At 43.4% G+C, this 72,089-nt stretch overlaps 1 protein-coding gene and 1 pseudogene across 9 annotated transcripts; both read right to left on the bottom strand.

Annotated features, from left to right (window-relative positions):
* The window catches only part of LOC143686721 (heterogeneous nuclear ribonucleoprotein A1 pseudogene), a 704-nt pseudogene extending 114 nt beyond the window's left edge, over positions 1-590 (bottom strand).
* A 14,296-nt stretch (positions 591-14,886) lies between these two features.
* On the bottom strand, positions 14,887-32,875 carry LOC143688439 (ral guanine nucleotide dissociation stimulator-like). 9 transcript variants are annotated; one of them, XM_077166341.1, is made up of 12 exons: positions 32,345-32,458; positions 30,777-30,970; positions 27,102-27,205; positions 26,576-26,639; positions 24,902-24,976; positions 24,389-24,421; positions 23,917-24,038; positions 23,731-23,829; positions 23,203-23,395; positions 22,843-23,007; positions 21,479-21,593; positions 14,887-14,996 (listed from the first exon to the last, which is right to left on the bottom strand). In XM_077166341.1, exons 2-12 carry the CDS (start codon positions 30,903-30,905, stop codon positions 14,989-14,991), a joined length of 1,107 nt encoding a protein of 368 aa, XP_077022456.1. In that variant the 5' UTR covers positions 30,906-30,970; positions 32,345-32,458; the 3' UTR covers positions 14,887-14,988. The 9 variants fall into 9 exon arrangements, with proteins under 9 accessions (XP_077022456.1, XP_077022453.1, XP_077022454.1 ...); XM_077166338.1 differs by lacking the exon at positions 14,887-14,996 and adding an exon at positions 19,720-20,137; XM_077166339.1 differs by lacking the exon at positions 14,887-14,996 and adding an exon at positions 19,720-20,137 and having other exon boundaries at positions 22,912-23,007.
* Between the last annotated feature and the right edge of the window lie 39,214 nt (positions 32,876-72,089).

Genomic DNA, 72,089 nt, shown 5'->3' with positions numbered 1-72,089 from the left:
GCCTCCAAAGTTTCCTCTCTTCATGGGTCCAAAATTTGAAGACTGACTGTTGTAATTGCCCAGATCATTATAGCTTCTGCCACGTCCAAAATTGCTTCCATCATTACTAAGCCCATGACAGCTGTTCCCACTGCCACCACATCCACCACCACCTTGGCTGCCACCAAAGCCACCGTGACCACTGAAGTTTCTTCCACGACCACAGTTGTCATTCCCACCAGAACCACCTCCACGACCACCACCGAAGTCTCCAGAACCATTTGACCTCTTTGGCTGGATGAAGCATTGGCCATCTCTTTCTTAGACAGGCCTTTCCTTACTTCACAGTTGTGGCCATTCAAATTATGGTATTTCTTAATTACAGTCTTATCCACAGAGTTATGATTCTTAAAGGTTACAAAAGCAAAGCCTCTCTTCTTGCCACTGCATCCATTAGTCATGAGTTCAATCATTTCAATTTTCCCATAATTCTCAAAATAATCTCTTAGGTGATGCTCTTAAGTGTCATCTTTAAAGCCACCAACAAAGATCTTTTTCACAGTTAAGTGGCTTTTGTTTCTTCCCAGAGTGTTAGTGAAAATAGTTTGCATTCTAGTGAATGAGAACAGACATTTTAGAAATAGTCTTTGAGGACATTTGGTTTCCTTTGTGACCTAAAATAATTGTATATTGTTAAGACATCATACTTGTTGAGACCTAGTTCCATACAAAATACCAAACTTTAAATTTTTTTAATGTTGTTATGTTTCTTTTATATAATTTTAATGAAATGCAGCCAAAAGACAGAAAATTTTCTAGTTACATCTGTAATACTGCTTTATTCCTAGGGTTTACAGATTGGTACTCAAGAATTGGAAGAGATGGGAGCAAAATTCTGTGTTGGTTTATTATGCTTGAAAAGACTGACATCCCCATTGGAATATGATCTGCCTTCCAGCCTTCTTGAGTTTGAAAATGACTTAATTGAATCAAGCTGCAAAGTAACTAGGTGGGATAAACTTCTGTTCTTCTATTGTTAAGTTATAGCTTACTATTAAACTCAATTAAATTAATTAGGGTTAAGACACAGATTTTGACATCCAAGAGCATTTTAAAAATTAATTAATTTGGGACTTCCGGAGAAGATGGCGGCTTAGTAAGACCCGCGGGTCTTAGTTCCTCCTCCAGAAAAGCAACTAAAGAAACAGAAACAATATGAAACAGCTCCCGGAGTCATGACAGAGACCAAAAAGACAGCGTACCCCATTCTGGATCGGCTGAACGGGCAGGGAGAATCTGCTGTGGTGAGATACACGAGGGGCGCGCATTTTCCCAGCCGGGGCGGCTGGCGACTGGGGTCCCCTCCACGCACGTGGCTCCCCGGTCTGACTGGGAACGTTGGATACTGGGGCCCTCCCGTCACGCTTGGCGTATCGGGCCAGCTGGGCAATTTGGACCGGCACTCCCCCAAGCCGCAGCAGCCAGCGACCCCTGCCTCCACGCGCGGTTTCCCTGGCCGACTGCCCCGCAGACAGACGAGCGCCACGAGCGCCACCTACTGAGCAGGATAAGAAAAACAGAGCCCAGAGATTTCACAGAAAAACCTTTCAACCAGCCGGGTCCCACACCCAGGGAAATCTGATCAAATGTCCAGACACCAGCAGAAAATAATGGATGGCGCTCGGAAAATTGAAGATATGGCCCAGTCAAAGGAACAAACCAATAGTTCAAATGAGATACAGGAGCTGAGACAACTAATGCTGAATATACGAACAGAAATGGAAAAACTCTTCAAAAACCAAATCAATAAATTGAGGGAGGACATGAAGAAGACATGGGCTGAACAAAAAGAAGAAATAGAAAATCTGAAAAAACAAATCACAGAACTTATGGGAGTGAAGGACAAAGTAGAAAAAATGGAAAAAACAATGGATACCTACAATGGTAGATCTAAAGAGACAGAAGCTACAATTAGTGAACTGGAGGATGGAACATCTGAATTCCAAAAAGAAACAGAAACTATCGGGAAAAGAATGGAAAAATTTGAACAGGGTATCAGGGAACTCAAGGACAATATGAACCGCACAAATATACATGTTGTGGGTGTCCCAGAAGGAGAAGAGAAGGGAAAAGGAGGAGAAAAACTAATGGAAGAAATTATCACTGAAAATTTCCCAACTCTTATGAAAGACCTAAATTTACAGATCCAAGAAGTGCAGCACACCCCAAGGAGAATAGACCCAAATAGGCGTTCTCCAAGACATTTACTAGTTAGAATGTCAGAGGTCAAAGAGAAAGAGAGGATCTTGAAAGCAGCAAGAGAAAAACAATCTGTCACATACAAGGGAAACCCAATAAGACTATGTGTAGATTTTGCAGCAGAAACCATGGAAGCTAGAAGACAGTGGGATGATATATTTAAATTACTAAAAGAGAAAAACTGCCAACCAAGACTCCTATATCCAGCAAAATTGTCCTTCAAAAATGAAGGAGAAATTAAAACATTTATAGACAAAAAGTCACTGAGAGAATTTGTGACCAAGAGACCAGCTCTGCAAGAAATACTAAAGGGAGCACTAGAGTCAGATACGAAAAGACAGAAGAGAGAGGTATGGAGTAAAGTGTAGAAAGAAGGAAAATCAGATATGATATATATAATACAAAAGCCAAAATGGTAGAGGAAAATATTATCCAAACAGTAATAACACTAAAATTAATGGACTGAATTCCCCAATCAAAAGACATAGACTGGCAGAATGGATTACGACCCAGCAATACCACTGCTAGGTATCTACTCAAAGGACTTAAGGGCAAAGACACAGACGGACATTTGCACACCAGTGTTTATAGCAGCATTATCTACAATTGCAAAGAGATGGAAACAGCCAAAATGTCCATCAACAGACGAGTGGCTAAACAAACTGTGGCGTATACCTACGATGGAATATTATGCAGCTTTAAGACAGACTAAACTTATGAAGCATGTAATAACATGGATGGACCTAGAGAACATTATGCTGAGTGAGTCTAGCCCAAAACTAAAGGACAAATACTGTATGGTCCCACTGATGTGAACCGACATTCGAGAATCAGCTTGGAATATATCATTGGTAACAGAGACCAGCAGGAGTTAGAAATAGGGTAAGATAATGGGTAATTGGAGCTGAAGGGATACAGACTGTGCAACAGGACTAGATACAAAAACTCAAAAATGGACAGCACAATAATACCTAAGTGTAATGTAACTAGGTCGGAACACTGAATGAAGCTGCACCTGAAATATGGTTTTTTGTTTGTTTGTTTGTGTGTTTGTATCTTTTGTTTTTGTTTTTTTCTTTTTCCTTTTTATATATATATATATTTATTAGTATTATTATTTTAATTCTCTTCTCTATATTAACATTCTATATCTTTTTCTGCTGTTTTGCTAGTTCTTTTCCTAAATCGATGCAAATGTACTAAGAAATGATGATCATACATCTATGTGATCATACTAAGAATTACTGAGTGCATGTGTAGAATGGAATGATTTCTAAATGTTGTGTTAATTTCTTTTCTTTTTTTGATTAATAAAAAAATAAAATAAAAAAATTAATTAATTTGCACATCTAATATTATTTGTTTCACATTGTAAAAATCTTGATTCTTTTCATTTTGATTTTTGAATAAAATTTTAGTGAAATATCTTCATATTTTAAGTGCTATTTGTAGTAATCTTAATTCCTATTATATGTAAAGAATAATGATTTACTTTTAACTCAGCCATAAGCAAAGTGAATTACTATAGTACTTGTATCAGCTATCTAGGTTAAGAGGGTTTAGAATCAGAATTTGTGTTTCAAAAAAAATTTTATTTTGTTGATGTCTACACACATTAAATGGCTAATCAGTAAACTCTGGTTACATATATTTAAAAGACCTCCTTATAGTTAAATTTGATTATTTAACTACATATGCCAAATGTATTCTTCTAAATAAGTAGTCCTTTTCTTCTAAAGTTCAGTATACATAAAATTTAATTAATTATGAATTCAGAGAGAATTCAGTATCATGATTCATAATCATGATCATAAACCATTCTGTAGTTTAATATATAAGGACACGAATAGTCTCATTCTATAGAACTTTTATGCTTTTTGTTGTTCAGTATTGACTTATCATGAGAGTTGTTAATTTATTGCCATCCACTGTTATGTATATCAGTGTAGGAGTTAAATGCAGTAAAACATTAATTGAAAATCTATTCTTTATAAATACAAAATTTAAACAAGTGATCACTGTATTCTCTACCCTTGCATCTCTAAGAAATAATGGAAATGAATATCAAGATTGCCAGTTGTTCTTGCTGATATTAAAGAAGCCTGCTTTCAAATTTTAATTCATGTATTCTTAACCTAGGGTCCACAAAAATTTTCTTTCCATCCCTAAGAGATCCAAGGATTCAGGGTATCCATGAATTTGAATGGGATAAAAATTGCATCTTTATTTTCACTAACCTCTAATTGAAATATAAAACATAGGCAATAAACCTCAATAGTATTAACAGTATGTGTGACTTTATCACCAGTAGGAATCCCAGATATTTTCCTGTCACATCACAGTTGGTTTAGGTATCCTAAAATATTATTTCTGCTTATTAGAATCTCATATTTATAATTATTTGACTTTTGGGATCTGTTCTGTAACTACTTGTTGAAGTGTGCTTCAAAATTCATTGATTTTTTTCTCTTTCCTTTGTATATATGTTACATTTTAAAATAAAAAACATTTAAAGAAAATAAATGAATGTTGCCTAGAGAACTGGATATCCATACGCAAAGGAAAGAGGATCCATATCTCACACCCTATACAAAAATTAACTCAAAATGCATGAAACAACTAAACATTAGATCTAAGACCACAAAACTGTTAGAAGAAAATGTAGGGAAATATCTTATAAATCACATACTAGGAGGCAGTTTCCTAGAACTTACATCCAAAACAAGAGCATTGAAGAAAGAAAGAAAGAAATGGGAACTCCTCAAAATTAAACATTTTTGTGCATCAAAGAATTTCATCAAGAAAGTGAAAAGACAGCCTACACAATGGGAAACAATATTTGGAAATGATATATCAGATAAAGGTCTAGTATCCAGAATTTATAAAGAGATTGCTCAACCCAGCAACAAAAAGACAGACAACCCAATCACAAAATGGGCAAAAGACTTGAACAGACACTTCTCAGAAGAAGAAATACAAATGGCCAAAAGGCACATGAAGAGATGTTCAACTTCCCTGGCTATTAGGGAAATGCAAATCAAAATCACAATGAGATATCATCTCACACCCACCAGAATGGCCATTATCAATAAAACAGAAAATGACAAATGCTGGAGAGGATGTGGAGAAAGAGGCACACTTATCCACTGTTGGTGGGAATGTCAAATGGTATAACCACTGTGGAAGGCATTTTTTTTTTAATCTTTGATGAGGTATCTGTTGAGATATTTTCTTTATTTTGTAATTGGGTTGTTTGTTTTCTTGTTGAGTTTTTAAAAAATCTTTTTTTTTATTAATTAATGGAAAAAAAGAAATTAACCCAACATTTAGAAATCATACCATTCTACATATGCAATCAGTAATTCTTAACATCATCACATAGATGCATGATCATCGTTTCTTAGTACATTTGCATCGGTTTAGAAGAACTAGCAACACAACAGAAAAAGATATAGAATGTTAATATAGAGAAAAAAATAAAAGTAATAATAATAGTAAAAAAAAAAACCTATAGCTCAGATGCAGCTTCATTCAGTGTTTTAACATGATTACTTTACAATTAGGTATTATTGTGCTGTCCATTTTTGAGTTTTTGTATCTAGTTCTGTTGCACAGTCTGTATCCCTTCAGCTCCCATTACCCATTATCTTACCCTGTTTCTAACTCCTGCTGGACTCTGTTACCAATGACATATTCCAAGTTTATTCTCGAATGTCCGTTCACATCAGTGGGACCATACAGTATTTGCCCTTTGGTTTTTGGCTAGACTCACTCAGCATAATGTTCTCTAGGTCCATCCATGTTATCACATGCTTCATAAGTTTATCCTGTCTTAAAGCTGCATAATATTCCATCGTATGTATATACCACAGTTTGTTTAGCCACTCATCTGTTGATGGACATTTTGGCTGTTTCCATCTCTTTGCAATTGTAAATAATGCCGCTATAAACATTGGTGTGCAAATGTCCGTTTGTGTCTTTGCCCTTAAGTCCTTTGAGTAGATACCCAGCAATGGTATTGCTGGGTCGTATGGCAACTCTATATTCAGCTTTTTGAGGAACCGCCAAACTGCCTTCCACAGTGGTTGCACCATTTGACATTCCCACCAACAGTGGGTAAGTGTGCCTCTTTCTCCGCATCCTCTCCAGCACTTGTCATTTTCTGTTTTGTTGATAATGGCCATTCTGGTGGGTGTGAGATGATATCTGATTGTGGTTTTGAATTGCATTTCCCTAATGGCCAGGGACATTGAGCATCTCTTCATGTGCCTTTTGGCCATTTGTATTTCCTCTTCTGATAGGTGTCTGTTCAAGTCTTTTTCCCATTTTGTAATTGGGTTGGCTGTCTTTTTGTTGTTGTTGAGTTGAACAATCTCTTTATAAATTCTGGATACTAGACCTTTATCTGATATGTCATTTCCAAATATTGTCTCCCATTGTGTAGGCTGTCTTTCTACTTTCTTGATGAAGTTCTTTGATGCACAAAAGTGTTTAATTTTGAGGAGCTCCCATTTATTTATTTCCTTCTTCAGTGCTCTTGCTTTAAGTTTATGGTCCATAAAACCGCCTCCAATTGTAAGTTTCATAAGATATCTCCCAACATTTTCCTCTAACTGTTTTATAGTCTTAGACTTAATGTTTAGATCTTTGATCCATTTTGAGTTAACTTTTGTGTAGGGTGTGAGATATGGGTCTTCTTTCATTCTTTTGCATATGGATATCCAGTTCTCTAGGCACCATTTATTGAAGAGACTTTTCTGTCCCAGGTGAGTTGGCTTGACTGCCTTATCAAAGATCAAATGTCCATAGATGAGAAGATCTATATCTGAGCACTCTATTCGATTCCATTGGTCGATATATCAGTCTTTATACCAATACCATGCTGTTTTGACCACTGTGGCTTCATAATATGCCTTAAAGTCAGGCAGCGCGAGACCTCCAGCTTCGTTTTTTTTCCTCAAGAGGTTTTTAGCAATTCGGGGCACCCTGCCCTTCCAGATAAATTTGCTTATTGGTTTTTCTATTTCTGAAAAATAAGTTGTTGGGATTTTGATTGGTATTGCATTGAATCTGTAGATCAATTTAGGTAGGATTGACATCTTAACTATATTTAGTCTTCCAATCCATGAACACGGTATGCCCTTCCATCTGTTTAGGTCTTCTGTGATTTCTTTTAGCAGTTTTTTGTAGTTTTCTTTATATAGGTTTTTTGTCTCTTTGGTTAAATTTATTCCTAGGTATTTTATTCTTTTAGTTGCAATTGTAAATGGGATTCGTTTCTTGATTTCTCCCTCAGCTTGTTCATTACTAGTGTATAGAAATGCTACAGATTTTTGAATGTTGATCTTGTAACCTGCTACTTTGCTGTACTCATTTATTAGCTCTAGTAGTTTTGTTGTGGATTTTTCCGGGTTTTCGACGTATAGTATCACATCGTCTGCAAACAGTGAGAGTTTTACTTCTTCCTTTCCAATTTTGATGCCTTGTATTTCTTTTTCTTGTCTAATTGCTCTGGCTAGAACCTCCAACACAATGTTGAATAATAGTGGTGATAGTGGACATCCTTGTCTTGTTCCTGATCTTAGGGGGAAAGTTTTCAATTTTTCCCCATTGAGGATGATATTAGCTGTGGGTTTTTCATATATTCCCTCTATCATTTTAAGGAAGTTCCCTTGTATTCCTATCTTTTGAAGTGTTTTCAACAGGAAAGGACGTTGAATCTTGTCAAATGCCTTCTCTGCATCAATTGAGATGATCATGTGATTTTTCTGCTTTGATTTGTTGATATGGTGTATTACATTAATTGATTTTCTTATGTTGAACCATCCTTGCATACCTGGGATGAATCCTACTTGGTCATGATGTATAATTCTTTTAATGTGTTGTTGGATATGATTTGCTAGAATTTTATTGAGGATTTTTGCATCTATATTCATTAGCGCGATTGGTCTGTAGTTTTCTTTTTTTGTAATATCTTTGCCTGGTTTTGGTATGAGGGTGATGTTGGCTTCATAGAATGAATTAGGTAGCTTTCCCTCCGTTTCGATTTTTTTGAAGAGTTTGAGGAGAGTTGGTACTAATTCTTTCTGGAATGTTTGATAGAATTCACATGTGAAGCCGTCTGGTCCTGGACTTTTCTTTTTAGGGAGCTTTTGAATGACTAATTCAATTTCTTTACTTGTGATTGGTTTGTTGAGGTCATCTATTTCTTCTTGAGTCAAAGTTGGTTGTTCATGTCTTTCCAGGAACCCGTCCATTTCATCTAAATTGTTGTATTTATTAGCGTAAAGTTGTTCATAGTATCCTGTTATTACCTCCTTTATTTCTGTGAGGTCAGTAGTTATGTCTCCTCTTCCATTTCTGATCTTATTTATTTGCATCCTCTCTCTTCTTCTTTTTGTCAGTCTTGATAAGGGCCCATCAATCTTATTGATTTTCTCATAGAACCAACTTCTGGTCTTATTGATTTTCTCTATTGTTTTCATGTTTTCAATTTCATTTATTTCTGCTCTAATCTTTGTTATTTCTTTCCTTTTGCTTGCTTTGGGATTAGTTTGCTGTTCTTTCTCCAGTTCTTCCAAGTGGACAGTTAATTCCTGCATTTTTGCCTTTTCTTCTTTTCTGATATAGGCATTTAGGGCAATAAATTTCCCTCTTAGCACTGCCTTTGCTGCATCCCATAAGTTTTGATATGTTGTGTTTTCATTTTCATTCGCCTCGAGGTATTTACTAATTTCTCTTGCAATTTCTTCTTTGACCCACTCGTTGTTTAAGAGTGTGCTGTTGAGCCTTCACGTATTTGTGAATTTTCTGGCACTCCACCTATTATTGATTTCCAACTTCATTCCTTTATGATCTGAGAAAGTGTTCTGTATGATTTCAATCTTTTTAAATTTGTTAAGACTTGCTTTGTGACCGAGCATATGGTCTATCTTTGAGAATGATCCATGAGCACTTGAGAAAAAGGTGTATCCTGCTGTTGTGGGATGTAATGTCCTATAGATGTCTGTTAAGTCTAGCTCATTTATAGTAATATTCAGATTCTCTATTTCTTTATTGATCCTCTGTCTAGATGTTCTGTCCATTGATGATAGTGGGGAATTGAAGTCTCCAACTATTATGGTATATGTGTCTATTTCCCTTTTCAGTGTTTGCAGTGTATTCCTCACGTATTTTGGGGCATTTTGATTTGGTGCGTAAATATTTATGATTGTTATGTCTTCTTGTTTAATTGTTCCTTTTATTAGTATATAGTGTCCTTCTTTGTCTCTTTTAACTGTTTTACATTTGAAGTCTAATTTGTTGGATATTAGTATAGCTACTCCTGCTCTTTTCTGGTTGTTATTTGCATGAAATATCTTTTCCCAACCTTTCACTTTCAACCTATGTTTATCTTTGGGTCTAAGATGTGTTTCCTATAGACAACATATGGAAGGATCCTGTTTTTTTTAATCCATTCTGCCAGTCTATGTCTTTTGATTGGGGAATTCAGTCCATTAACATTTAGTGTTATTACTGTTTGGATAATATTTTCCTCTACCATTTTGCCTTTTGTATTATATATATCATATCTGACTTTCCTTCTTTCTACACTCTTCTCCATACCTCTCTCTTCTGTCTTTTCGTATCTGACTCTAGTGCTCCCTTTAGTATTTCTTGCAGAGCTGGTCTCTTGGTCACAAATTCTCTCAGTGACTTTTTGTCTGAGAATGTTTTAATTTCTCCCTCATTTTTGAAGAACAATTTTGCTGGATATAGGAGTCTTGGTTGGCAGTTTTTCTCTTTTAGTAATTTAAATATATCATCCCACTGTCTTCTAGCTTCCATGGTTTCTGCTGCGAAATCTACACATAGTCTTATTGGGTTTCCCTTGTGTGTGATGGATTGTTTTTCTCTTGCTGCTTTCAAGATCCTCTCTTTCTCTTTGACCTCTGACATTCTAACTAGTAAGTGTCTTGGAGAATGCCTATTTGTGTCTAATCTCTTTGGGGTGCGCTGCACTTCTTGGATCTGTAATTTTAGGTCTTTCATAAGAGTTGGGAAGTTTTCAGTGATAATTTCTTCCATTAGTTTTTCTCCTCCTTTTCCCTTCTCTTCTCCTTCTGGGACACCCACAACACGTATATTTGTGCGGTTCATATTGTCCCTGAGTTCCCTGATACCCTGTTCAAATTTTTCTATTCTTTTCCCAATAGTTTCTGTTTCTTTTTGGAATTCAGATGTTCCATCCTCCAAATCACTAATTCTATCTTCTGTCTCTTTAAATCTATCATTGTAGGTATCCATTGTTTTTTCCATCTTTTCTACTTTATCCTTCACTTCCATGAGTTCTGTGACTTGTTTTTTCAGTTTTTCTCTTTCTTCTTTTTGTTCAGCCCATGTCTTCTTCATGTCCTCCCTCAATTTATCGATATCGTTTTTGAAGAGGTTTTCCATTTCTGTTTGTATATTCAACATTAGTTGTCTCAGCTCCTGTATCTCATTTGAACTATTGGTTTGTTCCTTTGACTGGGCCATATTTTCAATTTTCTGAGCGTGATCCGTTATCTTCTGCTGGTGTCTGGGCATTTAGTCAGATTTCCCTGGGTGTTGGACCCAACAGGTTGAAAGATTTTTCTGTGAAATCTCTGGGTTCTGTTTTTCTTATCCTGCTATTTGTTTCACAGATAAAGTATCTGTAGTGCTCATAGAATGCATTTGTGAAGTGAAAAAGATCTGTCTTTAGAAACATAATCGAACAAAATTGAGGTTAATTTTAACCCCAAAATACCATGCCACCTGGGCTTGAATTTATTTTTCTTTTCATAAGAAATATCTGGAATCCATTGTACTTTTTTTATTATTATTGTTTTTGTATCAAGTAAACATTTTTGCTTTAGTCTCACACATAAGGTAAAATTCTAAAATATTAATTACCACCTATTTTCGGCACCCTGAAGTAATGACATTCCTTTGTTCTTCCTCATGCAAAAACATTTTTTATATTTTACATTTAGTCACTATCATTATACACTCTAGGCATTCCTAGATTATAACATCTCAGTCTTTATCGTCTATCTTTCTTTCTGATTTCATTTGTGCTCCCAGGCCTCCTCCCTCTATCATTCTCACATTCAGCTTCATTCAGTGTTTTAACATAATTGTATTATAGTTAGGTAGTATTGTGCTGTCCATTTCTGAGTTTTTACATTCTGTCCTGTTGCACAATCTGTATCCCTTCAGCTCCGATTACCAATATCTTACCCTATTTCTGCCTCCTGATGGCTTCTGTTACCAATGAAATTCTCCAAGTTTATTCACTAATGTCAGTTCATATCAGTGAGACCATATAGTATTTGTCCTTTTGTTTCTGGCTAATCCCACTCAGCATAATGTCCTCAATTTATTCTGTTTTATGGCTGCATAATATTCTATCATATGTATACACCACAGTTTGTTTAGCCACTTGTCTGTGATGGACATTTTGACTGTTTCCATCTCATCGCAATTTTAAGTAATGCTGCTATAATCATTGGTGTGCAAATGCCTGTTTGTGTCCTTGCCTGCATGTCGTCTGAGTAGATACCTGGCACTGGTATTGCCGGCTCATATGGGAATTCTATATTTAGTTTTTTGAGGAACCGTCAAAATGCCTTCCACAGGCCTTCTGAACTAGAGGGAGAAGATGGCGGCTTAGTAAGACATGCGGATCTTAGTTCCTCCTCCAGAACAGCTACTAGGGGAGTAGAAACGATACAGAACAGCTCCCGGAGCCACGACAGAGATAAAAAAGACAGCGTACCCCATCCTGGAGTGGCAGACTGGCTGAGAGAACCCGCTCCGGTGAGATCGCCGAGGGGTGCGGGCTTCCCAGGGCGGGGCACGTTTGTCTGCGGGTCCCACCAGTAAAAGGTGCTGTGGGTCCTTTAACTTTGGAAAACTCTCGCCGTGGGGGAGGTTCACCAGCCGAAGCGGCTGGAAGAGTGCCAGCCGGCCCGGGGGTCCGAACGCAGGGAGGGTCGCCGGCCGCCGCAGCCCGTGAGAGCACCCGTCTGAATTTCCTAGTCGGCCCAGGGCACCAAGCGTGGCGGGAGGGCGCCAGCCGCCGCGGCCCGGGAGAGTGCACCGTTCCCAGCTGGACCGTGGAGTCACGTGTTTGGAAGGGACCCCCCCCGGTCACCATTCTCCATGGCCTGGGAATTTCCGATCCAATTCTCTCAGTTTGTCCAGGGGGCCACGCGTGGTGGGGGCACCAGCCGCCTTGGTTTGAGGACACCGCCTGCCCAATTCTGCCAGCTGGCCCGGGAAGGAGGAAGGGAGGGACTTTTAGAAAAACTAAAAGTAACCCACAATCCCATCATTGAATACATCTACTATTAATATTTAGTTTCTTATTTTTCAACATATTTTGATTAATAAATAAGATAAATTTACATGTGGACATAGTATTTACTATATGTCATTTAAAACATCTAAGATTTACAATTTGAATCCAGCTGTTTATGGCACAAAATTCACCTAAACGTTATTAGTATGTGCATGTTCTTACACATTAAAATAGTTTGCGAAAGCCATCTCTTTAAAATATACTTTCATAACATTCCATCTTAAGAAAACTTATATACAAATTTCCTCCCTAGTTTGTGTAAGGCCTGGCCCGGTCACCTCTGGCTGGAAGGCCCCCACCCAAACTAAAACCCATGAATATCCGGGCACACAGCTGTGCAAACTCAGCCAATGAGGACCTGCCCTGACAAACAAAGGCCCCCACTGCACACGGCCTGTAGCTATGCCCACTGCACACGGCCCCTAGCAATGCCCACTGCACACGGCCTGTAGCTATGCCCACTGCACACGGCCCCTAGCAATGCCCACTGCAAATGGCCCATAGCTATGCCCACTGCACACAGCCCCTAGCTATGCCCACTGCACATGGCCCGTAGCTAAGCCCACTGCACATGGCCCGTAGCTATGCCCACTGCACACGGCCCGTAGCTATGCCCACTGCACACGGCCCCTAGCTATGCCCACTGCACACGGCCCGTAGCTATGCCCACTGCACTCGGCCCCAGCTATGCCCACTGCACACGGCCCCTAGCTATGCCCACTGCACACGGCCCGTAGCTATGCCCACTGCACACGGCCCCTAGCTATGCCCACTGCACACGGCCCATAGCTATGCCCACTGCACACGGCCCGTAGCTATGCCCACTGCACACGGCCCGTAGCTATGCCCACTGCACATGGCCCCTAGCTATGTCCACTGCACATGGCCTGTAGCTATGCCCACTGCACACGGCCTGTAGCTATGCCCACTGCACACAGCCTGTAGCTATGCCCACTGCACACAGCCCCTACCTATGCCCACTGCACACGGCCCCTAGCTATGCCCCCGGCCCTAAAGTGCGGGAAACTCCTAACCTACCACAGGAGGCCCTGTAGGCATCATCAGCACCCCATTAGCCAGCCTATATCTAGCCCCGCCGCTCCTAGTGGGGCACGACTTCCCTGGCCCGCATCCTAAGCACCCGGACCCGGGAATCTTGCCCCAGGACAATAAACTTTTTAAACTCAGACTCAGTTTCTCTGATTTTTCAGTTGGCTACAGTTTAAAACCTAACAGTTTATATTCAGATTTCCAATCCTTTTGTGTTACTCTAACGCACTACTGAAATGAACAGTGACATGGCACATTTAGGGATGTATCTGTGAGGACATTTTTCATTAGAAGAGGTAGCAAACCTATTTGATTCATGCACTCAGCTGCTTTCCCTCAAGGGGCTACCAAAAGCATCTATCACAGACCTATGCACCTGGAAGCATCTTTTTTACTGTATTCACACCATCTCCAATGATCATTGAGTTTTCTTTACTTCAATCAGTAAGTAAAATAATGTTACCTCATTTTGGCTTTCACTTCTCCTTGGATCATTCACGCATTCTTTTGGATTTACTGGTTAGGGCAAAATCTTCTTTACTGATAGGTTTCTTTCTGCCAAGTTTCTTTTTTTCATTGATACTTTCATCCTTTTCTGATAAATTTGTAAGAGACTGTTAGAAACTAGGAATGTGTAACCTTTGCTTTTTTAAATAATGGGGCCCACAAAAACACCCCAATTAGAAAACACCTTCTAAACCCAAAAAGCCCACAGCAGGGACCCCACCGACTCCCAAAGTGCAGCCCCCAGCCAACCACAGCCAACCCCAGCCCCTGAGCCCTGGGGGACCAGCTCTGACCCCCAAACCGCCCCTGGCCCAGTGTGGCCTCATCGCGGCGCTGCCCCCAAGCTCCCGCCATGGCACGGGGACCCTGGCCTCTCCGGCGCTGCCCGCCTCCTGCTCCGGTGCCCGGTCTCTGCTTCGTCAGGCCCCAGTGGGAGGCCCCCGTGGCAGTCGGTGGCCCCTGGGCAGCCTCCAGGAGCGCGGCCTCAGCGGGTCCCCCCGATGCGATGGCGGCGCCTCTGTGGAGTCTCCCGGCTGCGGCCACCTTGACAATGGCGCCCCCTGCAGGGGAGACACGGGGGACACTAGGGGGCGCTGGGGAGGGGGCGGGCGGGAGGGGGTGCGGGCTGCGGCGGGGGGCCTGAGAGGGTCCTGGGCTGGTGAGGTGGCAGTTCACAGATGCGGGCTCAGTCAGGCACTGCAGGAAGGCCCCGCACCTGCCGCCCTGTCCCTGGTCCTGGTAGTTGGACCATGAACACTGCTGACCCAGAATCTCTAACTCAGGCCTCCAGGTGCTCTGCGCTCGGGAATTCTCATGCGTAGACAGTCTTAGAGGGCTAGGACAATAAGAGAAATCGGAGAGAGAAAGGAGGAAAGAACGATGAGGTACAAACCATCCTTTGAAAGGGGAGGCCTTGAACCTTTGAAATACATGACAAATCCTTTCTTTGGAAGTATAAGAGCAATGAGAAAATTGAAGGAGCAGGTTCATGAACACACCACTCCTCAGAAAGCACCTAGGTTTGATGTTTTGTCCAAATCATAAAGCAACCGAAGCCAAAATAGTGTCTCAAGGTGCTATTTCAGGTACACATATGATTATTCATTAAGCAGTTATTTGTTGAGATTTTACTTTGTGCAGAGTAAGAACTGTGCTGTGGTGGGTCCTAGAGAGTGAGTGGGGACACTGATTTGCCCTCAAGGAATTTACCTTGGGGCAGAAGAGGTGGTGAAGTTATCCCAAATATATGACTCCTGTTGACCCTTTGCACCTTTCACATAGGTAAATACTCCCTAATACTCTCAACCAGCCATGGTTGCACTTTCTGGACCTGTACTGTTGCCAAAAGTGAGCTCATCAGCCTGATGTGCACCAAAGCCACTTTTAGTCACAACTTATTTTGAGAAAAGAAAGGGTTTATTGCTTCATTGACTAATGAGGAGACTGGAGGAAACCTTAGATCAGCTCCATGAACAAAATAGAGTCTGGGCTTTTCTACTGCCTGGAGAAGGCCGGCAAAAGAGGTGGTGACAGATTGGGGGAGGGGCTGTGGCCTAATCAGTCTGGGAGAAGGCAGGCCTAAGGGAGAGGGTTAAGCAGAGCATCTGTTGGCCAAAAATGCTTCATCTTAAATAGAGGCTTAGAATGCTCAGTGTGGCTAGAACCCAACAGGACCGGCCAAGGTAGGAACTGCAGAGTCATAGGAACCCACTTTTCTGGCCGTGAAGCAAGCGTTTTCTGAATAAACATGTGGAGGTGAGAGTTCACATAAAAGAAATGAAAACTTTTCCAGACTGGTAAGAGAGTGGTCACCTCAGTGTTAAGGGGGGTTGGTAATTGGAGGTTTCACCTGCCCTTTCAGTTTGTGTCTGAATCCAATCCTGAAGGCTTCTTCAGTGAGCTCCTAAGAAACACTCCTCAGAGTGCCTCTCATCAAATTAAGTTTAGCCTAATGATCTTACTACTGCTTTTTGTTGTTCTTCTAACAACTTTTCTGTTCAGCAAAATACATTTGCCCCATTTTCCTTAAATAATCCTAGCAATGCTTTGCTCCAGTCTCCTGACATCCACTTTTGGCACACCAGAATGTATTCCTTATAAATACTGTTGGAAACAGAAATCTAATATGGCATCATTATTTACATCCTTTGGTGATTGATGCTTGTATGGTCTCCTAACCTTTACTGCATGAGAAACTTATGACTGGATGGGATGTCACTACCATGAGTAGGTATCTACTCATTTGACATGGAGTTCATCAGTATGGAGAATGTTCGGAGTAGGCTTGACCTGATCAGGTGAGCCTGGAAAGGGGACTGGATCCTTTGTGAAGTCACAGCTTGGAGATAGGAGAGGTCATATAGAGAGGACCAAATGGCAGGGCTCTGAGAGTGGCCTCTAGGGGCCAAAAGCAGAAGTTGTTCAACAAGTAGCAACACAAGGAAGATGTCAGTTGTCTAACCACCAAGAATTGTGTCTACCAACAGCCTGAGAAGGTGTGGGAGCTTCCCTCCTAAACTCTCCAGTTAGCTCTCAGCCCAACCAACACTTTGATATGTTTCGTGACACCCTGAGCAGAGTACGTGACCACTCTGCTCAGACTTCTGACCTGCAGAAATGCTGAGGTAATCAATTTGTGTTGTTTGAAATGTGGTGGTGATTTCTTACACAGTGATCAAAAACTAACTCCAAAACTAAGGACTCAGTGGGCATGTGAAGAGTGGGTCTCAAAGGGGAACACCGGGATGACACCAGGATGGCAGCTTGGGGAAGGGCTTGGTGCCAGCAAGGATTCTTTGTGTTCCATCTTCTGTTTAATGTCTGACTGCCTTGGCTAGCCCTTCTAGGATCTTTGAACTCCCGCCGAGTTGTGTTGAATGTCATATCTGTTTGTCGAGCTAAAATCTTGTCAGGCCTGCTGATATGGAGTTTTCTGGCCATCAGGTAAAAGAATTCTCTACTATTTCTCTCCGGTTCTTCTGGTGCTATTCTGAAAAATAATCAGGCCATCAACCCTGAGGAAGCATATCTGTGAAGAATGGCTTTTCACTTGACATTTTCTGATTTTGGTCTTAGCTCTCATTCTGTTCTAAGAGAAAGGGGTGCGCTCTAATAACCCCAAATTTACTTAGCCCCTGTGGGGATGTTTTGGTCAAGTTAAATTGAATTATCTCAAGGAGAAATGTTAACAGTCCCCAAATTAAAATGAAATGATAGTCAGATGGCAACCATTCTCTCTTCCTGCTGCTTCCTTTATGTGATCACAAGTGGAAGGTCTGATGTCTAGCTAGTCTCAGACCAAATGGGAAACTTTGAAGACAATCAAGGCTCTCAAAAAATGATCCAATGTGTTAGGGGAAGATGATGGCGTGAATGAAATAATGGCAGCAACTTATAAGATGGAGAAAATGGAATCAGCCAGAATTATTGGGTGTGGGGATGGGGGTGGGCAGCCAGCCAGGTGGACTGCTCTCCATTAAATATTGAGGGAGACTGGGCTATTACTTTCAACAGTGTTGCTTGAGGCAGGAAGTGCATAGGTTGGAAGCCTGGGCTTTTGGAAGGTAATAGAAGTGAGAGACTGGAAGGCTGGCTGTGTACAGGGCCGCCCTTCCCAGTGACTCCTCAAGACTTCCAGAAGATGAAATCTACACATGTAACAGGATTTCTTGTGAGGCAAGGGATAGGGGCAGAGAGGGTCCACGTATGGGCCAACTGAACTGGTACAGTAGACACAGGAGGAGAAGGTGGGTAAAGCACCAAATTTGGGGTTAGGGGCCTGGAATCACACAGGATGGGACACAGGGAATTAAGCCAAATGTACCCAAATCCTAAGAGACAGTGTAGCTCAGAGCAGGTATTGACCATTGGAAGCTGCCCATCACCCTGGAACCCTGCCCCTACATTTTGGATAATTTCCCACATTTGAGTCCTGTCCTATCAAGATAGAAGGAAGAAGATTCACAGTGTTAGGCTCCCTTGTGTTCTGGAACATGACCTGGGTTCTGCCACTTAGGTGCATCTGTGGGAGCCTTGTCTTAAGAAGTGGGCACCATGAGGAAGTGACTACATGAAGACAGTCTGCTCATCTGGTAAGCATGGTGGTCAAGGTATTCTGCCTGGCAGGGGCTGCAGAGAAGGAGCCCTGGCACTGGCTCTGCATGTTCAAGGGGGCTGATAGCCATGGCAGTGGCTCAGAAACTGTCCCCATCATAGGGTTGGACATTTTTCCTGATGCAGCACTTCAGAATGGCCTTCTATAGACCTCCCAGGGATTCTGTGAACTATCTGATATCCTCTAATAGATTCTTCTCTGTATAAAAAATATTATTTGCTAAATGAGATATTTTGACAAATAGCTACTAGTTCAGCAAAATGAAAGAAAAGCCTGTGTTTCCACTGGCTGCTTTAGTTTCCTCCCCTCTACTGTGCTGGCTACTTTTCTCTGTTTCTGGCAGTGCTGCTAAAAACCCTTTCTGCTTTCTCACATCCCCTCCTCAAGCTCGACCTCCTGCCCAGACCCCCTAATGCTTTAAATATTATCCAATCAGACCCAGCCCCAATATTCTCCCCAACCTCAAACTCAAATCTAAGGAAAGTGAAACTAAGAACAGCAGAGAATCACAGACGCTCTCTACTCCTCTGTTTCTTGGGTCCACAGCATTAGAGAGGGTAGGGTCCAGCAGGAGTAATCCGGGGAGGCCTGCTTCTTTGCTGTAAGGAGAGGACACTGGATTGCTTAACTGTGCAAACTGCCCTTTAAGTGTGTATGTAAAGGAACTACCTGAAATGGTGGTGGAAATGGAGCACATGGTGCAAAAACAAAAGACTTAAAGTTGCAGGGAAATAGAAGTATGCAGATTTCCACCTCTAGTATAATAACAAGCTTGTACAAAAACTAAATAAGATAATAATATAGAGGTGGTAGGCTGACAGTTTTCAAAATGATGAACTAAAGTAAAATGAGAAAGAGAAAGAGAGAGAGAGAGAGAGAGAGAGAGAGAGAGAGAGAGAGAGAGAGAGAGACCAAACCAAATGTGACAGCCATGTTAGCTAAAAAATGAATAAATAAATAAAAGATGAGGATCCAAAATCCTGAAATCCCTGGAAGAACATTGATAAATAACCAATGCAATTAAAGTATTAGCAAAAGGGCAAACAGTCATACCTGTGCTCTCTAAAAGCCCTACTTAGCCAGCAAGTTAAACTACCATTGTAAAGGAATATTCTGCTGGGGAATTCATTAAATCGGGAACAACTTTCTCTACTAGCCAAGAATAAGACATTTTGGCCTGTATGTGCCCAAAATTTCCACATCTGCTGATGAAATTGCCTTATGATTACATTAAAAGAATGAGCATAAAGGAGGACAAAGGCATTAGGAATCCCTGTCAATTTCTCTACTATGATAACTATGATGCAAAATTGTGAGCTACTCCCTGCTTTACACTAATTCAGTGCCCTATACTAGTAGGAAGATGCCCCTATACTGCGGGCTAACATGCCCCGGAAGGTTTTGATAAAAGTATGAAAACAAAATACCATCATGGACTTCAAAATTCACATAAAATTACGTCTTTTATTTTTAGGGTGGCAATATAATATCTGGAGCCCAGGCGAGCCTGTCAAGGGGCAGGGTCATGCCAGGCAGGAGGAAAGGCTCAGGGCTGGAACTTGCCTGGGGCTGGGAGGCCCCGGGTCACTGGTGGGAGGGAAGAGGCTGCCTGGACTGGCCTATTCCCACTGGGGACAGCTAAGCCACCTGACCAGCTGGAGACAGGCAGGGTGACCCTAGGGCCGACAGGCATCAGGGCCACTTAGAAGCAGCCCCTTGACCACCTGTCTTCTTCCTGTGAAAAAGGGTGGAGCGGGTTCTTTTCTTCACCATGCGGAAGGTCAGTTTTGTTAGAACTAAGTGGTAATTTCCTGAAGGGTCCATGGCGTCGAATACATTACTGTCATCAGGAATGATGAGCCCTGGTGGGGACAGACAGAGGCACAGTCAGCTGTGCTTATGGGGTTTCCCAAACCACTCCACCCCTTGGGCAGCACACAAAGTCAGACTCTCCCAGAGACGTGAGTCCCCCAATTAGCTCCAGGACCACCAAAGAGTCCTTGGACTGATGCCTGCCCAAGGGCAAAACTCAAGAAGCACTGAACCCAACAAATCTTGTTAACACGTGACTCTGACTGCACCCCTGGCAACCTCAGCCTAGAGCTAACACAGGGTCCTCCCACCAGCACATCTTATGGCCAAGTGCTTGATGCCTTCACTGATGGGGAGGTAGGTGCTATAAGAAGCATTCTCGAATGCAGATGTCCCTGAATACTGCACTCTTGGGGAAAGAGTAACTGAGGCCCACGGCATGGCAGACCAAGTACAGGCCTTTGATGGGACCAGGGAGTCCTCCACGGCCTGAGGTCCCTCAAGCGAGCACTGACTTCTGCTCTGATCCTCTTTGCTACCTGACTGCTCCGGCCTCGAGAGTACTGTACCATAATGCTTGTCAGACTTCCTGCTCCTGCCTCTGTTATCTGCCTACTTCTGTGGGAACTCAGATTTCCTTTTCTGAAAGACACAGTCCCATATACTCTGCTCATCTCAACAAAATGCTGATGGAAGATAAGGTAGGACATAGGAAACAATGATCTGGGAGTCAGAACTGATTCCCTGGGGTAATCGGTGAGAAGCCATGAGTAGCTCACCAAAAATAAAAATAATAATAATAATAAAGTTACCCTTACAGGGTATGGAGAGGCTCTGTGCTCTCGCATGGAGTATTTCCCTCTCCCATTGGGGACAAGAAACAGGCAGAGAGCACGTGAATAAGTGCTCTATGGGCTCAGACCCCAGGCTGCCTGGCTCCGTGTCACTGCTGGGAATATTGAATTGGGTCCCTGGAGACTCCAAAGAGGATCAAGAGGCTTTTGTTTTGCCTTGGCATCATAAAACATGGACTTCAATATTTGCTCTTGGTGTCCACAGACCCATGATTGCTTGCAATGCACAACTCAGCTCATCTGGCTAGAGGGTGCCCTGCCCGCAGAGCTCCTGGGGCAAGAAGAGAGGCCTTTGTCTTGGATCTCAATCCCACAGTCTGCACTAGGGCTCCAGTGCTTGGGCCACACCCAGGGATGACACATGGAGAGGAGATGCAAGTCACAGGGGGAGACACTTCAGACCCTGAGGACCCTGAAATGCTGAACATCTACCTTTTGGAGGTTGTCTTGGGCAGACACCCCAGGTGGCGGGGGCTAGGAGGACAGTGCTGAGGAAGCCCCTCACAGAGAAACTCCTGGACCAGCTCTCTGACTTACTTCGATCTGGTGAGATGATTTGCACCAGCTTGTATTCCTTTGCTGCCTCCAGATCCAGGTGGTACTCGTCCAGGGCTTTGAGGATCACAGCCGGAGCCCTGTCATGGCAGGTGATCTGGGCATGTCGGGGGACAGGCCATCAGGACATGGGTTCTGGGGCTGGCTCCCACAAGAGCAGTGGCAAGGGCCCTGCTGGAGCTGTCTCAGCAGGGAGCACAAGGCTCAAAGACCCACCCCAGTTGGGTCTGGTTGTAGAGTAGCCCCACTGCCCTCTGCTGCTCCCCTCATAGGCCTCCATGGAAAGAAGGCCCTTTCCAATCATTCCATCCCATTTCCTGCAAGAAAGGCATGTCTCCCTTACAGGTCACTGCCCTAGGGCTGAGCCCCTTGCCTCTGATCCTTGGCCTGCTCAGCTCCTACTGGCTTCCAGAGGTCACCCTATAACAGGGTGTTGGGGACAGATGTGGTCACTTGGGGCCAGTTCCTCCCACCACTCCGTGGGCATCTCTTTTCTCCCTGAGATTTGTCCTCTTGAACAGGCCACTCAAAGATGACAGAATTAGTGACTTTGAGAACAGATATCTAATCTAAGCCTGGGTGGCAGCAACGAAGAGGAGCTGGATGCCCAGAAGTCTACTACGTGCCAGGCATGTGGTGGTTGAGGGGACCCACTCCAGTGCCAAGCCCTGAACTTGGGCAGGGCTCAGATAAAGAGTCATACTAGCGACATCTCAATACACCCACCCAAACTCCAGTCTAAAACTGAAGTGCAGAGCTGGGCATATGTCTAATCCAGCACCTCAGGCAGCCTTTGTGCAGGTCGGGGATGAGGTGGCTCCATCAGCAGATCTACCCAGAATCTGCTCCCCTCATGGCCTCTTCCCTGCATCAGCCCCTACACTCCATTCCTGGGTGGTGGCAGCACCCCCTAACTGGCTTCCCTGCCTCTCTCCTACATGCAGTTAGATGGGATTCAACCCCTGAGGCCTCCATGACCTCAATCATATCCCCTGGGCCCTGTTTCTTCACCTCTGACCCATGAGTGGCCTCCGTTGGGCCAGGCCCATGTGGATCTTGGGGTTCTCCATGCTGTCCTTTCCCTCCCTTCTTCCAGGGGCTGCCTCAGTGAGGTTTTCCCAGGCTGGCCCACCTCAAGGTGGAAGCCTCACATCTATGTCCACTGTCCTCGGCCCTGACTGACACCGAACGCCTTTCTTTACTACTTGTGGATCTGTGTGGCTGTCTGTCCTTCTCAATCAACTAGGCTTGTGATTCCAGGAGGCCAGGGAAAGAACATGTCAATCATTCTGCATTCCTGCCTCTCAGGCAAGGGGCCCCCGGGGTCAGCTGTCCACCCAGCTCACCACTATGCTCTTTGGCACGTTGGCATGGTCCCCATCCAGGCTGACGTGGATGATGCAGGAGTCGCCCACCTGCTTTCTGTAGAACTGCAGGGGGCTCGAGGCTCTGTGGGCACTCAGAGGGGCCCCGGGCTGTGGGTGGTCTGATTTGAAGGTCGAGTCATCAATCTGTGGGAGGACGGTGAGAGCAGGGTCAACCCCAGAGCCTGTGGGACACTTTCAGCTGAAGACGAGCTTTAGGGGGGTTGAGAACCTGTTTCTAAGTCAGGACTCCTGACCCCTTTTGTGGGTGTGGAGAGGGGAAGGCCGGCACTTGAAAGGGGCCCAGAAGACAGACCTTCAGGGAGAAAAATGGGCAGATACCTGCTCTTCCTGGCCATCAGGGCATTTGGAGATGAGGCCCACACTCATTTCCTGGTCAGACTTGGAGGCATCGGCCTCATGTCCGGGGAGTGAGACAGCTGTGACTCCACTGCTGCGGTCACGCCCAAGCTGGAGCCAGACACTGGGCAGGGAGGCACTGCTGCAGCTGGGCTCAGCGCTGAGTTCCTGGAGGCTGGATAGAAGGGTGCCTTAGCTGGGGCTGATGCCAGGGAACCATCCACTCCCTCCTGTGGCTACTGCCCTTGGCGCCCTGGCCACCCTGCCAAGGGCTCCTGCAGGCCACGGGAACCCTGAAGCCCAGGCACCAGAATGATCACTCAGCATTTCCTATTTCCATCATGGCACAGCCTGGTCCTGTACGATGGGGCCATAAAGCTGTCACAGGGCTGGTCAGGAGAGGAGAAGTGTCCCCAATACTAAAGTGTAGACACCCTGAGGCGATGCTGAGTCCAAAAAAACACTGAGCCCTGAGGCAGCTGCACCTGCCGGCCTGGAAAGGGAACTCACCCTGTGCTCCGAGGCTTGCCAGCTTCTGGGAGGTTTGGGGCATCGAGGATGTTGCTGGCCGACAGGGCTGGGGGCTCCCGCTCACAAGACAGATGGAAGCTACAGGGCAGAGGGCTGCTGTGAGGCTACAGAAAGCCACAGCTCATGGCGAGGTCCTGCTGCTGCTACCTTCTGCCCTGGCCTTACCACTCAGAAGCGCTGAGCTGTTCCACAGCCCCAAACCAGGCCCTAAATTCCTCCGTGGGCCGAAAGTAGATATAGATGCATCCTGCCTGGAGGCGCTCGATCCTGGGAATGACCTTGTATTCCTGGGGCAGAGGGAAGGAGAAGATGGAGAAGAGGCCAGGGTGGCCTTGTTGGGTGGGAGTGGGGCTTCAGCTGGGATCTGTGGATTTGGTCACAGGAGCTGCCTCCTGCCCTGCACTCTCATCCAAGGCCTCCCTGATCTCAGCCCAGGATTCTCACAGACCCTCCTACAGGGAAATGTCCTTGATGCCAGCACCTCCCCAGCCTCCATGGGGAAGTTCTACCTGGTCTCTGTGAAACACTCTCCTGGTGAGAAACTGAAGGTGGATGGAGCAATGGGATGTCATGCCCTGTGAGTCTCAGATCATCTGTCCCATACCTCAACCCTGCAGTGATGTCCCCAGCTCCTTACCTTCAATCCTATGTCATAATTTCTCAATCTCCCCTGCAAGACACAAAGCCAGATCCATCAGCAGAGGCCCCAAAAGGCCCTGACCCACCCCCTCACCCTCTTCTGTGCACTATTGGGAGGGGTCACCAGGGCCAGGCCAGCCGTCACAGGACTCAGACCTATTCAAGGATCTGGGCACCAGAACAGGGGGCCCTGGGCAGAGGTATAGGGACCTTCCAACCTAACCATCTCTGAATGCAGATGGGGAGACTGTGGGTCAGGAAGGAAGGGACTCAGCAGCAGTCTCACAATGGAGGGGCCGACTCCACTATCTCCCCATGCGGGAGAGGGACAAGGCCTATGACTTCTGGGAATCTTTGCTTCCGTGGCTGGAAGGGGGACATGATGCCTTAGCTCCCAGGGCTCCTATAGATGAGCTGGGCCCTGGGCTGAGAACACAGCGCTCAGGGAGGGGCTCTCTTCCCTATGCTAATGGGACTCGACTCCCTCCTCCTGGCCCGAAGTCCTACTCACTTCCCGAGAGTCCGTGGGAGCTAACTGAAGGGAGGCCAGCTCTGACAGGAGCGTCCACAGGTCGGGAACAGTGGGCTGGGGGAAAACAGTGGCATCAGGTGTGGGATGGAGTGCCCAAGCCCGTTGGAGCCCACCCAAAGCCCCCACCCTGAAGCCTCTTTATCTCATTCCCCTTCCCCCACCCAGACCTCACCCAGCCGACATCTGGTGCCCCCAGCCACCTCCTACCGAGTTCCCCTCCAACCCCTTGGACCACAAGAGCACCGCTTGTCACCTCCCAGTGATGGCTCTTGACAAATCACAAAACACTATGAGGTTGCTCAACCATCTCTCCCAGATCCACCTTCAACTGGGCTCTGCCAAGGCCTTCCTTTGACTGCAAACAATCAGGGCCTCCTATATACTACCTGGTCAAGCCTCCACCTCAGGGTCCAGATGATGGCACACCTAATGGAGGCTCCCCAGGCTCAGTGGCACAGAAAGCAGTGGTGCCAGAAGAAGTGAGCCCTGTACAGTCATGGATGCCAACTCCACCCTGACCGTCGGTGTCTTCAGGCACCCTCACTCTCTCCCATAGTGGCCTCTCTTGCTCTCTCCTTGCTATCACCTCCCTGCTGGACTCCATAGAGATCCCCTCCTACCAGGGTGGACAAGGTCAGGGAAGCCATCCTCCCCTCACCCCATCAGCCCACCAACTTGACTGGGGTTTGTGCAGCCTGGAGGTGTCAGTTGACAGAAATGCTGCTGTCACCAATTGTCAGCCCTGACTGGGAGGCAACCGAGGAGCAGTACTCCCTGTGGTGTGACATTGACCAAGTTGGCTGGCCACCCCATCTCCTGTGTTGTGTGCCAAGTGCAGGCATGAAATGTGCCTCAGATAACTGAGTGTTCCATAATGTTAAAAGGGTGCTGTCTCCAGCACCTTCTCCCATTAGAACCAGAGGAAAGCTCAACCACATTCTTGTGCTCTCTTGAACCCCTGTGGGCTCCCTTGTGAGGAAGGCAGCACAGCGTGGTCTCACAGCATTTGCACATGAGGAACAGAGGCCCCACCGGGCTGTCACTTGCCCCTGGTCCTGCTGGGAGTCGGAGGAGTGAATGGCTTAGTCCGAGCTGAAGTCAACTCAGCACTCAGCACCACTGCCCAGGGATTGGTTTTCCCACCCTCATGCTTTGTGAGTGACAACCCAGTGGGTGAGTCATGCAGGGAGAAGGTGGAGGTGGCTCTGGAGCTGTGGGTGTCCAGTCCTGCGCCCACTGGAGTCTCTGACCGCCATTGCTCCCCAAGGCCATGCCAGATGTGTTCTCACCAAGGAGCCCCTTAGGAAATTCCCTCTGCCCAGAACTGTTTATGTCCACACAGCAATGGACATAAATTCATAAATCCTCCAAGCAATTCTCATCCCTAGCTGGGACATATGTCACCGCCCATGTGGGAACAGAGGAGAATCGTACAAGTGAGAAGGACACAGGCTAAACCTTTCCATTTATTATCTGTTCCTGAAATGGCCTAGCTACTTCTACCATACCCAAGGACCAGTGCCTCCTGCCATCGAACTGCCCCTGAGCAGTAGCTAGCCAAACAAATACCTCTCCCTCTTAGTCTAGACAAGACTGGCCTGGAATTTTCAAGGAGTATTCCCACCATGACGCCACCACCTGCCTCCACTTTACCTGGCCTGGCAATTCTCTTTTCTGGGAGGTTTTGCTCATCATTTCCAAATGATCAATGCTGTCCCTTTGGGGAGGAGAAAGAACAGAATGTTTGGGGGATGGTAAGAATGTGTGTGAGTGCAAATCCATTTGATTTTAGACTTCAGGGATCCCAATGGCCTGGATGAATGGGTTGGAAACTGAGGGTCTATAAACACTCCATATTACATGGTACCCATTTCCCATGTCAAATGAGATGGCTTCTTATCTCATTTTGATTTTGGTTGGGCAAAGCAATGCAGTGCCTTGGAGAAAACCCTCAAAAGTTTCCCCCACGGCTTGGCTTTTACCGGACAGGTCAGCCACTCTCTTTGTAGGTAGGACTGCTGAGGTCACAAGGGGACTCAGACCCCCCCCCCACCCATGCCATTGTCAGCCACAGGAGGTGCTGCCATCCAGCAGGGCTAAGGCCACTGGTGGGACAATGCCCTGTCCTTGGCAAGATCCTTGGTTCCCCCAGGGGCTGCTGTGGAGAGGGCCAGCCCACCTGGAAACTTCCTTCCATGTCTGCTTCAGGTGCTGGATGGAGTTGCTCCACAGAGCAGACAGGATGGCATCCAGGGACGTGAAGTTCAGGAGCACTTGGCATTCCTGGGGAAGGAGAAAGGAATGAGCTGAGAAGGGGGAATGAGCTGGCATCTCCACTTCTGGATGACCCTGACATGCAGAAACACCCCAAGGGCACAGCCCATGCTCAGCCCATGACAAAACTCAGGGAGGAGAGCTTTAGCTCCAGCTGAGGAAGGAGAAGTGGTAGGAAGTGAGTGCCCCACTCCTGGGACAGGCAAGGAAAGGACTGTGCCAGGAAATTCCCAGGGCTGGGGTCCACGGAGCGACTTGGACCACAGATTCCAATCCTGAGAGCTGATCAAAGCCAAGAGTGACACCCAAGATCCAGGAGGCTGGGAGGTCCTGCTCGCCCACAGCGTACCCTGGCCACCTCTACCCAGCGCTCCAGGATCCTGGCCCTGTCCGAGGCTGTCGTGCTCTGGCCGCTGAGGCAGGTGGTTATTACACAGTTGGAGACAAGGTGCATCTGGGTGATGACAGCGTAGATGGTGGGCGCCAGGTTCTCCTCACACTTCTCGGAGCACAGGGTCGAGATGGCTTGCACACAATCGAAAGCTACCACCTTCCTGAACAGCTCCTGGGGAGAACAGGAGTGTCACACTGCCTTGAGCCACCCAACGCAAAGCTCACCATCCACAGGCCTCTGCCCAGTGTTCTAAGCAGCAGCTTTGCAGGTGGACATTGTGATTTGGGCCATGAAGGGGCCTCTGGCTTTGGTTCTCTGCTCCTTGAAGGTGCTCAGCATTTGCAAAACCCAGGACCCTTATGCTGGCTGGGAGGAGAGAGCTACATTTTCCTCAAGTCCTCCCTCACCACCGCCAATCACGATGGGGACTCCAATTCCACATGCCGAGGAATCAGCCCAGGGAGCACATTGTGCTCCTGACAGCTGCCTGACTCCCTCTAATCTCATTCACATGCATGTTCCCTGCTGCTGCTACATCCCGGAGCTTAGTGTGGAGCCTGTCCTCATGTCCAGGACACATCATGTCTGATGCATGTGGAGGCCATGGAGGCCACTGGGACAGATGGCTGGGCTAGCCCTGGGCTCTGCTGCACATCTGATATTCTCCTCTTGCCCACAACATGCCAGTCTCTGACCAGCTCCCCTTGGTCCTAAGATGTTGATTGTCTGCACTCCCGTGCTCTGACATGCATGGTCAGGGCAGTGTCCTGTGATGTCCTCTCCAGCTGGGAATATGAGGCCTTAGGAATGAAGAACTTGCCCACATCACCAGGGTGGAAAATGGTGGAGTTGGGATTTGGACCCAGATCATTGGACCCCAGGTCTGCGAATGCCATTTCAGGGACAGCAGATGCCAGAAAAGGTCCATCGCATTCCCCCCTTAGGAGTCCAGTTGCTCACCACGTCCATCTGGGTGAGCTGCTCTGCCAGCAGCCTGGGAGGGAACGCCAAGACAGGGACCTTCCGCTCCCTCAACCCCTGCTCTCGGCGCCCAAGTGAGGAGCAAGAATGATCTTCTGGTGGAGTGACAGCTGGCACTGACTGTAGCTCAACAGATGGCACTGCAGTTGGTACCTGGTCTGCCTCCTGCTGCTCAGTGGGTGCCTCAGGCGGTGAGGCAGCAGGTGCCAGATCAAGAGAAGCCACAGGTTTTTGGTCTGAGGGTGGCAACTGAGTTGGCATCAGAGCCACCGCCAGCTCTGCTGGTAAAGCAGGTGATGTCTCCAGCTTCGGCTCCTGATCTGGGGATGATGCAGCCTCTGGACGTGGCCAGGTAGGTGATATCAGAGCTGCCTCCCTCTCTGGAGCTGGAGTGATGATTGTCGGAGAAGGTGGAAGGAGCTCTGGAGGCCACAGTGGCTCCACATCAGTAGGAGGCATTGGAGGCACTGTCACAGGTGCCTTTTGCTCTGTAGGTGACAGGATTTCTGCTGCCAACGATGGAACTGGCCCTGAAGGGGGTACTACGGTGGTTTGAAACTCTGGGTCTCACATAAGAGCCCTAAGAAGTGGAAATGCACCAACAGAACTGGCTTTCTATGGAGCTTTCTCGACCCAGAAAAGCCTGTACCGCCTCTACCTGCACCACTTCCCCCAAGGACGCCACCCTCAGAAAGTCTTCCAGATTGCAAGTGCTCAGGGGAGGGGGCCAATGTCCCCCTTGACTTCCTGCCCACAGGCAAAAGAGGGATTCTGCCCCTGTGACCCCCTCCTCTACACCCCACCCATCCCTACCTCCATGCTCCTCACCCTGTGTTTGGGTCTCACTGGGCCCTGATGGCTCCAGCTCAGAGAGGAGGAGCTGAGACTGCCTCTCCAGGGTAGACCCAGGCAGTGCCATCTGGGTGAAGGCCACCAGCTGTTTGAGACTGGGAAAGTGTGGGGTCTCGCAGAAATCATCAGGAAACTCATGGAGCCAGGTGAGCAGGATGCAGGAGAAGATACTGGGGGTGGACGGGGTCGCAGAGTGAGGAACAACCGTTCCTGCCACACTGCCTTCTGGTGACCACCCTCTCGGGTACGGGGCTCCTGGGCAAGACCAGCCAAACATTCTATTTCTGTCTGTCTCTGCTGGGCACCCTCCCACTGAAACAGAACTGTCATGAGGAGGGGGAGGGGTTGTGTCTGCTCAGTCAATGGCACTGCACTTGTACACAGAAGGAGCTTCATCAACTGCCTGATAAGGGAACAGAGCATGTCCCCTGCATCAGGTCCCCCTGAGCCATCATGTCACCTCAGTCTGCAGTCATGCCCCAGGAACTCTCCCATGGGTCTGAGTTCTGTCACCCTGCAGGGGATGGAGCCCAGATCTCTGCACTCCCGTGAGAATCATGAGATGGACTCAGGGACCTGTCCAGTCACTCTTGGCACCGGCCCCCATGTCCCATCCTGGGCTGTCAGGAAGTAGCCCCTCTCTCCTCACCCGGACCTCACTCACATTTTTAGGCATTCTTGGCCTCCTCCATCCCTGTCACACAAAGTGCAGCTATCGCCATACCTAGAGGGGTTATGGGTGTGTCACATGTACCTTCTTGGCTGTGTCCCGACTGATGACGTCTACCACTACTGTGGACCCCTGACTCAGGCAAACACAAGGCCACAAGCACTTTGCAGTTTCCTTCAATGAAGTAGGCTAAGTGCCTTTCAAATTGCTTGCCCTTAGATTATTCTCCATAGATCTTTGATGAAGATATATGAATGATCCCTGAGCTGCATCTTCCCAGATAACTGGTGAGGCCTGGGGCACCTCTGCCAGCCCCCAGCATTCTGGACTCAGGCTACACTGAGGACCGAATGCACTGAAATGCAATCTCAAACCTCCTTTGAATGGGAATACAGGACTCCAAAGATCACTTTGGAGGAGCAGAGCCTCTTGACGTGGAAAGGAAATTTCTAGATGTTGAGAAGCCCTCCCCACCGAGCTTCCTTTCCAGAGAGACTGGCATGGGGAAGCACTTTCCAAGGTCTGCATCATGCAATTCTGACTCTGACCTCAGCAGGTTGGTCCTGCTATGACCCCACTAGCAAGAGAAGGAAACGGAGGCAAGATGCTGCAATGACCTCCTTCAGATATTCAGCTCATACAATCCAGAGCTCTTGTGAGATTGAGGATGAACATGTGCTCACCTTTTGGACACTCGGTCCAGGACCCGTTGGGTGGAACGGAAGGGCCAGTAATGGAACACGAGGAGGGATACGCCGGCCTGGTTGCCCTCCTCGACAGCTGCCACCATGTGCTCCAGGAAATTTTCCCATGCTCCTACTTTGCCGGTGTACTCCTCCAGGTCACTCTGGACTGGTGACACATTTGCATCCTGAAACTGGAAGAGCAGTAGCAGGTAGTTAACCAAGGAGCTGGGAAACCAGGAGAGGTGCAGGGCTCGGAGGTGAATGCAGACCTGCCTCTCCGTGGACCCCCTGCCTTGGCACAAGAAGTGGGGCAGGAATTCATCTAGCAGAAAAAGATCCCACAATCCAAATAAAAATTCTGGTGAAGGAATTATGAAGTCATGAAGACGTTGTCATCATTCAGGGGGCTGAGTAATAGTGGAAGCTGTGCAGCAATGCGTGGAAAGTGCTTTATTCCTGTGAATCCTCACCAACCACCCCCATTCATGAGATAGGGAAACTTCAAGGGGGGCCTCAACTTTTTGCAAGACAGAAGCCATAACCATTCACACTGGACGTCTATGATCTTCCCTCCATCCTCTGGCAGAGGCTCTGCTCCAGACATGGAGGGGAAGGGTCTGCTCCCCTCTCATTCTTCCCCACTTCAGAGGCAGTGCATGGAGAAGACCGAGATGGTGAAACATCTTTATTTTCACACCAACAGCCAGACTTGAATGTCTTTTGCCTTAAAGGGAGTTCTGAGAACCTGCAACCATGGTGATCCCTGCTCAGGCAAAAGCGAAGTGCCAGGAGGAGCCAGGTGGGAGAAAGACCCCCATAGACTGTGACTTGAACAGAAGTCTCAGCAAAGAGCAAACCCAAATGGTCATCTGATGTGGATGGGAATCCAATTTGCACTGGACATCTGGAAATCAAATCACTAAAGGGATTCCATTAGCCCCCCTGACACCAGTCTGGCCAAAGAACAACATGTTCACAGCTGGGCCAGGAGAAAACAGGGAAGCAGCCATGGTAAGAGACTATTGGTGGCCACTGAACTGCTGCACACTTATGGAGATTCCATGGCTCCAGCTATTAGTATTCCTTGTATGTGTGTGACATACCCATTTGAGTACAGGGGTTCTCACCAGAGGAGTGGGATGGGTTCCCAGTCCATTAAGACACACAGAAGAGGTTCTGTTCTCACTTGATCACACTGATGACCCAGGTTAAGGGGCCTCCTGGCCATTATTGTGGGGGGGGCGCCCCAGCCATCCCTGCCACCCTGATCAGGTGGACAGGTGTCTGCACACTTGCCCAGTCCACTGATAGGAGATGGCAACTCTTGGGCCCAGGATTAACGTGTGGCATGGGGATTACCTCACCATCACCACTTGCCTTCCCAACAGCCATCTATGACTTCAGGTGTGACCAAAAAATGCCCATGTGGTTTTCCAACCTGACCGTGGATGAACCCGTTCCTCATTCCTCCTCACACTGAAAGCAGGACTGATATGGGACTGCAGAGGCAGGATGACAATGCTGGTATTTCCTGAATTGTCTGACCTTGGGCCACTTTGACTTACCTTCGGGAACTCCCTGACCAACTGACAGTGGCGGCGAGGTGGAGGGTTCAGCCAACGCCTGCATCTATTGAAAAATGTCTCCTTCCTAGCTTTTCTCATGCCAGAAACTTGTGCTCTACAAATGCAACATGAAAACATGTTGATCTGTCGACCATCTCTGGCTAAATGACCCTGGTGGTGGGCTGTTGTGGAATCTAGGTGCCTGGTTACCAGGGTTCTATGTTCCACTGGACTGCAGCTCAAGGGAAGTGAGGTCATCTCCTTAAGCCGCTTAACTGAAACTTCTCAACCGTTATGTCCTCCATGAAAGCCCCTCTTGACTCCTAACTGCTCATCCTCCTTAAACATGCTATCCTGTTCATTGGACCAAGTTTCCTCAACACATCACTCCCCACAGCTACCTGGGAAGGCCTGGGTGCAGACTGGGCCCCGACCATGAGGAGGGAGAACTCAATTCTAACACAGATGAACTTTCTTAGAAATCTTGTGACCATGGTGTAGTCATTGTTACTCTCATCTTAGAGTCTCCCAAGTTCCCACACCTACACGACAGGGTCATTCTCCCATCTACTTCCTGGGTCAACATGTGGATGTGAGATAATCAGTGTGAAAGCCATGGCTGGTTTTTGAGTAGCTGACATGCAAACAGACATGACAGCATTATAAGAAGTAATACTCTTGTGGGTTGGCTGTGGCTTTGCCGTCCGTGGAAAGTTAGATTCCTGTTTTGTCTCATTTATGGGTCAGCACCATGAAGAAGTTGAAATTAAATGGAATTGAGATAGGATGGCTCTGTGGCATGACACCTTCCTATGGTTTCACATTATAATCAGAATCAGACACAGGTAAGAAAAATGGCTTAGTCTGTCGACAGCTGTGCTGGTTTGAAAGGATGCATGTCCCCTAGAAAAGTCATGTTTTAATCAAAATCCCATTTCATAAAGCTAGAATAATCTCTATTTAATACTGTATGTTTGAAACTGTAATCAGATCATTTCTCTGGAGATGCGATTTAATCAAGAGTGGTTGCTGAGCTGGATTAGGTGATGACATGTCTCCACCCATTTGAGTGGATCTTGATTAGTTTCTAAGTCGTATACAAGAGGAAACATTTTGGAGAATGGGAGATTCAGAGAGATCAGAACAGAATGACATAGCCACGAGAAGCTGAGTCCACCAGCCAGCGACCTTTGGAGATGAAGAAGGAAAATGCCTCCCTGGGAGCTTCATGAAACAGGAAGCCAGGAGAAGAAGCCAACAAACTAGAACTACAGCCTAGGTCAAGGTGAAGCTAAAGTATGAGCTTTGTAGAATAGTCCAAGGATATGTTCTCTAGGCACAGCCTGAAAGACAAGTCAAGCAAGGACAGATGGTTTAGGGGAGGGTGTGTCTTTCAGATGGATAAACTCTTGTCCTTTTCCCAAAGCATAAAACGTTCCAGTGAGGCTGGCCATGGAGGAAGCGTGGTAGGGGGCATGTTATGAGAAGAACTCAAAGAAGGTGGTGTGCAGGTGTCAGGATGTATCATACAGGAAGAGAAAAGGTTGAACAACAGGACACGGTCCAGGTGGTCCCATGACAGCCTCAGAGCTGTAGAAACTCTAGCGGGCACATGTTCATCTCACTGAAGCCCAAATCCTTGACATTCACCCATGGAAGAGCAGGTATACCTCCATGCCCTCATTTTGCACAATGCATGTATTTTGCTGGCCATTTGCCTTCTTCCCGTATGGAAAGGCTCACTGGAATGCCCAGAGTTGACTACTTGTCAAAACTGCTGCTCAGGAAACATCCTGAGACAGACATCACAGCTCTAAAGTCACTTAATCCTGACATCTGGGCTACGATGGCTGAATTGAGCTGTCTGACATTCAACAGCTCAGAGGAGATTCTGCGAATGATACCTGTTCAGGTTTGAAATGATGCATGTCCTCCAGAAAAGCCATGTTTTCATCAAAATCCCATTTCATAAAGGCAGAATAAGCCCTATTCAATACTGTATGTTTGAAATTGTAATAAGATCATCTTCCTGAAGATGTGATTTAATCATGAGTGGTTGTTAAGCTGGATTAGGCGACAACATATATCCACACATCCTTCTGTTCGTCTCCATTGTACTCAGCCTTTTACAGTTTATAATGCCTTCACCTGTGCTGGGTCTCAGGCCAACATGCCTGGTCTCCTCCCCACCTAAGGCTTTGAGAAGAGAATTCTTGGAATAGTTTGGCCCTGCTGGGGTTTCCTTGCAGCAGGTATCTTGACCCCAGTCCTTGGCAGCCCATACTTTCCCATCAGCTCCTTAGACAATGGACATACTTGACCAGTGTGGAAAAGTCCATCAGCTTCAGACAGGTGGGGAAGGGGCTCTTGTCCCCCCAAGGGGTACTCATGGACAGTACTTTGGAGGCTTGTGAGAGGTGAAGGGGAGGTTCAAGTGGCTCTCACCCTGTCAAGGAGCCTTTGGTTGATTTCTTGTTCTGCCAGGATAGCCCTGTGATAGCCCCTGCTTATCTTGTCCATGCTGCTCCCCTGCCATTAAGTGAACCCCAACACAAAGAAATTCTGTCTCTCCAAATGAGTATTGCAATGGCTTGAAAGACATATGAGTTCATGGGGGGTCTGCTGACAAGTTATAGCAGAGGTTTCCCAAGGTCCACAGTGCCACAGTGTTCCAAAACACAAAGCGCATCAAAGCTTTGCACATCAAAGTAGAAAGAAGAAGTTGCTCAGCTTACAACTGTTCAAGGGAAGGGGAAAATTAAGCTTGCCTGACAGAAAAAATAACAAGTCAGGTGGAAGGAGTTAATTTCCTGAAAGCTGCACCTTCCCCAACAGAAAGGTGGGGTCCAGATCAAGTGGAATCCCTCCCTCAAGAAATTCAGGCCCCAGTTCCTGGAAGACTGAAGCAATTAATGCCAATCTACAACCTCACCTCTGTCTCAACCATGACCCCTTCAGAGAGAATCTGCTGAAGATAAAGGCACCTCATCACTTTACCCTAGTGGGATGCCTCAAGCTGCCAAGCACCACATACTGGCCAGGATAAGAAAAACACAGAGTTGAAGAGCTCCATAGGATAATTTTTCAACCTGCTGGCTCTCACCCTCAGGAATAACTGATGCAAGTGACTCTTTTCTTCTGACAGGGGGACAGTCCAGTCTGGGAAAATGGGACTTGGTATCTGAGTAGACAGTCCTCAAAAAAAAAAAAAAAAGGCCCCATATACGCTGTGAAAGAAACAGAAAATCAAGAAATAAGAAATTCTGATCAGATTAACAGAACCTGTGCTAGAGGTTTACAATAAGCTGAATTGAATGTCAAAGAACAGATAGAAAACTAAGCCATCTAGCCAGAAAATCCACAGGGAAAGAGTGAAAACAATTTCCACAAGAAACTAATTAAGGAAATCAATAGTCTAGATGCCAGCAAAACATAATGGGTCATACTAAGAAAACTAAATATATGGTCCAGTTAAAGGAACATACCAACAACTGAAATATGATACAAGAGTGGAAACAATTAATTCAGGATAGTTAAAGAGATGTGAAAAATCTCATCAAAAATCAAATCAATAATTTGAGGGAGGATATAAAGAAAGCATTGGCCAAAAGAAGAAAAAAAATCAAGAACTTAAAGGAATGAAAGGCACAATGGAAGAAATGAAAAGAAAAAAAGACGGGCACCTAGAACAATAGATTTGAAGAGGCAGAAGAAAGGATTAGCGAACTACAGGACTGGACATCTGAAATCTGACACACAAAAGGAAATACAGGAATAGAATGGAGAAACAGGAGCTCTGTCTCAGGGAATGGAATGACAACATGAAGCACATAAGCATACATGTTCTGGGCATCCCAGAGGCAGAAGAGAAAGCAAAAGGAAGAAAAAGATTAATGGAGGAAATTATCATGGAAAATTTCCCGTCTCTTATGAAAAACACAAACTTACAGATCCAAGAAGTCCAGCATATCCCAAACACAATAGATTCAAACAGACATACTCCAAGACAATTATGAATCAGACTCAGAAGTCAAAGAGAATGCGAGAATTTTGGAAGAAGCAACTGAAAAACAACCCATCACATACAAGGAAAACCCAAAAAGAAACTGTATGAATTTATCAACACAAACCATGGAGGCAAGAAGACAGGGGTATGATATACTTAAGATTCTAAAAGAGAAAAATGGCCAACCAGGAATTCTATATCCAGAAAAATTATCCTTCAGAAATCAGGGGGAATTAAAACATTTCCAGACCATCACTGAGTGAATTTCTGACCAAGGTACCAGCTTTCCAAAAAATACTAAAAGGAGCACTACAGGCAGATGAAAAGGCCTGTAGTGAGGGGTCTCCAGAAGTGTGTAAAAATGAAGACTCTCAGTAAGGCTTAAAAGAGGAAAAAACTTTGATATGATGTGTAAAATCCAAAAGGCAAAATGATGGAAGAAAGTATTGCCTTTACAGTAATAACTCAAAATGGTAATGGATTAAACTCCCCAATCAAAAGACACAGAATGGCAGAATGTATTAAGAAAACAGGATAGCCTCCCCCCCAAAAAAATCTATATGCTGTCTATGCGAGATTCATTTTAGACCCAAGGACAAAAATAGATTGAAAGTGATTGGGTGGGAAAAGATGTTTCATGGAAACAACAATCAGAAAAGTAGCTGTACTAATATCCGACAATTTAGATTTCAGAAGCAAAACAGTTAAAGAGACAAAGAAGGACACTATGTTTTGGTAAAAGGAAAAAATCAACAAAAAGACATAACAATGATACATATTTTTGCATCGAGCCTGAGTGCTCCAAAATACGAAAGGCAAACACTGAAAACACTAAAGGGAAAAATAGACACCTCTATCATAACAGTTGGAGACTTCAAATCCCCACTCTCATCAATGGTGAGTGCATCTAGACAGAAGACCAACAAAGAAACAGAGACTTTAAATAATACAATAAATGGACTAGATTTAACAGACATTTACACAACATTCATGCCACCACAGCAGGATACACCTTTTTCTAAAGTACTCATGGATCATTCTCAAGAAAAGACCACATGTGTGTCACAAAGTGAGTCTGAACAAATTTCAAAAGATGGAAATCATACAAAACACTGCCATGGATCAAAAAGGAATTAACTTGGAAATCAAAAACATGCAGAGGGCCAGAAAATTGAAAAATATATGGAAGAAAAACAAACATACTCCTAAAAAAATCAGTGGGTCAGAGAAGAAATTACAAGAGGAAGCAGTAGATATCGTGAGGTAAGTAAAGATGAAAACACAACATATCAAAACTTATGGGATGCAGAAAAAGTAGCGCTAAAGTGAAAACTCATTGTCTTAAAAGCCTATGTCAAAACAGAAGAGAAAAAAATCGAGAATTAAGCATTCAGTTGAAAGTACTACAGAAAGAACTGCAAACTAACCCCAAAGCAAACAAACAAAAGAAATAATGAAGATTAGAGCAGAAATAAGTGAAATGGAGAACATGAAAACAATCAAGAAAATCTACAAATCACAAGATGGTCATTTGAGAAAATCAATAAAATTGATGGACCCTTAGCAGGGTTGACAAAAGGAAAAAGAGAAGAGACAAATAAATAAAATCAGAAAAGGAAGAGGAGACATAGCCAATGACCCCACACAAATAAAGGAGGTAATAAGAGGACACTATGAGCAAATATATGCTAGTCAACTAGACAATGTAGATGAAATGGACAACTGCCTAGAAAGGCTTGAACAACGAGCATTGACTCAAGAAGACAGAGATGACCTCAATAAACCAATCACAAGAAAAGAGATTGAATCTGTCAGCAAGAAGCTCCCCAAAAAAGAGAAGTTCAGCACCAGCTGGCTTCACATGTGAATTCTACCAAGCATTCAAGAAAGAATTAGGACCAATCCTACTCAAACTCTTCAAAACTTTGGAGAGGGGGACTTCCTGGAAGATGGCGGCTTAGTAAGACGCGCGGATCTTAGTTTCTTCTCCAGGACACCTACTAGGGGAGTAGAAACGATACAGAAAGCGCCCAAAGCCACAACAGAGATAAAAAAGACAGCGTACCCCATCCTGGAACGGCTGGCTGGCTGAGAGAAGCAGCTCGGGTGAGATCGCCGAGGCGCGCGGGCCTTACCGGGTGGGGTGGCAAGCGGCCAGAGTTACTCCCTTCCCCCTTCCCGGGCCGGCTGGGAGAATTGGAGAGGTGGTCCCCTGAAACCAAGGCGACTGGCGCCCACACCACGCGCAGCCCCCGGACCAACTGAGAGAATTGGATCGGAAACCCCCAGGCCGCGGAGAACGGTGACCCCGTGACTCCCGGGGAACGTGCACTCTCTCAGGCGGGCCGCTGCCGCTGGCGCCCTCCCGCCACGCGTGTTGCCCAGGGCCGACTAGGAAATTCGGACGGGCTCTTTCCCTGGCTGCGGCGACCAGCAACCCTCCCTGCGTTCGGACACCCTCCCTGCGTTCGGACCCCGGGCCGGCTCAAGCCGCTTCGGCTAGCGAACCCCCAGGACGGCGAGAGTTTTCCAAAGTTTAAGGTCCCACAGCACCTTTTACTGGTGGGACCCGCAGACAAACGTGTGCCACGAGCGCCACCTACTGGGCAGGATAAGAAAAACAGAACCCAGAGATTTCACAGAAAAATATTACAACCTTGCTGGGTCCAACACCAAGAGAAACCTGAATAAATGCCCAGACGCCAGCAGCAGAAGATAACTGTCCACGCTCAAAAGATTGAGAATATGGCTCAGTCAAAGGAACAAACCAATAGCTCAAATGAGACACAAGAGCTGAGACAACTAATGCTGAATATACGAACAGAAATGGAAAACCTCTTCAAAAATGAAATCGATAAATTGAGGGAGGACATGAAGAGGACATGGGCTGAACATAAAGAAGAAATAGAAAAACTGAAAAAACAAATCGCAGAACTTATGGAAGTGAAGGATAAAGTAGCAAACATAGAAAAAATAATGGATAGCTACAATGATAGATTTAAAGAGACAGAAGATAGAATTAGTGATTTGGAGGATGGAACATCTGAATTCCAAAAAGAAACAGAAACTATCGGGAAAAGAATGGAAAAATTTGAACAGGGTATCAGGGAACTCAAGGACAATATGAACCGCACAAATATACGTGTTGTGGGTGTCCCAGAAGGAGAAGAGAAGGGAAAAGGAGGAGAAAAACTAATGGAAGAAATTATCACTGAAAATTTCCCAACTCTTATGAAAGACCTAAAATTACAGATCCAAGAAGTGCAGCGCACCCCAAAGAGATTAGACCCAAATAGTCGTTCTCCAAGACACTTACTAGTTAGAATGTCAGAGGTCAAAGAGAAAGAGAAATTCTTGAAAGCAGCAAGAGAAAAACAATCCATTACATACAAGGGAAACCCAATAAGACTTTGTGTAGATTTCTCAGCAGAAACCATGGAAGCTAGAAGACAGTGGGATGATATATTTAAATTACTGAAAGAGAAAAACTGCCAACCAAGACTCCTATATCCAGCAAAATTGTCCTTCAAAAATGAGGGAGAAATTAAAACATTCTCAGACAAAAAGTCACTGAAAGAATTTGTAACCAAGAGACCAGCTCTGCAAGAAATACTAAAGGGAGCACTAGAGTCAGATACAAAAAGACAGAAGAGAGAGATATGGAAAAGAGTGTAGAAAGAAGGAAAATCAGATATGATATATATAATACAAAAGGCAAAATGTTAGAGGAAAATATTATCCAAACAGTAATAACACTAAATGTCAATGGACTGAATTCCCCAATCAAAAGACATAGATTGGCAGAATGGATTAAAAAACAGGATCCTTCGATATGCTGTCTACAGGAAACACATCTTAGACCCAAAGATAAACATAGGTTGAAAGTGAAAGGTTGGGAAAAGATATTTCATGCAAACAACAACCAGAAAAGAGCAGGAGTGGCTATACTAATATCCAACAAATTAGACTTCAAATGTAAAACAGTTAAAAGAGACAAAGAAGGACACTATATACTAATAAAAGGAACAATTAAACAAGAAGACATAACAATCATAAATATTTACGCACCGAATCACAATGCCCCAAAATACGTGAGGAATATACTGCAAACATTGAAAAGGGAAATAGACTCATATACCATAATAGTTGGAGACTTCAACTCACCACTCTCATCAAGGGACAGAACATCTAGACAGAGGATCAACAAAGAAATAGAGAATCTGAATATTACTATAAATGAACTAGACTTAATAGACATTTATAGGACATTACATCCCACAACAGCAGGATACACCTTTTTCTCAAGTGCTCATGGATCATTCTCAAAGATAGACCATATGCTGGGTCACAAAGCAAGTCTTAACAAATTTAAAAAGATTGAAATCTTACACAACACTTTCTCGGACCATAAAGGAATGATGTTGGAAATCAATAATAGGCGGAGTGCCAGAAAATTCACAAATACGTGGAGGCTCAACAACACACTCCTAAACAACGACTGGGTCAAAGAAGAAATTGCAAGAGAAATTAGCAAATACCTCGAGGCGAATGAAAATGAAAACACAACATATCAAAACTTATGGGACGCAGCAAAGGCAGTGCTAAGAGGGAAATTTATTGCTCTAAATGCCTATATCAGAAAAGAAGAAAAGGCAAAAATTCAGGAATTAACTATCCATTTGGAAGAACTGGAGAAAGAACAGCAAGCTAACCCCAAAGCAAGCAAAAGGAAAGAAATAACAAAGATTAGAGCACAAATAAATGAAATTGAAAACATGAAAACAATAGAGAATATCAATAAGGCCAGAAGTTGGTTCTATGAGAAAATCAATAAGATTGATGGGCCCTTAGCAAGATTGACAAAAAGAAGAAGAGAGAGGATGCAAATAAATAAGATCAGAAATGGAAGAGGAGACATAACTACTGACCTCACAGAAATAAAGGAGGTAATAACAGGATACTATGAACAACTTTACGCTAATAAATACAACAATTTAGAGGAAATGGACGGGTTCCTGGAAAGACATGAACAACCAACTTTGACTCAAGAAGACATAGATGACCTCAACAAACCAATCACAAGTAAAGAAATTGAATTAGTCATTCAAAAGCTTCCTAAAAAGAAAAGTCCAGGACCAGATGGCTTCACATGTGAATTCTACCAAACGTTCCAGAAAGAATTAGTACCAATTCTCTTCAAACTCTTCAAAAAAATCGAAGTGGAGGGAAAACTACCTAATTCATTCTATGAAGCCAACATCACCCTCATACCAAAACCAGGCAAAGATATTACAAAAAAAGAAAACTACAGACCAATCTCTCTAATGAATACAGATGCAAAAATCCTCAATAAAATTCTAGCAAATCGTATCCAACAGCACATTAAAAGAATTATACATCATGACCAAGTAGGATTCATCCCAGGTATGCAAGGATGGTTCAACATAAGAAAATCAATTAATGTAATACACCATATCAACAAATCAAAGCAGAAAAATCACATGATCATCTCAATCGATGCAGAGAAGGCATTCGACAAGATTCAACATCCTTTCCTGTTGAAAACACTTCAAAAGATAGGAATACAAGGGAACTTCCTTAAAATGATAGAGGGAATATATGAAAAACCCACAGCTAATATCATCCTCAATGGGGAAAAATTGAAAACTTTCCCCCTAAGATCAGGAACAAGACAAGGATGTCCACTATCACCACTATTATTCAACATTGTGTTGGAGGTTCTAGCCAGAGCAATTAGACAAGAAAAAGAAATACAAGGCATCAAAATTGGAAAGGAAGAAGTAAAACTATCACTGTTTGCAGACGATATGATACTATACGTCGAAAACCCGGAAAAATCCACAACAAAACTACTAGAGCTAATAAATGAGTACAGCAAAGTAGCAGGTTACAAGATCAACATTCAAAAATCTGTAGCATTTCTATACACTAGTAAGGAACAAGCTGAGGGGGAAATCAAGAAACGAATCCCATTCACAATTGCAACTAAAAGAATAAAATACCTAGGAATAAATTTAACTAAAGAGACAAAAAACCTATATAAAGAAAACTACAAAAAACTGCTAAAAGAAATCACAGAAGACCTAAATAGATGGAAGGGCATACCGTGTTCATGGATTGGAAGACTAAATATAGTTAAGATGTCAATCCTACCTAAATTGATTTACAGATTCAATGCAATACCAATCAAAATCCCAACAACTTATTTTTCAGAAATAGAAAAACCAATAAGCAAATTTATCTGGAAGGGCAGGGTGCCCCGAATTGCTAAAAACATCTTGAGGGAAAAAAACGAAGCTGGAGGTCTCGCGCTGCCTGACTTTAAGGCATATTATGAAGCCACAGTGGTCAAAACAGCATGGTATTGGCATAAAGATAGATATATCGACCAATGGAATCGAATAGAGTGCTCAGATATAGACCCTCTCATCTATGGACATTTGATCTTTGATAAGGCAGTCAAGCCAACTCACCTGGGACAGAGCAGTCTCTTCAATAAATGGTGCCTAGAGAACTGGATATCCATATGCAAAAGAATGAAAGAAGACCCATCTCTCACACCCTATACAAAAGTTAACTCAAAATGGATCAAAGATCTAAACATTAGGTCTAAGACCATAAAACAGTTAGAGGAAAATGTTGGGAGATATCTTATGGATCTTACAACTGGAGGCGGTTTTATGGACCTTAAACCTAAAGCAAGAGCACTGAAGAAGGAAATAAATAAATGGGAACTCCTCAAAATTAAACACTTTTGTGCATCAAAGAACTTCATCAAGAAAGTAGAAAGACAGCCTTCACAATGGGAGACAATATTTGGAAATGATATATCAGATAAAGGTCTAGTATCCAGAATTTATAAAGAGATTGTTCATCTCAACAACAAAAAGACAGCCAACCCAATTACAAAATGGGAAAAAGACTTGAACAGACACCTCTCAGAAGAGGAAATACGGATGGCCAAGAGGCACATGAAGAGATGCTCAATGTCCCTGGCCATTAGAGAAATGCAAATCAAAACCACAATGAGATATCATCTCACACCCACCAGAATGGCCATTATCAACAAAACAGAAAATGACAAATGCTGGAGAGGATGCGGAGAAAGAGGCACACTTATCCACTGTTGGTGGGAATGTCAAAGGGTGCAACCACTGTGGAAGGCAGTTTGGCAGTTCCTCAAAAAGCTGAATATAGAACTGCCATACGACCCAGCAATACCATTGCTAGGTATCTATTCAAAGGACTTAAGGGCAAAGACACAAACGGACATTTGCACACCAATGTTTATAGCAGCATTATTTACAATTGCAAAGAGATGGAAACAGCCAAAATCTCCATCAACAGAAGAGTGGCTAAACAAACTGTGGTATATACATACGATGGAATATTATGCAGCTTTAAGACAAGATAAACTTATGAACCATGTAATAACATGGATGGACCTAGAGAATATTATGCTGAGTGAATCCAGCCAAAAACTAAAGGACAAATACTGTATGGTCCCACTGATGTGAACGGACATTCGAGAATAAACTTGAAATATGTCATTGGTAACAGAGTTCAGCAGGAGTTAGAAACAGGGTAAGACAATGGGTAATTGAAGCTGAAGGGATACAGACTGTGCAACAGGACTAGATACAAAAACTCAAAAATGGACAGCACAATAATACCTAATTGTAAAGTAATCATGTTAAAACACTGAATGAAGCTGCATCTGAGCTATAGGTTTTTGTTTTGTTTTGTGTTGTTTTGTTTTGATTTTACTATTATTACTTTTATTTTTTCTCTATATTAACATTCTATATCTTTTTCGGTTATGTTGCTAGTTCTTCTAAACCAATGCAAATGTACTAAGAAATGATGATCATGCATCTATGTGATGATGTTAAGAATTAATGATTGCATGTGTAGAATGGTATGATCTCTAAATGTTGGGTTAATTTCTTTTTTTCCGTTAATTAAAAAAAAAAAAAAAGAGAAGGGATAATTGGAGATGAAGGGATACAGACTGTACAACGGGACTGGATATAAAAACTCAGAAATGGACAGCACAGTACTACCCAATTGTAATGCAATTATGTTAAAACACTGAATGAAGCTGCATGTGAGGTATAGGTTTTTTGTTTTTGTTTTTTTTGTTTTTTTTTTCTTTCTATTATTGTTTTAATTCTTATTCTGTTGTCTTTTTATTTCTTTTTCTAAATCGATGTGTGTTGGTTTGAAAGGAAGTATGCCCCCTAAGAAAAGCCATGTTTTAATATGGATCCCATTTCTTAAAGGTAGAATAGTCTCTATTCAATGCTGTGTATTTGGGACTGTGATGGGATCATCTCCCTGGTTGATGAGATTTAGTTAAGAACGGTTGTTAAACTGGATTGGGGGATGACATGTCTCCACCCATCTGAGTGGGTCTTGATTAGTTTCTGAAGTCCTATAAAAGAGGAAACATTTTGGAGAATGAGAGACTCAGAGAGACTCAGAGAGACTCAGAGAGAGCAGAGAATGCTGCAGCACCACGAAGCAGAGAGTCCACCAGCCAGCGACCTTTGGAGATGAAGAAGGAAAACGCCTCCCGGGGAGCTTCATGAAACAGGAAGCCAGGAGACAAAGCTAGCAGATGATACCGTATTCGCCATGTGCCTGTCCAGCCGAGAGAGGAGCCCTGACTGCGTTCACCATGTGCCTTTCCAGATGAGAGAGAAACCCTGAACTTCATCGGCCTTCTTGAACCAAGGTATCTTTCCCCGGATGCCTTTGATTGGACATTTCTATAGACTTGTTTTAATTGGGACATTTTCTCGCCCTTAGAACTGTAAACTTGCAACTTATTAAATTCCCCTTGTTAAAAGCCATTCCGTTTTTGTATATTGCATTCCGGCAGCTAGCAAACTAGAACAGATTTTGGTACCAGGAGTGGGGTGCTGCTGCTGCAGTTTGCAAATACCAAACATGTTGGAACGGCTTTTTAAATGGATATGGGGAAGATTCTGGAAGAGTTGTGAAAAGCTTGATAGAGAAGGCCTAGAATGCTTTGGAGAGACTGTTGGTAGAAATGTGGACTCTAAAGATACCTCTGATGAGGTTTTAGAAAGAAATGAGGCACGTGTTATTGAAAACTGGAAGGAAGGTGATCCTTGTTTTAAAATGGCAGATAATCTGGCAAAGTTGACTAATGGTATTGGCTGGAAGGCAGATTTTAAAAGCCATGAACTTGGATATTTAGCAGAAGAGACCTCCAAATTAAATGTCGAAAGTGCAGTCTGGTTTCTCCTTGCAGCTTATAGTGAAATGCGAAAGGAAAGAGATAAGCTGAGAACTGAACTCTTGAGTAAAAAGAAACTAGAAATTGAGGTCCTGGAAAATTCTGGGCCTACAGAAAGGGAGACTACAGAGTATAGTGTGGATTTAACCAAATGTGGAACTAGCCAGCCATTTCAGAGAAAGTCAGGATCAGACATGGAGTTATCCAGGAAAGATTTGTGGAAACTCCTTATATCTAATGGGCATGATCCAAGGCTACTGCATAGAAAGCCAACGAGAGTGCTGTGGGACCTGTATAAACAGAGCTGCTGCCAGTCTGGACTGAGGGGTTCAGAGAAGGGACACATTGGAGGAAAAATAACTTCAGAGGCAAAACCGTGGAGGCTGAGGTCTGAAGTCAGGAAGCCTCGGGCCAGGAGAGTGGACCCACCCAAGCCCATGGAGAAGGTGAGTTTGCCCCAAAGGCAGAGAATGGGCCTTCCACCTCATTGCAGTGGAAGAGTCATGCCGCCTCAGGCCTTGGAGAGGGTGAAGCACATTTCTTGGGGTTGGGGGAGAGCCTGGCTGCCACCACATGGAGGGGCTGAGCGTGTGCCCTGGAGATGGCAGAGAGCCCGGGTGCAGCCCCAATGCTTGGAGAGGGTGGAGCCGAGAGAAAGGTGGTCTCCCCAATATCCCCCAAGGTTGCATTCAGAGAGAGGCAGGCGTAGGCATTTGGAAAGGGTGGGACTGCTACTTTCTAAAGCCCTGAGGATAAATGAATCTCAGACTTTGAAATCTAATGGACTTTGCCCTGCAGGTTTTCGAAACTGTATGGGTCCAGTGACCCCTGTGTTCCTTCCTCCCTATGGAAATGTGTCTGTGTATCCTGTGAATGTTCCTTCTTTGTATGTTGGCAGCAGATAACTTGTTATGAGTTTTCAAAGGTCCAAAGCAAATGGAGAAAATTTTGCCTTAGGACAGACCATGCCTGTAACTGATTTGATGAGATTTTATACTGTCTCTAATTTGATACTTTGTTTGTATTGCTACTGAAAGGTTTAAGGATATCTGATATTGTTATGAAATTAATGTATTTTGTATATGGGAAAAACATGTCTTTTTTAGGGGCCAGAGGGTGGAATGTGTTGGTTTGAAAGGAAGTATGCCCCCTAAGAAAAGCCATGTTTTAATATGGATCCCATTTCTTAAAGGTAGAATAGTCTCTATTCAATGCTGTGTATTTGGGACTGTGATGGGATCATCTCCCTGGTTGATGAGATTTAGTTAAGAACGGTTGTTAAACTGGATTGGGGGATGACATGTCTCCACCCATCTGAGTGGGTCTTGATTAGTTTCTGAAGTCCTATAAAAGAGGAAACATTTTGGAGAATGAGAGACTCAGAGAGACTCAGAGAGACTCAGAGAGAGCAGAGAATGCTGCAGCACCACGAAGCAGAGAGTCCACCAGCCAGCGACCTTTGGAGATGAAGAAGGAAAACGCCTCCCGGGGAGCTTCATGAAACAGGAAGCCAGGAGACAAAGCTAGCAGATGATACCGTATTCGCCATGTGCCTGTCCAGCCGAGAGAGGAGCCCTGACTGCGTTCACCATGTGCCTTTCCAGATGAGAGAGAAACCCTGAACTTCATCGGCCTTCTTGAACCAAGGTATCTTTCCCCGGATGCCTTTGATTGGACATTTCTATAGACTTGTTTTAATTGGGACATTTTCTCGCCCTTAGAACTGTAAACTTGCAACTTATTAAATTCCCCTTGTTAAAAGCCATTCCGTTTTGGTATATTGCATTCCGGCAGCTAGCAAACTAGAACAGATTTTGGTACCAGGAGTGGGGTGCTGCTGCTGCAGTTTGCAAATACCAAACATGTTGGAACGGCTTTTTAAATGGATATGGGGAAGATTCTGGAAGAGTTGTGAAAAGCTTGATAGAGAAGGCCTAGAATGCTTTGGAGAGACTGTTGGTAGAAATGTGGACTCTAAAGATACCTCTGATGAGGTTTTAGAAAGAAATGAGGCACGTGTTATTGAAAACTGGAAGGAAGGTGATCCTTGTTTTAAAATGGCAGATAATCTGGCAAAGTTGACTAATGGTATTGGCTGGAAGGCAGATTTTAAAAGCCATGAACTTGGATATTTAGCAGAAGAGACCTCCAAATTAAATGTCGAAAGTGCAGTCTGGTTTCTCCTTGCAGCTTATAGTGAAATGCGAAAGGAAAGAGATAAGCTGAGAACTGAACTCTTGAGTAAAAAGAAACTAGAAATTGAGGTCCTGGAAAATTCTGGGCCTACAGAAAGGGAGACTACAGAGTATAGTGTGGATTTAACCAAATGTGGAACTAGCCAGCCATTTCAGAGAAAGTCAGGATCAGACATGGAGTTATCCAGGAAAGATTTGTGGAAACTCCTTATATCTAATGGGCATGATCCAAGGCTACTGCATAGAAAGCCAACGAGAGTGCTGTGGGACCTGTATAAACAGAGCTGCTGCCAGTCTGGACTGAGGGGTTCAGAGAAGGGACACATTGGAGGAAAAATAACTTCAGAGGCAAAACCGTGGAGGCTGAGGTCTGAAGTCAGGAAGCCTCGGGCCAGGAGAGTGGACCCACCCAAGCCCATGGAGAAGGTGAGTTTGCCCCAAAGGCAGAGAATGGGCCTTCCACCTCATTGCAGTGGAAGAGTCATGCCGCCTCAGGCCTTGGAGAGGGTGAAGCACATTTCTTGGGGTTGGGGGAGAGCCTGGCTGCCACCACATGGAGGGGCTGAGCGTGTGCCCTGGAGATGGCAGAGAGCCCGGGTGCAGCCCCAATGCTTGGAGAGGGTGGAGCCGAGAGAAAGGTGGTCTCCCCAATATCCCCCAAGGTTGCATTCAGAGAGAGGCAGGCGTAGGCATTTGGAAAGGGTGGGACTGCCACTTTCTAAAGCCCTGAGGATAAATGAATCTCAGACTTTGAAATCTAATGGACTTTGCCCTGCAGGTTTTCGAAACTGTATGGGTCCAGTGACCCCTGTGTTCCTTCCTCCCTATGGAAATGTGTCTGTGTATCCTGTGAATGTTCCTTCTTTGTATGTTGGCAGCAGATAACTTGTTATGAGTTTTCAAAGGTCCAAAGCAAATGGAGAAAATTTTGCCTTAGGACAGACCATGCCTGTAACTGATTTGATGAGATTTTATACTGTCTCTAATTTGATACTTTGTTTGTATTGCTACTGAAAGGTTTAAGGATATCTGATATTGTTATGAAATTAATGTATTTTGTATATGGGAAAAACATGTCTTTTTTAGGGGCCAGAGGGTGGAATGTGTTGGTTTGAAAGGAAGTATGCCCCCTAAGAAAAGCCATGTTTTAATATGGATCCCATTTCTTAAAGGTAGAATAGTCTCTATTCAATGCTGTGTATTTGGGACTGTGATGGGATCATCTCCCTGGTTGATGAGATTTAGTTAAGAACGGTTGTTAAACTGGATTGGGGGATGACATGTCTCCACCCATCTGAGTGGGTCTTGATTAGTTTCTGAAGTCCTATAAAAGAGGAAACATTTTGGAGAATGAGAGACTCAGAGAGACTCAGAGAGACTCAGAGAGAGCAGAGAATGCTGCAGCACCACGAAGCAGAGAGTCCACCAGCCAGCGACCTTTGGAGATGAAGAAGGAAAACGCCTCCCGGGGAGCTTCATGAAACAGGAAGCCAGGAGACAAAGCTAGCAGATGATACCGTATTCGCCATGTGCCTGTCCAGCCGAGAGAGGAGCCCTGACTGCGTTCACCATGTGCCTTTCCAGATGAGAGAGAAACCCTGAACTTCATCGGCCTTCTTGAACCAAGGTATCTTTCCCCGGATGCCTTTGATTGGACATTTCTATAGACTTGTTTTAATTGGGACATTTTCTCGCCCTTAGAACTGTAAACTTGCAACTTATTAAATTCCCCTTGTTAAAAGCCATTCCGTTTTTGTATATTGCATTCCGGCAGCTAGCAAACTAGAACACGATGCAAATGTACTAAGAAATGATGAATATGCAACTATGTGATGTTATTAATAATTACTGATTGTACATGTAGATTGGAATGATTTCTAATTGTTTGGTTAATTCTTTTTTTAATTAATAAAAAAAAAAAAACTTTGGAGAGGGGAGAAGACTTCCTAACTCATTCTATAAACCCAACATCACCGTCATACCAAAGCCAGAAAAAGATACTAAAACAAGAAAAAGACAGACCAATCTCTCTATTGCACATGGGATGCAAAACTCCTCAACAAAATTGTTGCCAATTGAATCCAGCAGAAGAAAAAACTACCAAAGAATAGAGCAGAAATTAGTTAAATGGAGAATACAAAAGAGCAGAATCAATAAAACAAAAATTGGAATCTTTTACAGATCAATAAAATAAAAACTCTTAACTGACAGAGACCAAAAGAGAAGACATCAACACAATCAGAAAAAAGTGGGGTGTGATTACCACAGAATCTGAAGAAACAAAAAAGTTCATGAAAGCTTACTATGAGCAACTGTATGCCAACAAACTATATGACCTCAATAAAATGGACCACATCCTAGAAACATACTAAAAACATACATTGATTAGAGAAGAAATGGAAGACCTCAACCAACTCTCACAAGTAAGGAGATTGAATCAGTCGTCAAAAACTTCCCGTGTCAGAGTGAATCGATTATGAAACCCAGAAAAGCAGTGTTTTAATCTTGGCCCAGTCTTTTGGAGGCAGCCTGTTCTTTTAGTCCTATTTAATACATTCAATAGTGTAGGGGAGAAACTTTGGATTAGATTCTCACCACAGACATGTGACACACCCAATGGTAGGTGTGATTTTGGGATTAGATAGAGATGTGTGTCCACCCATTTTAGGTGGATCTTGATTAGCTTGTGGGAGTCCTTGAGAAGAGGGAACATTTTGGAGAGAGCTTAGATCTGACACAGCAGAGCTGACATAGATGCCAACACTTGGAGAATAGAGACATGGATGTTTGGAGATGCTTGGAGCCCAGCAGACATCACCATGAGATGTTAAGCAAGCCAGAACGTGGACAGAACCAAGGAAAGCCAAAAGATGAAAGCCAGCCCTGGAGAAGAAAATGAGGAACCCCCACAGGAACAGAGCTGAAAGCAAAAGAGCCCAAGACTAAGGGGCCAGCAGATGCCAGCCGCATGGCTAGCCAGCTGACAGAGGTCTTCCTAACCCATCAGCCTTCCTTGAATTAATGTATTGCTCCCTGGATCTGTTAGTTGGGACATTTTTATAGACTAAAAACTGTAAACTGAAACTTATATATTCCTCATTTTAAAAGCCATTCCTCTTCTTGTATATAGCATTCCATCAGCTTGCAAAGTAAAACAACTCCCAACAAAGAAAATGTCAGATGGCATCACAGGCAAACTTTATCAAGCATTCCAATAAGAAGTAATACCACTCCTGCATGCACTCTTCCAAAAAATGGAGCATGAAGAAACAGTACCTAACCTCATTCTATGTAGCCAATATCATGCTAATAACAAAGCCTCAAAAAGATACTGTATGAAGAGAAAACTACAGACTGATCTCTCTAACGAATAGAGATGTAAATATACATAACCGAATCCTTGCAAATCAAATCCAACTGCATACTAAGAGAATTATTCATCATCACCATTAGCTTTTATTCCAGATATGCAAGGACACTTCAACACAAGAAAATCAGTTAATATAACTCATCACATTAACAAAGCAAAAGGGAAAAACTACATGATTATCTCATTTCATGCAGGAAAAGAAAATCACAAAATTCACCACCTTATCTTGATAAAAACACTTTGAAAAGTAAGAATTGAAAGAAACGTCCTCTAAATAATGAAGGGCTTATATGAAAAATAAACTGCTTGCATCTTACTAAATGGTAAGGGACTGAAAACTTTCCCTCTAAGATTGGGAACAAAGGATACACATTGTCACCGTTGTTATTCAACATTGGGCTAGAAGTTCTAGCAAGAATAATTTTGCAAGTAAAAGAAATAAAAGTCATTCAGACTGGGAAGAAAGAAGTAAAACTTTCCATATTTGATGAAGACATGATGGTATATTTTGTCAAAACTGAAAAAAAAACCCACAGCAATGCTACTTAAGCAGATCAATGATTCTAGCAATGTGGCAGTATACAAGATCAACATGCAAAAATCTGTGCTGTCTCTATTCAATAGTAATGAGCTATCTGAGGGAGAAATCTAAAAAAAAATTCCTGTCAGAATACCAAATAGAAAAATCAAATATCTAGGAATAAACTTAATGAAGAAGGTACAGGAACTGTACATAGAACACTGCAAAACACTGATAAAGGATATCAAAGAAGCAAATAAATAGATAGACAATCCACGTTTATGGATTGGAAGGCTAATTGTCCTTCAGATATCAATGCAATACCCAACAAAATGCCAACGACTTACTATACAGAAATGGAAAAACTAATTGTCAAATTAATTTGGATGGGAAATGGGCCTCAAATAGGCAAAATATATTGAAACAGAAGAATGAAGTGGGAGGCCAAATCCTTCCTGACATTAGAGCAAATCATAAAGCCACAGTGGTCTATGCATCTTGAGACTTGCATAAACATGAATATATCATTCAATAGCATCAAATTGAGAATTCAGAAATGGACCCTTAGATATATGGTCAATCATTGTTTATTTTGGGTCTTTTGTGCATGGATAGGCACCACGAATCAAACCCGGGTCTCTGACCTGGCAGGAGAGAACTCTGCCACTGAGGCACCGCTGCCCACTCCACCTCCCACTCTTAACTTTTTTAGTTTGCTGTCTCCGTGAGTTGTGACTACCATGCCCAGATTATATTGGGCCACTTCCTGCCCACTGGGAATAAGATATGTTCTTAAAGCAGTTGATTCTTATTAATTCAAACAGGAAAGTAGCCACTGAGAACTATTCTTAGGGGTTTTACAAAATTGCCATCCCAGATTCCATAGGTCTTACAAGGGAGGACATTCCACAGCCAATATGGCCCAAGAATGTGCTTCTCAAAATGGGCTGCCATTCTGCCTATTATCCCCTGGATACAGGTTCAGTGAAGCAATGAAATAGGCACTGTGAGTCTAGGCTCAAGACACTCACCAACTGAAACGTCAGCAGGACGGCCTTCTCTACCCTCACAGGTGGTCTAACTTCTCAGGAGTAGTCCTGTTTATGGTGCTGTGCCACCTCCATCACGTGCTGATGGAATTTAGATAACAATTTAGCCAATACCTGGTTCAGTTCCCCAATTATACCCACCATAAACTTTTATTGTTGTTAAAAGGAGAGAAAATAGAAGCAGGTCTGTCATGTTGTCTAGATTGGGAAAATGAGAATATGGGAAAAAGTTAATGGACTGAGAAAAAAAATAGAAAATATTTGGTTATAAAATGACTACCCCAATGCCATTTGCTTACAAATCTGGAGGAGCAACGTAATGAGAAACCATTAGTGTACAAAGACAGGAAATATTTGTTCCCTTTTGGGGGAATTTCCACAGTGTATGTCCTGTTACCCCCTAGGTATCTGCCTGGGACACAATGGCCAGATGGGGCAAGGGGGGGAGGACTGTGCTTGGAGGCCAATCATGGATTCTAATGATTCATTAATACCTGATCACCCCTCAGAGGGGAACCTGGGTTGCAAGAAGTCTCACAACTAGGGGAGGGCTTATACTACCAGGAGAAGATCACCAGTGGACAGAAACAAATGCTGAGCTAGCAGGCAGTGCCAGGTTGCAATTCATTCAGCAGGGGCCAGCTGCATGCCCAAGGAGCTGAAGTTATGGACTGTATCCATGTGCCAAGGTGAACAGGAACAATGAAACTTATTTTCTTAGGCTTAGAGAAGTGGAAAGTTGTAGCAAAGCTGTGGCATTCTGCTGGTCACACAGGCAAACAGACCAAGACTTTACCTTTAGTTTATTGATATGTTAGTCGATAAATAAATGGTCCCTGCTCCATGTCATAACTCTTTGTCTGGGAATTTACAAGGGATAGATGAGACAACCAGAAGTGTAAATTCATCATAGTTCTTTCAATGATTATTTTAATCTTTAACCTCCCCACTTAACACTGTCCCTATCTTCTCCAACAGGTCCTAGTCGGTTTGTTTTATTGCCCCAGCTTGGGACCCCTGGACTATTATTAATTGTGGATTCTTTCGAATTATCTGCCTTTGTTCAAAGGGACAGAAGATACCATTTCATATGTCTACTTTTCTAATGCGGGATTAGTTTGTATTGGGTGCAGGATTTACATCCACGTAACTAAATCACCAAATATTGCTGTGACAGCCTTTAGGCTATGGGAGATTCCAATTGTATCAATCTGTTGGCTGTATGAAAATGGTGCAATTCACAAAGAGCAAAGCTTAGTTTGTTCTATTTCAACAAGATAATTTATATGTATTTGTAACTAAGAGAGGAAAGGAAAGTAAGAGATGTTCTACAGGTTGTATATCTTGCTTAAAATTGCCTGGAAATTGCCTCTGCATTTCAGATTGATAATTTCTCTAAAATATCATGGAAATTGGAGATACATTAGTTAATGGACCAGCAGAAGGACAAATTCAAGAGATCTTTGTACTCAACTAATCTAGCCTTTGAGTCTTTATGAGAACCGTTTGGTGTCTTTACTGGTGACACTGAGTCCCTCATCATATCCCAGGTGTGGGACAAGGCTTGGGGCAGGACTGGAAGGCCTCCCACACTATTGTGCAAGTGGGGCCTGAATTGAATACCCAGTGGAGGCACCTGGAAAAGGAAAAGTAGGGGATGGAGATGACACAGGAGGTCAATACTGAGATTTGCTCATAACGGACACTGACATCTTTTTTTTTTAACAGGAGTCATAGCTTAGTTGAGCTTTGTGTTTCCTTCAGACCTGATTCAAATACCATTCCCCTTTGGCTCAGCCAACTAGATGACCTTGGACTAACCACTGGATCTCCCGGAGCCTGAGTTTCTGCATCTGTGAAAAGGCAACAATGGTGCCTGAGTCATAGGATTGTTGTGTGGGTTGCATTAAACTCATAGGACCTGAGGCACCAAGACTGGCACAAAGTAACAGTTGGAAAAATAGCATAACTCTGTGGACAGGGTCCCATTTGGCTCAGTTTCATTTATTCTATTTAGTATTTTAGATTTTTTTTTGAGTGTCCTCTCATAGACTCCTTAGAACTGAAAGGAACCTCAGAGGTCACACAGCCCCACTCTCATTTTTAAAGGAAGAAATTCAGTCTGAGAAAGGTTATGTGCCTAGCCAAAGGCCACCCAGCTTACTGACCCTTGAACTTCCCTCATCAGATCCATTCTGAGGTGTGTGCTCTGCTGACATCTCCTTTTAGGCTGAGCAGAACTGACTCTACTTTCATATTCTGTTGACAATTACGTCACTCATCATGTCATTTACAGCTTTGACTTTATATCTTTGGAAAGCACCTTAAAATGTAACTGCAAATATTCTACCCATTCGAATATGCACTCCACATGCCTAATAATGAGGCTTTTAGTGGTGGCACAGGAGAGCAGCAAAATGATGGCTCATGTGAAATGAGAGATCTGAGGCTAATGGGATTTGGTAATAGACTAAGGGTGACACTAGTTACCTGATCATTAATCTGCAGTTATATTGGTACATTTTGTTTTTTGGTATCATAAAATGTCAAGTCATTACTCAAAAGCTGGTTAAGATTTCAATTATTTCACAGAATTGTAGCAAAGTACCTCAGGATTGATTTTTTTTTTGCTTTTCCAAGTGTTATTTTTGATGTTCCTGACATATGTTTAGAAGTTATATGCTCTATTGTTTGTATGTCTGTGCCCCCCCAAAAAGCTCTATTTCTTATTATCTTTATAATTTGATTTTTCTATTCTTGTATTAGAAATTCCAGCTGCTTTTAGATTTTTGACATATAGAAGATGTGCCTATTAGCTTGCCAGCTTTTAATTTAGAGCATTCATTCCTTCATTGATTTTTCAAACTTTTATTGAAAGTACTTATGTGGAAGGCACCAGAGTAAGTGAAAGGAATGCAAAAGTGCATGAAACAGGGTCCTTAGTGTCAAGGAACTCAGAGTCCCATGGAAGAGATAGCCATAGTTTTGACAAACAACGATGAGACAAGACAGAATGCACCTGGAGAAGATGATGTGGGACTGAACTAGATCTGAAAGAATACCTGGACATAAAGAAAGTAGAAAAGAGGCTTTGAGCATGGGAGTGGGAGGTTGGGGAGAGAGGTAAGGAGTGTGCATATCCAGATGGAGGGCACAAGAACAGCAAAGGATGAGGTTGGTGGGTGAGGAGAAGCAGGCAGAGATCTGATCATAAAGGGACTCGGAAGCCATGGTGTTTGTATCTCTAGGTCAGTGGTGAGCTATGGGTGGATCTTAAGCAAGCAAGTGACAGGATTAGATTTATGTTTTTAAAAAATAAAAAATAGCCTATAGGGAAATAAACTCCCAATATTGCCTTTGGAGAGGCATAAACCCCTACTTTTATATTTGGACCCAGTAACAAAACGTGTTTCTTAGTTTTGCTTCTTAACTCCCTTCCTTGGGAGTGGGTTCTTACCTAATCCCAGCTCCCTCAGGCCCACTCCTTGTGCCTGGGCAACTGCCCTCACAGAGATCTCAGAAAGAAGACTCACCCTTTCCTAAGCCAGGGCTGACGGCACCCTGCTCTAGCACCCCAGAAGGAAAAATGGACAAATGTTATCATTTGCCAAACCGAAGTTACCATTGCTTCCAAGATACCATGTGCTTGAATTTAACAAGCAAATCCAAATTATGTATCTTAAAATTTCATCTAAGGACTCCAGGCTAGATCAACATTGTTAAAGAATAACAGTTCTCTGAGGATACAAATTGCCAAGTAATTATCCTTCTTACCACAACTGCAAACAAATTCCTGATTGATGGATATTTTATGAACTTTATTCTTTAAAGAGAGTCAGCCTGGAGAGAACCAGCTTGTCTCCTCAGTTTAGCTCAGACAAACCTTAATGCATTTTTTGGGCATTCACTTCCTTAGCCCATAAATAAAGTTTTGGAAAATAAAGGCCTTCAGGCCCCTCAGCTCTTGTCATTCAATGACTTTGCCTAACTTTATCTGTTAATAGATAGGTTTCTTTGTGTTTTTGGTACTTGTATAAATGGAAGGCATTTTCAGCAACTGCATTAACATAGGTGAATAGGAACTACCCACAAAAAACAGGCAAAAAAGTCAGTAATTCTTTTTAGATTCAGTGTTATTCATGGTACTGGTGGATACTTCCTATTAGCACTTCCAACAGAGAGAGTTTTATACATTAGATTTTTTAATTAGATTTTTTGAACTCAACTGTAACTCAAAGGAGCAGGGACTTGTGATTAAAGGTGATGGGTTGAGTGTATGCATTAAATCCACTCCCTCCCAACATTTCATTGAAATGAGACTGGATGAATTAAAAAAAAAACCATACTATTTAGAAATAATTTGAGATTCACAGGAAGTTGCAAAATAATTGTATAAAGGGAGGTTCCAAGTACCCTTCACTCAGTTTCTCCCAATGGTAACATCTTGCATATATATAGCATAGTATCAAAACCAGGAAAATGACAATGGTACAATCCGCAGACCTTATTTAGAGTTTACCAGGTTTACATGGGCCTGTGTGTGTGCGTGCATGTGTGTACTTCTATGTGTAGAGTTTGTAGCAACCGCCACAATCAGTATATAAAATTGTTCCACCACAAAAAGATCCTGGAGGGATTCTTTTTAATCAGCATAAACCCACAAGGACAACTGTGATTGGACAATAAGCTACACAATTTTAGACATTGGAAAGCAAACAGAGAATGGTAACTGACATAGCAACCTGAGAAAGTTGATTCCTTAGCCAGTTGTAGGGAAAGGAAAAAGGAAAACCAACCCAAGAACTGAGAACCAGCCCTGCTCATGAATAGACAGCACTAGGGTCTCTGAAAGTGTAACTTACCTCAGCAGAAATGATTGTAGTCTGATTGAGAAGCAAAGCTCTTCTACCACTTAGTGTGGGCTATTGCCTCTCACCCTCTAGAATAATTGGGATTGCTGTTCAGCAAATATTCACTCCCCTCTGCTTCCTACTGTGAGTGGAATATATGCCCCTTCCCCATTGAAGTCAGACTTTTCCATGTGATTTTGCTTCGAACTCTGAAATATATCATTGGATGGACTTAAATGTATTTGTCCTTTACCCTCTGGCAATCCACCATGAGAAGAGAACTGCTGCCCTACAGCCTTGCCCTAGAAGAGACACACATGGAGCAGGATTAGATCTACTCTGAATCCTGGAGCCAAGTCCTGCTAAGCTGCATCCAGAGGCAGAGGCACCACACTGAGCCTACCATTGTTGGCTTTGAAGATAGAGGGAGGGGGCCATGAGCCAAGGGATGCAGGTGACCTCTAGAAGCTAAAAACAACACTGACCAACAGCCAGCAATGAAATGGGGACCTCAGTCAAGTAGGCACATGGGAGAAAATTCTGTCAGCAACCTGAATGAGGTTGGAAGCAGGTCCATCCACAGAGCCTCCAGAAAGGAACCCAGACTTTGCAACACCTTAATTTCAGCCTTGTGAGATGCTAAACAGATACCTGCTGAGTGATGCTGTGTGCAGACTTCAGACACAGAGGAAGCATGATTTTAAAAATTTGTGGGTTCTTTTCCCTTTTTCTTTTTGAATAATAAACTTTTAGAGCAGTTTTAGGTTTAAAGAAAAATTGCACAGGATTTATAGAGAATTACCATATACCACTCCTCTTCCCCTGCCCCAGATTAACATCTGCTATTGTTAATATCTTGTATTAGTGTGAATGTATTTATTGAAATTGATTGTGATACTCTAAAATGAAGCTAATACAGAGAGAACAAATGGAGAAAAAGAAAAGGAGGAGAGAAAACCAAATGTCAGAAATCTAGCTACTATGTGATGCATTCCAAGTGTTGCTAATGAAACTGGCAACACAACTCCTTTAACAAATAAAAATAACCACCCTTTAATATTGCTTGAGTTAAAACTTTTCATTCTTGGCTTCAGCTTCATGGTGATGCATTTGCTTTTTTTTGCAAGTTGCACGGAAAGTGTGTTTTAGTCCCCTTTTTAGTTATGAGAGGATAAGGAAATGAGAACAGAAAAAATATATATGTTCTCCTTTAAAAAAAGTGAAATATTTCAGAATGTTTAAATTTTAAGGTTTTGTGTGGAAAATACTCAGTGTTGAATAAGAGTTTGGTTTCAGTTTTGGGGGAACAGACATAAAAATAGCAGATGAGGTTGTCAAGCAGCCCTAGTGGGGTCCTTTATGGCAGTCTGGGGGTGTGGGAAGTTGTCTGATTAAGTTGGGCTCTAGTGACTCAGCCAATTTTGTTTTCCATATTTGTGTGGAGTGATTTACAATAGGTGGGTGTTTTTAGGAGAGACTTGCATAACTCCACAGAACCCTCAACTCCATGCTCTAAATCCCCTTGAATTTGAACCCACTACAATGTGCCATTTTGTTGGAGGACCCAAATTTGTGATCTTGGTCATTTTAACTTTTTACTCTCAGAAAATTGAGGTTTTTAGATTTTTTCTTAACGAAGCCTGGTTATAGCAGCATCTTCAATGCATATGGGATTACTGATAAATAAAATTCCCTGAACCATTGGACCATACAGGAAAGGTGTGGCAAGGATGATGGGTATTCTCTAGGCCCAGAGAGGGTACACTGGAAGGCAGCTGGGCTTGATGTGGTTTGCAGTGTCCAACAGGTGGGGCAAACCTAGTCACAAGGCCGCAGGTTTTCCTCTGGTGGTGTGATTCAAGGATGTTAGAGAGACTGGGCAGTGAATTGTATCTGCTTTGGAGGACCCTATTAGACCTGTGAAGAACTCAGACACAGCTCCTGAATACCACCAGCCACTGGTATGAGCCAGCAAAACAGTGAAAACCAACAGGGAGATTTACAGCTGGGCCCAAATCTTGTCCCTAACTTTTGAACCCAACGAACTAAAGAAACACTTGTTCTTTTCCTTCTTCCTGCTTCTCACACCAACACACTGGAGGGGCTGTGCCTTGGAGAGCCAAGGGAACTCAGTGTCCTAGAAGGTGACTGTGACCCCACATCTCACTCATACACCTGTTTAGGTCTCCCTCAGGCTACCACCTTTACACCTGTTAAGGGCCCCCTTGGGCTATCACTGGAGGGTGGGGAGAGATGAGGCTTCAATCAAGTTTGAGACTTTATCTATGGTGTGAGCTCAAAATATCATCAAGAAAGGAAGTGGGGAATTTGACAGGGTCCCACTAAAAATAATCACCGGAGAAAAATAAAACCCTTTTATGCTTAACTGATCCACCTCCCAGAGCTGAGACCCACTCAATGAATGAGGAATGTCATAAGGTAGAAAGATGACACTGGCTTTAGATTCCACTGACTGTATATGGCCTCCTCAATTCTGGCTGTGTTGGATTTGGACTTAACCAAATGAAATGACTGAAGGTTGAATAAGCTGAACAAAGAGCAAGTTCTCTTTTTCTGGAAGGATGCAGATAGATAGGGGATGTTGGAGCAGAGACATGATCCTTAAAGTCATTTCAAGCCTGAGGTTCCTCTTCCTCCTCTGAGATCCTTGGAAGAGGTAGGTCGGGGGTGAAGAGGGAGAGTATGCTGCTGGTGTGGTGGTGGTCTGCAGTTTACTTCATTGGGGTGAATGGCCTTAGGACCTGCCTAGGCCTAGAGGTTAGTGACACAGCAGCTGGAGTCTCCTCCAGTTACCCTTGTATAGACTAAGGGCAAGCTCTTGTGCTGGTCACGGCTTTCCTCTGGTCACAGATCCAGAAAGCATTGAACTAGTTGGCTGTCAGGTCTGGCCTGAGGACTCCAGGGGATGTACAGCAGTGACAGGCCACCACGGGGAACACACCCTGAGCTCTTGTGGTCACTTTAATTTTTGGTGGCCTTCTTGCCGCACTGACCACCCCTCCCCCCTGTTCTGGTGGGTGGGCCAACTACTCACTCCTCCCAGGTGCTGTGGTCTTGACATCTCTTCTATAGATATAGATAAGGATGTGGCTATATATATATAAGCACAGGCCAGAAGGGTCTGCATGTGGAGCCTTGGCCACAGGCAGCCAGCAGACTGTGGTACTTAGTTACAGGTCTTTATGCCTTGACTCATGGGCTTAGCCTGGCACAAGGAGTGGGAAGAGCTCAGGTCCATAGCTTCTGAGGACCTCCTGTGTTTCAAAACCAATTTCTCTAAGGATTTTCCAGCAATTCTTTTATACTTTCCTGCCCTCTTGGCTAAAGAGAAAAACCACCCCTCTCCCCAACCTGATCCTTGCTTGACCACTTCCACTGTTATTTGTATGGGAAGTGCATATATTAAAGAAACCCATATAACCTTTTGCAATGTGGCTGGGGTTGTCAGATCTAGCAAATAACAATATAGGATACCCAGTTAAGTTTAAATTTCAGATGAAGAATGAATAAGCTTTTAGTATAAGTATGTCCCAAGTATCGGATTGTGAATCTGAAATTAAACTTCAACTGGGTGTGTGGAATTTGTTTTGCAACTCTAAATGGGGCTTGCTTCCACAGTTTAAACCTCTTTCCAAAGAAGTAGTCACAGCACTCAGTCTTGGGAGTAGGAATAATTCCCACTCTGTTCTCTCTCTCTCCCTCTAGCAGGAGGAGATTTGAGCCCCTGGGTGTCACCTAAAGGACCTGCAGGTCCAGCTTAGGGCACAGACATGGTGATGTCTTCTCTGAAAATTCCCATTTAGCCTGCAGTCCCCACTTGCCCATCTTAAAGACTGTCCAGAATCTTCCTCACAGTACCCCTGTACCCTGGGGGTTATTTAGTCTTGTGTCCAAACATTAGGCAGCACTACCCACCTCCTCACCTTGCAAAAACAACAACAGAACCAGATCACTGTGCAATATTGGATTAATTTGCACTTCTGGGTTTGAGGTACCTTTGTCCAGTGCTGCTAGGGGCCCTTCACCTGGGCTGATGGTTGCCAGGCCATGGTGGTTTTCTGAGGGAAGCCACTTGCACAGTTGGCTTCAGGTTTTGATGGTTCTGTGTCAGTGTGGCCCTGGCCAGCTGGTCCTGGAGAGGAGCTGGACTTATAGGCCACACGTCCCTCTTTGCTTAGGATGTTTTCCTTTGGGCTCTTGGCCCATTCCTGCTAGCTGACCCTGATCAGGATGTTCCATCTAACTTCTTTGTAGTTTCATTTGCTATCATGAAACCTAAAAGCAGCAGGTCAGTTCCTCACCTCGGTGCTCCTGGGCCATGTTCTGACCTCCACACTCCCCTCAGCACCCTGCCCTGCGTATAAAGTAGAATTACAAAGGGTCCTTCTTAAGGCCTCAGGGCAGGGGCTCACCTCACCTTTACCACCTCACCTTTACATAACCCGGAGAGGTCACCTAAGTGACTCTCCAACAAAATGTGCTGGGTCCACTTAGACAGAGAAGCAGTTAGGAATTTTAAGATGGTTATTTCTCAAAATTCTACCTAATCAGAGAGATTAGGTTATCTACTCAAATCAGAGAGAGCAAATGGGGGCCTCATGCTGAGGTTTGGTAAATCAGATCACTTCACAGGTTGTTGAAAAGAGTGTTTGCAGCTGATTTGGAATTCCCATACCACAAACGAGCAGCCTCATGGATGCCTGTATGCACATGTGTATGCGTGTGTGTGTGTGTGTGTGTGTGTTTGGTGCAAGTTCAACAAATCTTTGGCTCTCCCTTAGAGATCAGTCAGGCCATTGGAACAGCCAGTCAGCAGGTCTCATGTCACAAAGCATTTCTCTAAAGCAGGAAATAAACATATAATCCATATTGTGTTTGAAGAAGACAACTGGTTCAGAGAGTTTGCTGGGCTATTTTTAGCATTAGAGTCTGGAAGGAAAATGATGTCACATGCTGGCAAGAGTGTTCAAATATCCCAATCAGGCCACAACTGAAGAATTTGTGTTTTTATTTGTTTCTTTCAGAGTTGGGATTGTTTGAAAAAAAAGTTGAGTTTTAAATCCCTCAATCCAGAAGTCTTTGCAGCTTGAACTGTGCCCAGGGCTGCATTGTCTCCTGTGTCTTGTCAAACAGATGTGAAAGCTCCTGCAAGCCAACAGACTTGATCAAAGTGCATGAGCTAGTGGTAGAGGAGGAGGGATTGTCTCCTGATAGGGGATGGACTTGCTCACAGAACAGCAAAAGGCCAGCTATATGAAAGTGATCCTAATCAGGATTTCCTGACTCTGCTGTGTGATCTTGGGGAAGTTTCTAAATGTTTCTGATTTTCAATCATCTCATTTGTAAAATTGGATACTACCTACCTCAGAAGATTGTGGGTAATGAAAAAAATAATGAATGAAATTTACTATTGTAGTGCATACTACATAGTAGGTATTAAATAAATATTTGTTCCCTTCTCTCCTTTGTCTTTTCCAAGAACGCATTTTATGTCTCACATTTTTTACTATGGAATAAACATTTAAAAGACACCTGCCCCCCTGAAGCCCTTCTAACCTAATGCCTTTAAGTGAAGAAGAGAACATAGAAGAAATAAAGTCATGGCAGTATGTAGGGAAGGGAGAGAAAGAGTATAATTGTAATTTTTTTCCTGCTCCCTTTGGGAGTCATGGCTCACCTTTCATTATGAAATGGTGGTTTTATTGGCAGATAAGTGACATAGTCCATGCACTGGTTTGGGAATCTGGGGGTAGGTTTTTCATTTTAGCTTGTAAATTGCCTAATAGAGGAAGGTCACTGCTCTTGGCCAGTAACTCCCAGAGCAACCTGCTCTGGTATTTATGTTCGAGGCAACTGGATACCTGGGAGCCTCTGGGACATCCACTGGCCTCTTGGTGAGAATCATGTTCTCTAATGTTATTTCACTTTTGTTCTCTTTTTGGATTTTCTTCTTTATTTGTTTAAAATGGGGAGACTGGAGACAGTTGATGATCATTTTAGGGGGAAATTATTACTTTTTAGGAAACTCTGGAGGTGGAAGGAAGAGAGGCTGGCACCAAGTGAGAGAGACAAGACTCTGCTTTCAGAACAGGAAGTCACACCTGCCCATTCCTTTCAGGGGGAGCATTGGTTCAGTTCTGGGCAGGAGTGGGAGAGTGGGTGGGGGTGAGGGATTATCAGTTCTCTCCTGTCATACAAAATCTAGAAACAGATCCAGCTTCCTTCTCTCTTGTATTCACTGCTCATATAGCAGCTACAGACCAGTGATTTTGTTGTATGAAAGAGTCTCAGAAATGACCAATCATGGTGCTTTAGGGCAGCTTGAGGGCAGAGTGATTCAAGCAGGTGTTGAGCAGAAGTAGGAAAAGGGCCTGTTCTTATAAGAACAAGGCTCCTGTCTACAGTTAACATTTATATACAGACCTGCTTGATTCACCTGATGGCCGAGTGGCAGTCATAGGTCACTGGGGTAGGCAAATAGGGGATAAGCGCTAATAAACAATGGCTAACCAGGCTTCAGGGGACCCTGGGAGACCCAAAGGGAGCTCAGAGGATGGACACCTCAGTGGACTTGAAAGGTTAGGGAAGTGTTTCTGGAAGAAGTTAAGTTGGTGACGTATAGGATGAATTTCACACTTGATGCCAGGCAAGAGGAGTAGGAATAGAAATAGAATTTGCAAAATTCTAGAGGAGAGTCAGGGCACAGCATTTTTTTTCTAATTTATTTATTAATTAAAAATAATTAAGAGCAAACAAACAAAAACATTAACATATAATTCCATTCTACATATATATTCAGTAATTCACAATATCATCACATAGTTGCATATTCATCATTTCTTAGAACATTTGTATCAATTCAGAAAAAGAAATAAAAAGACAACAGAAAAAGAAATAAAACAATAATAGGAAAAAAAGATTACACATACCATACCCCTTACCCCTCACTTTCATTGATTACTAGCATTACAAACTAAATTTATTTTGACATTTGTTCCCCATATTAGTTATTTTTATTCCATATGTTCTACTCGTTTCTTGACAAGGTGTATAAAAGGAGCATCAGACACAAGGTTTTCACAATCACACAGTCACATTGTGACAGCTATATCATTATTCAATCATCCTCAAGAAACATGGCTACTGGAACACAGCTCTACATTTTCAAGCAGTTCCCTCCAGCCTCTCCATTACATCTTAAATAACAAGATGATATCTACTTAATGCATAAGAATAACCTCCAGGGCAGGCCACAGTGGCTCAGCAGGCAAGAATGCTTGCCTGCCATGCCAGAGGATCTGGGTTCGAGTTCTGGTGCATGCCCATGTAAAAAAAAAATTAAAAAAAAGAATAACCTCGAGGACAACCTCTCGATTCTGTTTGGACTCTCTCAGCCATTGACACTTTGTCTCATTTCACTCTTCCTCCTTTTGTGTGAGAAGGTTTTCTCAATCCCTTGATGCTGAATCTCAGTTCATTCTAGGATTTCTGTCCCACATTGCCAGGAAGGTCCACACCCCTGGGAGTCATGTCCCACGTAGACAGGGAGAGGGTGGTGAGATTGCTTGTTGTGTTGGCTGGAGAGAGAGGCCACATCTAAGCAACAAAAGAGGTTCTGTTGGGGGTGACTCTTCAAACAAACCAACAAGCAAACAAAAACAAAAAAAACCCTATAGCTCAGATGCAGCTTCATTCAGTATTTTAACATGATTACTTTACAATTAGGTATTATTGTGCTGTCCATTTTTGAGTTTTTGTATCTAGTCCTGTTGCACAGTCTGTATCCCTTCAGCTTCAATTACCCATTGTCTTACCCTGTTTCTAACTCCTGCTGAACTCTGTTACCAATGACATATTTCAAGTTTATTCTCGAATGTCCGTTCACATCAGTGGGACCATACAGTATTTGTCCTTTAGTTTTTGGCTGGATTCACTCAGCATAATATTCTCTAGGTCCATCCATGTTATTACATGGTTCATAAGTTTATCTTGTCTTAAAGCTGCATAATATTCCATCATATGTATATACCACAGTTTGTTTAGCCACTCTTCTGTTGATGGAGATTTTGGCTGTTTCCATCTCTTTGCAATTGTAAATAACGCTGCTATAAACATTGGTGTGCAAATGTCCGTTTGTGTCTTTGCCCTTAAGTCCTTTGAGTAGATACCTAGCAATGGTATTGCTGGGTCGTATGGCAATTCTATATTCAGCTTTTTGAGGAACTGCCAAACTGCCTTCCACAGTGGTTGCACCCTTTGACATTCCCACCAACAGTGGATAAGTGTGCCTCTTTCTCCGCATCCTCTCCAGCACTTGTCATTTTCTGTTTTGTTGATAATGGCCATTCTGGTGGGTGTGAGATGATATCTCATTGTGGTTTTGATTTGCATTTCTCTAATGGCCAGAGACATTGAGCATCTCTTCATGTGCCTCTTGGCCATCCGTATTTCTTCTTCTGGTAGGTGTCTGTTTAAGTCTTTTTCCCATTTTGTAATTGGGTTGGCTGTCTTTTTGTTGTTGAGTTGAATAATCTCTTTATAAATTCTGGATACTAGACCTTTATCTGATATGTCGTTTCCAAATATTGTCTCCCATTGTGTAGGCTGTCTTTCTACTTTCTTGATGAAGTTCTCTGATGCACAAAAGTGTTTAATTTTAGGCCTGATTTTAAGTAGACTTGACTATCCTTTGTGGGGTTAAGTTTCATATGAGCAAACCCCAAGACTCGGGGCTCAGCCTATAGCTTTGGTTGTCCGCACTGCTTGTGAGAATATCAAGAATTCAACTTGGGGAAGTTGCATTTCTCCCCATTCTCACCATTCCCCGAAGGGGGCTTTGCAAATACTTTTCCACTCACTGATCGAATCACTCTGGGATTCATTGGGGCATCACTCTGGACAAACCAACAAAATCTCATGCCTACCTGAGATTCCAAGTACTTATGGTGTTCAATCAAACTATCTACATAAGTTATATTAGGAAATGTGCTAGTCAAAATATAAATTTTGTAACAAACATTTTTTGATTTAGTCTCACACATAAGGTGACATATTAAAATATTAATTACCATCTATTTTCAGCACCCTGCAAAGTGATATTCTTTTGTTCTTCCTCATGCAAAAACATTTTTAAAATTTGTACATTTAGTCACTATTATTATAAACTCTAGGCATTCTTAGATTGTATCATCTCAATCCTTATCATCTATCTTTCTTTCTGATTTTATTTATGCTCCCAGCCTTCCTCCCTCTATCATTCTCACATGCAACTTCATTCAGTGTTTTAACATAATTGTATTACAGTTAGGTAGTATTGTGCTGTCCATTTCTGAGTTTTTGTATTCAGTCCTGTTGCACAGTCTGTATCCCTTCAGCTCCAGTTACCCAATATCTTACCCTATTTCTATCTCCTGATGGTCTCTGATACCAATGAAATGTTCCAATTTTATTCACTAATGTCAGTTCATATAAGTGAGACCATACAGTATTTGTCATTTTGTTTTTGGCTAGTCTCACTCAGCATAATGTTCTCTAGGTCCATCCATGTTGTTACATACTTCATAAGTTTATTCTGTCTTAAAGCTGCATAATATTCCATCGTATGTATATACCACAGTTTGCTTAGCCACTCGTCTGTTGATGGACATTTTGGCTGTTTCCATCTCTTTGCAATTGTAAATAATGCTGTTATAAACATTGGTATGCAAATGTCTGTTTGTGTCTTTGCCCTTATGTCCTCTGAGTAGATACCTAGCAATGGTATTGCTGGGTCATATGGCAATTCTATATTCAGCTTTTTGAGGAACTGCCAAACTGCCTTCCACAGTGGTTACACCATTTGACATTCCCACCAACAGTGAATAAGTGTGCCTCTTTCTCCACATCTTTTCCAGCACTTGTGGTTTTCTGTTTTGTTGATAATGGCCATTCTGTTGGGTGTGAGGTGATATCTCACTGTGGTTTTTTATTTGGATTTCTCTAATGGCCAGGGAAGTTGAGCATCTCTTCATGTGCCTTTTGGCCATTTGTATTTCCTCTTCTGAGAAGTGTCTGTTCAATCTTTTTCCCATTTGGTAATTGGATTGGCTGTCTTTTTGTTGTTGAGTTGAACAATCTCTTTATAAATTCTGGATACTAGACCTTTATCTGATATGTCATTTCCAAATATTGTCTCCCATTGTGTAGGCTGTCTTTTTACTTTCTTGATGAAGTTCTTTGATGCATGAAAGTGTTAATTTTGAGGAGTTTCCATTTCTTTCTTTCTTCAGTGCTCTTGCTTTGGGTGTAAGGTCTATAAAACTACCTCCAATTATAAGATTTATAAGATATTTCCCTACATTTTGCTCTAACTGTTTTATGGTCTTAGACCTAATGTTTAGATCTTTGATCATTTTGAGTTAACTTTTGTATAGGGTGTGAGATACGGGTCCTCTTTCATTCTTTTGCATATGGATATCCAGTTCTCTAGGCACCATTTATTGAAGAGACTGTTCTGTCCCAGGTGAGTTGGCTTGACTGCCTTATCAAAGATCAAATGTCCATAGATGAGAGGGTCTATATCTGAACACTCTATTTGATTCCATTGGTCTATCTGTATGCCAATATATCTATCTTTATGCCACTACCATGCTGTTTTGACCACTGTGGCTTCATAATATACCTTAAAGTCAGGCAACATGAGATCTCCAGCTTTGTTTTTTTTTTCCTCAAGATACTTTTAGCAATTCAGGGCACCCTGCTCTTCCAGATAAATTTACTTATTGGTTTTTCTATTTCTGAAAAGTAAGTTGTTGGGATTTTGATTCGTATTGCATTGACTCTGTAAATCAGTTTAGGTAGAATTGACATCTTAACTATAATTAGTCTTCCAATCCATGAACATGGTATGCCCTTCCATCTACTTAGGTCTTCTGTGATTTCTTTTAACAGTTTCTTGTAGTTTTCTTTGTATAGGTCTTTTGTCTCTTTAGTTAAATTTAATGAGATGACTTTTAACTGGAGCCACTATCAGCCTCTCTCCTTCTCCCTAGAGGGTGAAACTTCAGGGGGCCTGGCTGATAACCAGGGGAATGGTTGGTCTCCTGGCGCCCCAACTACTGGGTCACAGTAAGGGTGACATAACTTGGACAGAAGAGGGTCACATAGGAATCACCTACTTTGACATTTCTTTGCTCTTGGTCTTAGCAGATTCAAATGTTAAGACCAAGAGAATTAATTCCATTTCTTGCATTCAGTAAGTTCCTTTACTCATGTATGTATTGGAAACTTCCCAAGAAAGACAAAGTGTTAGATCCCTGAAGTTTGACTCTCTATTTTGTACTCAGCCATGTGCTAAGTGTTATGAGTGTGAATCATATCAAAGATGGCAGATGCCTGCAGACACACCAAACTTTTCAAGACACTAGTCCTTGAGGAGGGTTGGGGAGAGGGATTGCCAGGACAGATGGAGGCTTTAACAAGGTTATGCATGATCCTTTGAAATGAAAGGAATGAACCAATCATCAGCACATTTTATTAAGCCAACATTATTGCCATCCAGGATGGACCCATCCACACTGAATCCATAATGAAGATCCATCATGAACAAGACCCATCACCTTGCACAGATCATCACCACGGCAAAAACGTTGCCTCAGAGCATTCAGCAGATGTTGTTCTGGATTGTGATTCCACTCCCCAGAGGAAGTGGAAGAATCAGCTGCTTTCCAGAAACCCTGCACAGAGTTGAAATGCTTTCCAGGTGCTCTTCATTTCTCTACCTCTGAGGGACTGTTCTTCTTTTTCTGCCTGCCTCAGAAAAATGACTACTGCTGGACCCTGCTTATGTCAATTTTAGCAGGAGACAGATAAGCATCACAGAGGGAAAAATAACTGTATGATATATGTGAATGTGCATGTCTGTGAACCCATGGGGGCAGAGGTCAGAGTAGCAAAGGGCAGGGTATCAGTTATCTAATGCCACAGATGCTTGGTAACAAACAACCCCTAACTATCAGCAGCATACAACATTCGGTACTTATTTCTTACATGGCTGTGGGATGGTCCTGCGGGTCTCAGCCTAGCCCTCCCACATGTCTGTGGTTGATCAGGCACTTGGCTGGTCCAAGCTCAGCTCAGCTCTGCTTCCAGCTGCTGGTCCAGCCGGGTGAGGCTCCTCACTGCAGATTTGGCTCAGATCTCCTCTGTGTGTCAATTCTGGGATCTGACTGAGGAGACAGCAGCAACCAAGGGGAAACTCTTCTTAAGTTGGGGGCAGAAGCACAAAAGGACAAGCAGGAAAACGCGATGCTTCTCAAAGCCTAGGTTCAAAACTAGCACCCCATCACTGCTGCCTACTCTTTATCGGTCAGATGACCAAGTCCAAAATCAAGAAGCAGAAAGGGGAACTCACTGCTGATAGAAGGAGCTGCAGAGTCACATGGCAAAAGCTGAGAGAGTGGGTACAGTGTAGGTCAAAGAACACAGCTAGTAAATCAATGCATCCTAGACAGGTAGAAAGAACAAACATGTAACCCAAAACACTGCACAAAAACACAGTGTAATGCCACCCACTAGCACTCTATCAGTAAACAAATACAGCTATAACTGGTTACTCCATTATAGATTCTGTCTGTGGCAACCAGCCACCAGTATTCCCTGCCTCTTGTTATTCATTCTTTTGAGTAATCCCCTCCTACATTGCACCAGAGTTGGGCTGTGTGGTCAGTAGCATATGGCAGAAGTGATAGTATAGTATATCACTTCCAAGATTAGGTTAGAAAAGACTGTGGCTTCCATCATGTTTCTCTCCTTCTATCTATCAGTAGCTGTGGGAAGCCAGCTGCTATGTCCTTAAGACATGCAGGCAGCCTATGAAGAGACCTACATACTGAGGAATTGAGGTTTCCAGCCAACAACAGCCAGGAATGGAGGCCAAAAATACTGTGATGAACTTGGAAGGAGATCCTCCCCAATCAAGCTTTATGACGAGACTGCAGCCCTGCCAAAAGTTTAACTGTCACTCTTGGATTCCTGGACATCAGAAACTGAGCTAGTTAATGTTTTACTGTTTTAACCTGCCCAATTTGAGGGTAATTTGTTATGCAGCAATAAGTAATTATACACTCTGTGATGATCACTGATATTCATTGTGATGACCCTGGAACACTGAGCCAGGGTCATGTTTTCTAAATCTTCAATAAGAAGTGGTAGGGTGGCTCTCTTCATGGGACATGGTCCCAGGGCTGTGGTCCTTACTGGCAATGTGGGACAGAAATCCTAGAATGAGCTGGGACTGCAACACCAAGAGATTGAGAAAACCTTCTTGACTGAAAGGGGGAAGAGAGAAATGCGATAATATAAAGTGTCGATGGCTGAGAGATTCCAGAGGCGAGAAGTTATCCTGGAGGTTATTCTTATGCATTAAATAGCTATCACCTTGTTTGTCAAGATGTGATGGAGAGGCTGGAGGGAAGTGCCTGAAAATGTAGAGCAGTGTTCCAGTAGCCATGTTTCTTGAAGATGATTGTATAATGATATAGCTTTCACAATGTGACTGTATGATTGTGAAAACCTTATGTCTGATGCTTCTTTTATCTACAGTATGGACAGATGAGTAAAATATAATGGATTAAAAATGAATAAACAATAGGGGAACAAATGTTAAAATAAATTTAGTAGATTGAAATGCTAGTGATCAATGAAATGGAGGGGTAAAGGGTATGGTATGTATGAATTTTTTTTCTGTTGTCTTTTTACTTCTTTTCCTGAATTGATGCAAATGTTCTAAGAAATGTTCGTGATGATGAATATGCAACTATGTGATGATATTGTGAATTACTGATTATATATGTAGAATGGAGTGATCATATGGTAAGAATGTTTGTGTTTGCATGTTGGTATGTTTAATAAATAAAATAAATTTAAAAAAAGATTAAGACTCTGGATTAAAGTTCCACAATTTCAGATATTTCTTTCTAGCTATTCTAATATGCTAGAAACTAAAAAGATATATCTATATAATGAGTCAGTGGTCATAATCATTTGTTAATCCTAACTTCTCAGTTACACCTCCTCCCTCCCATCTGATCCTTCTCTCACTCTTCAGGGGTATCTAATGAATGACCATTCTAACTTCAAGCTGAGAAAGGATTTCGACTTATGGGGTAGAGGAATGAAACTGGTTGAACACATCAGCTTTTTATTTCTTTTTCAATCAACTGAAATTTATTTAGCACATGCCACATAGGAAGATATATACACTTCATATTCTATGAAAAGAATAAAAATAAGAAAATTCATAAAAAAGAAGAAAAAAAGAAGTGGTAGGGTGGGCCACGGTGTCTCAGCATGCAGAGTTCTCGCCTGCCATGATGGAGACCTGGGTTCGATTCCCAATGCCTGCCCATGCAAAATAGAGTGGCGGTTGCAGACAGCCTCCTAATTGCGTTGAGAACTTAATATCCAGTG

This window comes from Tamandua tetradactyla, chromosome 6, assembly GCF_023851605.1.
Source record: "Tamandua tetradactyla isolate mTamTet1 chromosome 6, mTamTet1.pri, whole genome shotgun sequence".
Taxonomy (NCBI): domain Eukaryota; kingdom Metazoa; phylum Chordata; class Mammalia; order Pilosa; family Myrmecophagidae; genus Tamandua; species Tamandua tetradactyla.
The sequence above is the reverse complement of the archived record's forward strand: the minus strand, read 5'-3'. Positions and strand labels throughout refer to the sequence as shown.

Bases quoted from the DNA above. Each gene is read 5' to 3' on its own strand.
- LOC143688439 (XM_077166334.1), bottom strand. From the start codon at position 32,602: ATGACCTCACTTCCCTTGAGCTGCAGTCCAGTGGAACATAGAACCCTG. The intron at 29,594-30,087 runs GTGAGTGAGGTC...GTCCACCCCCAG, and splicing joins GGCCAAGAATGCCTAAAAAT to TATCTTCTCCTGCATCCTGC. The intron at 29,060-29,399 runs GTGAGGAGCATG...TGTCACCTACAG, and splicing joins CAGTGAGACCCAAACACAGG to AGCAAAAGGCACCTGTGACA.